General features: G+C 41.9%; 1 protein-coding gene across 2 annotated transcripts; it reads left to right on the forward strand.

Annotated features, from left to right (window-relative positions):
• The first annotated feature begins 18,145 nt into the window (after positions 1 to 18,145).
• Positions 18,146 to 45,805, forward strand: sdc4 (syndecan 4). Of its 2 annotated transcripts, none has more exons than XM_056273116.1 (5): positions 18,146 to 18,523; positions 40,789 to 40,996; positions 41,309 to 41,349; positions 41,742 to 41,925; positions 42,367 to 45,805. In XM_056273116.1, exons 1-5 carry the CDS (start codon positions 18,470 to 18,472, stop codon positions 42,516 to 42,518), a joined length of 639 nt encoding a protein of 212 aa, XP_056129091.1. In that variant the 5' UTR covers positions 18,146 to 18,469; the 3' UTR covers positions 42,519 to 45,805. The 2 variants fall into 2 exon arrangements, with proteins under 2 accessions (XP_056129091.1, XP_056129092.1); XM_056273117.1 differs by having other exon boundaries at positions 18,149 to 18,523; positions 40,792 to 40,996.
• Positions 45,806 to 72,089: the final 26,284 nt, after the last annotated feature.

Consider the following 72,089-nt stretch of genomic DNA (forward strand, 5'->3'; position numbering starts at 1 on the left):
AATAGTGGAGCTGCATTCACTTTTACAACATACAATGGTAACTCAGCTGTTTGCTTATTCAGGTTTACTTTCACATTAATAACCCCTTCTGGTAACAAAGGTTCACCTGTATACGTCCTAAGGACTACATCAGTAGGCTGCAATGGCACCTTTTTCATTGTACTTTTATACTGTTCCCATGAAATTAAAGATACAGCAGCCCCTGTGTCTAATTCCATTTCAATTTTCTTACCATTTATTTCAGGTAACACAGATATACGTGAATATTTACCCTTACGAAACAGTGCATAACATGGCAATTTGTTATCATTGTCAGATTTAGTCCCTTCACTTGTACTTTCATTGTCACTGGCCTCCACACAATGCACTTTCTTCTTCTTGTCTCTCCCACTGTGTTTGAATGTGTTGCTTTTGCCTTTAAACTCCGGTTTCCCTTCTCTGTATTTCCTCTCTCTGCCATAGTCATTCTTGGGTTTACTTTTACACATGCGACCAATGTGGCCTTTCCTGCCGCATTGATGGTAGTCTCTATCTTTATACCAACAGTTATCATCACTATGATTTGTCTTTCCACACCGCCTGCATTTGGCATGGGATGTTTGAGAGAGAACGGCATTTACCTTTAACGAGCCGCTCAACTGTTGTGCGTCACGCGCCACTGTTTCTGCTGAAACTGCATAAGTGACCGCTTTCTGAAAGGTCAAATTGTCCTCGGTCAACAGGCGCTTCTGAACCGTTTCACTTTTCAGTCCACAAACAAACCTGTCCCGTAGTGCATCCTCTAAGTAGCCACCAAACTCACAATGCTCGGAAAGTCCTTTAAGCACAGCAACATACTGAGCCACCGACTCACCGTCCTCCTGATTCCTCTTGTGGAAACGGAATCTCTCTGCTATCACTATCGGTTTGGGGAGAAATGTCCTTTCAACACCTTTACAATGTCATCATACGTCTTCTCCCCAGGCTTATCTGGAGCAATCAGACTGCGCAATAATCCGTAGGTCTTTGGCCCTATCACACTCAATAGAACCGGCACCTTCTTAGCATCCCTGATCTCATTAGCCAGGATATAATTCTCAAAACGCTCAATATACGTTGCCCATTGTTCACCGGATTCCTCAAATGGTTCCATACCGCCAATAATTCCCGCCATGATGCGTCCTTCTGGTTCCTTTTCCCTTTCTTCTCCGCTACAACTGCGTGGATGACTTCGTCCAAACAAGTAGAAAACTTCCCTTTTCACGGCTACTTTGGTGCCTAAAAGTTTCTACTCCACATCTCGTCGCCAATTTATATTATGTAGCTGGCTAATAACACTATGGTGTAAACAATTTCACACATGATGCAGGGACCAAAACGCACACGCGGCTGTTCATTTCCATGCTTTACTAGGAACTCTTCTTCTGTTGGTTACAACCCAGACAACAGCAATATAGAATGCAGGTGCCACCTAGTGGTCGCTGGTATAATAGCCTCATCCATACATAACATTAGTGTTGAATGTTTTTGTTTGTTTTGTTTTTTGTTGTTTTTTTGTTTTTTGTTGTTTTTTTTGTCATAGCTTAGCTCAGCCTAGCTTACACAGTTAGTAGGAATGCCAGATGCACACAGCCTTTTATGTTTTCCCGGATGCCAAAACCTACATGAACTGTTAATGTTAGTTCAAGTTGAAGTTCAACTTTATTGTCATATGTATTTAGAATACAATTAAATCATTGTGCTCTGGCTCACTCTGCCTTAACACAAGGGACACAAGGACAAAGAACAAAAGAACACACACACACACACACCCCAAAAAAAAACAGACTACTATGTACACAGGGAATTCATACATTACATACACATTATACAGTACATGATAACACAACAATGTAAGGTGCATATGGGTGTGTCAGCTGTTCAGCAACTTGGCTGTGGAAAGAAAGTATTACTGAGATGGGTGGTGTGTGATTTGACGCTCTGGTAGCATTTTTTTAGATGGAAGGAGCGAGAACAGAACATGAGCGGGGTGGCTGGTGTCCTTAATGATGTTTTGGGCTTTCCTTTTCCAGCGAGTGGTGTAAATATTATGAAGTTGTGGTAGTTCCATGCCAAGGACTTTTTGCTGTTGTCTTTACAGTCCTTTGAAGCAGTCTGCAGTCCTGAGCAGTCAGGTTGCCAAACCACACTGTGATACAGCCTGTCAAGACACTCTCAATGGTACTGCCATAAAAGTTAATAAGAGTTTTGGTGCTCAAACCAAAGCTCTTGAGATGCCTCAGAAAATAGTCTCTCCTGTGCCTTCTTGAGGTTGCAATTGGTATTGAGACCATGTGAGGGTGTCTGTGATGTGTAAACCAAGAAATCTAAACCTGTCCACAATTTTAACAGATGAACCAATGGTGGAAATAGGAATGTGATTTCCTCTGATCTTTCTAAAGTCAACAATGATTTATTTTGTCTTATTGGCATTTAGAGAGGGGTTGTTATCATGGTGCCATATGGTTAAATCTCTCATTTCCCTCCTATAGGCCCTCCCCTCAATGGCACTTGTCCAATCACTGTGGTGTCATCTGTGAATTTAATGATGCTGTTGTTGTCAGATTTAGCAGCACAGTCATGTGTAAAAAGACTGTACAATAGGGGACTGAGATAGCAGCCCTGAGGCCCACCAGTCCCAAGAACTAATGAAGATGAATATGTTTTACCTATTCTCACAGTCTGGGGCCTGCCTGTTAGGAAATCAAATATCCAATTGAGTTGCCCAGACCAAGACGTCTGAGTTTCAGCACCAGTTTGGGTGGTACAATTGTATTGAAAGCAGAGCTGTAATCATTAACCAACAATCTCACGTGAGTATTTTTCTTTTCAAGGTATACTAAAGCAGCATGCAGAGCAAGTGAGATAGCATGATCTACAGATCTGGAACAGTAGGCAAACTGTAATGGGTCATGGGTTGCAGGAATGTTAAATTTTATATATGATATTACCAATCTTTCCAGACACTTCATAATAACAGAGGTCAAAGCAACTCGTTGATAATCATTAAGGCAAGAGACAGGTGTTTTCAGGCACAATGGTGGTTTTCATAAAACACAGTGGAACCACACACAATAAAACCTGAGTTTTATTGTCAATAAAACCTGAAATAGCTGAGTGTAACATGCCTTGAGGACACGGGATGGGATGCTGTCTGGGCCAGCAGCTTTACGAGCCTTAACCCTTTTAAAGTTTCATCATCATCGGCGGTCATTCAGGGTCAAGTATGACCGTCCTCCCTCTGGGTCCCTCTGGGTCCTCAGATGGGTGTAGAGGCCGATCCTGGAGCTGCAAAATGGGAGGATGCCTGTGCATGACAGCTTTTTATGTGGAGTGGATGATGCACCTGCAGCCACCAAACAGTCCTTGGCAGGGGGTGGCCAGAGTCCAATGGCATGGAGAACCAGGACGATTGGGGACCACCCTCTTTGCAGCCTTCACCCGCCTTCACTGACATTGTGACCTGGAGATATCTTCCGCCAGTTCCACCGTTGAGGTCTTTGTTGGATCACGCTTCGCCTGGGACCTATCCACCTTGGGAACCCTACCAGGAGCAAAGCTCCAGACAGCATAGCTCTTGGAGTCATTGGTACACACAAGCTTCTCCACCACGGCAAGGTGGCGATCCAGGAGAAGAAAAGTCATCAGCCTCTGTCACCTGTAGGATGATTTCATTGGGTGGGCACTGTGCTGCTATCACCGGGTCCAAGTTGTGAGCTTCAAAGCGGGCATAAAAATTGGTAAGCTCCTCTGAGAGAGAGGAAGAGGTTTTGATAGCCACACTGGGTTTAGATTTATAGTATGTAATCACCTGCAGCCCTCTCTGCATGCACTATGAGTCACAACTATGTTCCAGTTAGTCCCTATATTGTCTTTTCGCGGCGTTGATGGCTGTTCTTAAGTCATACCTGGATTTTATGTAGCATTCCTTGTCCTCTGATTGTGTAAGCAGTGGTATGCTCCTTCAACCTTAAGCAAATGTCGCTCATAATCCTGGGCTTCCGGTGGGGGTAGGTGAGAATAGACTATACTAGGATACAGTTATCCACACAGAGTCTAACATGGCCAGTGACCGATTCAGCATACTCATCCAAACTCAAGGCTGAATCCTTAAAGATCGACCACTCCGTTGATTCAAAACATCCCCGAAGTTTGGATTCATGTTCTGTAGTCCAGAACTGTACTGTTCTCACAGAGGGCTGTGCACACTTCACTTTCTGCTTGTAGACAGGCAGCAAGAGCACTGACAGGTGGTCGGATTTCCCAAAATGAGGTCAGGGGACAGACCTTTAAGCTGCCTTGACCGTAGAGTAACAGTGGTCAAGAGTCGTATTGCCTCTGGTTGGGTAGGTGATATGTTGGTAAAGTTTTGGTAGCACAGATTTCTGGTTACAGTGGTTAAAGTCCCCCACCACAACTGAAATGGCCTCAAGATGCAAGTTCCTCTGCCTGCCATTGGCTGCATACAGTTCGTCCAGCACCACTGCAGCAGTAGCTTGCGGCACTATGTAGACGGCGGTTAACAACAGGTAGGGGAATTCCCTTGGAACATTGAATGGTCTGCACCTTAATGTTAGTTGTTTAAACACTGGCAAACAGGACTACAGGCTATTTCCACATCAGTGCACCATGAATTGTTAACAAAGAAGCATATGCCACCTTCCTTTACCTTGCCAGTAACCCTCCAGTTGTATAGCCCTATCAGGTGTATTAGGGCCCAGCCAAGTCTCCGTAAAGTGGAACACACAACAGTTCTTCATGTCCCTTTGAGAGCTTATGAAGTTTAACCAGCTTATTGTTGAGGGACTGGACATTAGACAGCACTGGGAATTGGGGCCTGGGTAGGACACCATTGTAGCCTCACCAGGACACTGCCTTGTTTACCTCACCTCCAGCAATGCTGTCTGTGTCCATTACGCCATGGTGGTACCTGTTTGTTGTAGGTAATCTCTCTCGGCAATTACCGTGGCTTTCAGCTGTTGGCAACATCCAATCTTATGTCCAGTAAAGTCTGGCGCTCATCAGTAATTGTGCAAGATGTGTTTTGTGCAACAAAAGGGACATATAACATGAAAACAAATAAAGCGATAATAGCTCATAGTGAGTCACCATAGTAAGGTGCCATTTTTGATCTGTTACTAGGACTGAAAGACCCTGAGCCTGCAATATTTAGACTTAGTGGTTTAGTGGCAGAGTTAGTTTAGTGTTGTTGTTTTTTTTTTTTTTTTTTTTTCTTATGTGAGAAAAGTGTTAGTTGAAATCAACTGTGAACTAGATACACACTGGGATCCACGTAGGAAGATTGATTCACATAGGCCGATTGTTAGTTGTTATGTTTTTCTTTACATTTTTCGTTTGTTTGAATCTTCCTTTGTTACTTGAGAAAAGTACTATTGTTTGAATTAATTCGCTATTCAGTGGCACACACCGAGCCACATAAAGTTTGCTAGACAGACCATCTACTTTCTTTTGTTAATTTGCTACTTTCATTTTCACGTCACTCTCCAGTGCACGGCAGCACGTGCACTTATACACACAAACACAAACTTTTGATTTTCCGTTTGGTGAGTACATCGCGGAAGGCTATCCACCACATGGCGGGTACCAGCTCGTGCTACATCTTCTGTCCTCTGCTGTCTGTGTCGGAGTTTCACAGTGGGCGTGGCTGAGCTCCTACACACATCATCATCGGCGGTCACTTTGGTTCGAGTATGACCGTCCTCCCTCTGAGTCCTCAGGTGGACCTAGAGGCTGATCCTGGAGCTGCAAAATAGGAGCACGCCTGCGCGTGACACCTTTTTACATGGAGTGGCTGATGCACCTGCAGCCGCCATGCGGTCCTTGGCAGGGGCTGGCCAGAGTCCAATAGAGCCCTTATCGCGTGACGTAAAAGCTGCGTTGTGAACTAGTTACGCACGCAGAACGTGCTGCAAAACATGGGCGAGAAACAACGTGCGTACCTATGAAACTCACAGATGAAAGCGTATAAAGCTTAAAGTTAAACGGAGAAAAGTTAGAAATTTTAGAAAATGGAAATCTCATAATATGTTGAAGGTCTAAGCAAGGAAGACAGAAAGCATTACGTGTCGAAACTTACACTGAGCACTGGAGAAAACTTCCCGATCCGTTTATGCTTGCTGAAGCTCCGTGGACAAGTGAAATCACGAAGTTGCCAAACATCGGCTGGAGAGATGTGACTGAATACCTCATAGACACATCAAGTATAGTTACGAAAGAATCGATGAAGGCATACAAGTCCTTAGAAGCATATGATTACTTTGTTGGTGGACATGTCCAAGACTGCTTTTACCATCTGTTATCGAAGGGGGGAAAAAGCTTCATCAAATCAAAGGTAAGCCATCATAGTTTAATTGTTTGTATTCAACAAAAGTTGAATTGTTTGTACGGTTATGAGATCGAGGCTGGAGTCAAACGATGACCTCAAACATCATGACACAAGAAAGCTGATGGAGTCGTTGTCAAACTTGAGGAAGGCTAGGCATGAACAACTCAAATTTTGGTTTGGCAGCTGCTCTACTAGGACAGTATCACATTTACAGTTGTTACTTACGTAGGGTTCAATCACAGTACTTGTGTAAGAAACGGATACACACCAGCTATGAAATGATCTCCGCAAATCTTCGCGTTTGATATTTGCTCTTCTGACCACATCCTCAAGACCTCCCGACGGATCGCATGAATCCACGCCTGTTTTCTTCGTTTTTCGATTGGAGTTTTGCCTTTCGGCATGCGATAAAAATGCAGATGTTTGTTTTTACCATCTTTACGATTTGTACAGCCGACAGCATAACAACTGTGAGGCGTTTCGTTTCGTTTTAAAGCAATGTCTCCGTGATGATCTCTGCGAAATGAACAGTAGTAACGTTTACAAACGCAAGACTCGTGACCCCTTCTTGCCTCACAACCTGCGCACGCACATTTGGTGCATGTAAACAAGGGAACACGTCTCAAGACGACTGGGGGACCACCCTCTGTTGCAGTCTTCATCCGCCTTCACTGCTGTTGTGACCCGGAGACATCTTCCGCCAGTTCCGCTGCTGAGGTCTTTGATGGCTCGCGCTTCGTCTGGAACCTCCTCCTTGACCTATCCTCCTTGGGCGACCCTACCAGGAGCCAAGCTCCGGACGGCATAGCTGTTGGGATCATTAGTACACGCAAGCTTGTCCACCACGGCAAGGTGGCGAGCCAGAAGAAATCACACGCACACCACACACAAGCACGCACGCATGCACACACGTTGTGTTTTCACACAGATCGCGCAACAATGGCGTAAAGAAGACTGGTCTTTAGGTGAGGTGTAGCACACTGTCCCGTCATACCGGCTGTTCCTTTTACACAGACGTCGATTCAGCTGTGTGACTGCATCCGCTGCCGGCTTAACGGCGGCACAACAATGACACCCCCCATTCCGCGTTTCTACCTGTTGTGTTGGTTGATCTGTTACACTAAATGGCGAGGCAGTTTACACACACTGTCACTCGCCGCCGGTCTGCTGCTGCTAGCCACCGTCAAGCCAACCTTTAAACCCAACACCCACCGACGAAAAGGAGGAAGAAGCCCCAGAAGGAGCTACATAGCCGCAAAAAGAAAAATCTTCAGATTTACTTAATTATGTTTGATCTTTAAGTAAATGTAATAGCTAATACTTAAGTAGAATTTTGAGCTCAAGACGTCTTGAGTTGTATTCAGGCTTGAATTCAGTTCAATTCAAAACTACTGCAGACTCAGTGTCCATAACAAAGACAAAGTAAAAAACAAAACAAAACAAAATTCAAGAAAGAATGAAGCCATAAAAGACAAGACCCAAAGGTAAAAGATGAACCATAGACATAAACACAATACAATAACATAAAAGGAACAAATCAGTGTCTTATAAGAAGGCAGCTATACCAGTGGTCCCACTGCCGGGATTGGTAGCGTGTGGCACTGAATCTTAAATTAATTAAAAGTTAAATCAGTTAAATCTTATTGTAGCGAATTCGGGGGACAACGCAACCACAGGAACTGCCGCGGCGCGAACCCGTATCGCCCGCACCGCAGGAGGCATCACTAACCGCTCGACTAAAGGGTTTGATCCGCGAGCCAGTGGCCAGCGTGTCTTCTTATTCATGCACGTTACATTATATTACAATTGATTCACCGTTGATCAATATATTGAAATAATATTCCTTCAAATTTTGCTCTGACCTCTTCTTTAAGTATTTATTCAACATAACACCTTATTATCTCAATGAAATGTACTGGACCTAATGTATATGTATATTTATATGCATATGTGTATGTATATGTGTTATTTGGCCGGTAAAAAAATATGCTTGGCCGGTGGATTTTTTTCATCTGGTAAGTCGAAGAGTTAATTTTGGACATTGTACACACAACCACCAACCCCCCCACACACACACACACACACAAACACACACACAATATTTGCACAGCCTCGCTACTTCATATCATCTTTTGTGTCTTGATCATCACATTGCTGCTCAATTATTCATTGCCACCAATTAGTATTAGTCGATTTTCTTTTTCAATTGGTTGTCCTAATAAATTGTTTTCACTGAAACAATTTGTTTTCCTGCCTATTTTGTGACAGTACATAAGTGAAGCCATCCTTTGCCAATTAAGGTACTTAAGATGGTTATTGATTATTCCATCAACGTAAATGGTTCAATTATAACTATTCATCCATCCAGCATCCGAACCGCTTATCCTGCTCTCAGGGTCGCAGGGATGCTGGAGCCTAGCCCAGCAGTCATTGGGCGGCAGGCGGGGAGACACCCTGGAAAGGCCGCCAGGCCATCCCACGGGGCCGACTTATAACTATATAACACCAAAAATAATGGTTAATGATTTCATGAGACTGATTTAATGAGGCTGGTTTGATTATTCCATCAATTTTAGTAGTTTAATTATACAATATTAAACACCAAAGTAAATGGTTAATACATTTATGAGACTGGTTTTATGAGACTGATTTTACAACCCTGTTGCACCCACACTTGCCTCCTTCCATAGGCCTAGAGTTCACATTCTGTCCTCATGTTAACAGAGTCCAAATGTCAGCCTTAACGTGTGTCTGTGTCAGTATTACCAATGTATTTCCCAATTCAAAGTCATGCTTATGATTTAGGTCCATATGAGCGATGGTCCATAATATTTGCAGGTCTGCAGCATTAGAGACTGAGAAGAACAAAAATCTTGTTGGAGTTTTAATATTTTGCTATGATGTTAGAAAGCACTGTTGGCGTTTATGGGTTAAGCCCTTGCTCTGAGGCTCACAGCAAGAATATGTGATAATCACAAATCATACCAGCAGTTGCTTCAGAAGTAGCTGAGTGGCTAAGTGATTAGAAAGTCAGTCTGTCAACCAGAGAACATGGTACCAAGCCCTGCCTGTTAGCGAACAACTGCCCACCGTGGGTCCGTGAACTAGATGGTGGATCCCCTCCATCTCCAATGGTACGCCTGCTGTTCTGTGACCCTTTGGAGAGGGCTAGGCAAACAGAGCAATTCCAGCAGGGGGCACTATGTACACCCTCTCCTATCCTGTAGATATCCCAGCAGGGGGCACTACAGTATACTCTCGCTCTTATTCTGTGGATCTTCCAACAGGGGGCAATAAAGTATACCCTCTCGCTTATTTTGTGGATCTCCCAGCATGGGGCAGTAAAGTACAGCCTCTCTATTGTTCTGTGGATCTTCAAACAGGGGGCAGTAAAGTACAGCCTCTCTCTTGTTCTGTGGATTTTCCAGGTTTAAGCATAATTGGACACAATACAAAATGTAATGGTGAGGTCATCTCCACCCATCGGGAACTCCATTTAGATAAATACAAATGCTCATAATAGATTCTGCTTACACTATGTGAACTATGCCTGATTTCATGTGAGTTTGATTAGATTTTAATACAGCATTATGCCATTGTGTGAAAAATACTTTTACTTTGTTCACCCTCTGGGTTGGGTGAGGGTGCTAACGCAGGTCTCCTGGAGCAGGTAGGGGACACTTGTGTGGCTACACAGGGAAATTGGCCCTTTGGTTGGAGGATGACTTCATAAGCCCCTAAGCCATCCATACATCCTTGAATATGTAACTCCTACAGTTAATGTTTAGCAAAGAAAAAAAACATATATCTCTAGTCCTGTATGAACTCATCTCAACACCTTAAGAGACCCAGTTTTTCAGGCCGTAATGCCCCCCCACACACACTTTGTGATACATGTAATACATGATTGTCAAATGTATCAAAGAAAAAAGAACCTCGTGCAATCATTGAACGTATCCCATCTTGGGTTAGTGTTTTTATACCAGAGCAAAGCGCATGAGAAGTGCGCCATCTGCTGTCGAGGTTGTATTTCTTGAGATGGTTCAAGTTTGAGCATGTTTTTTTTCTTTTCTTCTCATATTGTCCAAATTTGAGAGATGCAAAGAAGATCAGTATAGGGGAAGGAAGGTTGGTGTTTCTGTGTGATGTAGGGGTGAGCCTGAATCAGTGGGGGAGGAGAGGTTGCACCACAAAGGGGGGGGCAATTTGAAATGGGCTCTTGTTGGAATTTAATTTGGTGTGTGTTTTTCTTTTTTCTTTGTTCTCTCTTTCACCACGCTCTCTCTCTTTCACACACACACACACACACACACACACACACACACACACACACACACACACACACACACACACACACACACACACACACACACACACACACAATCAGCCGCTGTATGTTGCCCACTGCATATTTCAGCAAATGTGAGCTGAGCAGGGGAAAGCAATGATATGTTAAAAGACATAGGCTACAGATATAACTAACACCCTTGACATTTATTACTGCTGTTGATGTTATTTAGTTTCCATCAATTAATAAGCAGGACAGAACAATACACTAATCAGTTCATGCACCACATTCAAGCAAAATGCATTCAAGTCAATGATTGTAATATAAATATAATTTTCAAGTACAAGGGGAGCGTGGGAGAAATGAACTGCATTCAAGCAACAGTAGCCTACCAATCATAACTCCGCATAGCAAACTGTGGTAATACCATGTATTAAAGTATTTGTGTCTAAATGTTTTTGCACCTTTCACACCCCTTCCCCATGCCAGTAGCAAATCTGCTTTCCTTTTCAGCTTCCCAGCGGGCCTCTGAGCTCAGTGGGCCCGGGTTCGGAAGACTCCTCGATCCCCTCATCTGCTCTGCTATAGCGCTACAGGTCCCACTTCCTCCCATTGCTCAGGTTTAATGACTTACATCGAGTCTCACGATACTTTGTTTTCTGTCACAGCTAGATGCTCTTCCCTCTGAGCCATGTCGGGCTCATGCCTGGGTGAGTCGGACATGTCTCATATGCCCCGGGCCCCACACCCAAGGCCCCAGTAGGCCTGAGATTTCAAATGAGTAAATTCTATCAAGGTGTATGTGTACATCAGGAACAGTTGCAAAACAGAGTTTCCGGCTCTATGGGCTGCTCTCGTTGATTGATTAACGAGCTACAGCCACACTTCAGTGCGCTCAGCCTGCCCATCGTTAGGCGAGCACAGCTGGTAGCAGTTGGCCTCCGTTCGCCAACAAGCTTGCTGTGGCAAAAGATTGTCGGCAGATGGCGCTAAAACATCATTGGAAAATTCTCCTTTTGCGGTTGAATAATAGGCGCAGTCTGGCTGGCCTACCTCCGGAGATAAAATACATATTTTATATTAACTCTGTGTACTTTAACATTTGAAACTGGGCCGTCCAGACTTATCGAGCATGATGTGCCCTCGGATAATACAACATTGTACAGTCATTTCTGCAATACACCAGTATTTACAGCCTCTTTCACTGCTTTAAGTTGCAACGTTACATGTTAATTTTATTTTCAGATATTTTAGCATGTACAGCTGGTATTTTATATAATTTTGTTTATTCTTATTCGATGGTTTGGTATATGATGACTGACATGGCTGTACCATGTCAGTCATCATATACCAAACCATCTACTTTTTTTTTTAGAAGATATGGAAACCAAAGACAATGATATAGCTAAAAGAACAGACTTGGCGTTACTCTAGAAATCTACCTGAGGGTTGTTTCCAGATTACATTCAGCAGCTCTGGTACATCCCAGCTTTACAAACCTTCAAGTTAAGTGAAAAGTCACTCGTATCCTCTTTCGGTTCTGTCCAAATGTTCAACTCTATATTTTTGTGTCTATTTTATGATTGCGCTGAAGATGTCCCCATGCCAAAAACAACAAGCCTACACATACGTGTTATATTTCAGGCGTTAGTTAACTCGCGGACGGCAGCATGAGACCAAACACACTCGGCTCAGGGCCACAATGAGAGGGAACATGATGTCTGGACTTGAGGTTGATCACACCTCTTCTTAGAGGACTTTTCATGCACCCGATGGGAAACAGGCGACGGCGGACGTCCTGTATGCACAGACCCTCGTTAGGGCCTCTTTCACTTACCACATTACAACAGCGCTTAATAAAGCCTTGGAAAACGTCTCTCAGACTTGTGCTTTTGTTAACTATTCGACTGTCATCGTACTTCAAAAGATCCCCATGTTTGACTGTATTTCAGCGCTTCAGGGTCAAACATTTCAGCTTTTACGGCTTTGACAAACTTTTATGCGAGCCATTGATTCTCAGCTCACTTCAAAGGACCCTCCAAGACATCTCATTTTTATGTTTTATAGCTGAGAAAACCTTATCCTTGAGTCATGTCTTTATGTCTCCTTGTCCCTTTCATACATACACCTGGTTTCAGGAGGCCCCCGCACTTGATGAATCAGAGCCGTATGGCTGATAGTGCCCTGATAAAAGCAGAGCTTATCTCTCAGCCAGTCATAAATGGAAAGCCCGTCTGTGTTTCTTTGGAGTCCCACCTATGTGACTCAGTAACTGTTACCAACGGAGTTTGATAAAACATATTACTGCTCTCTCTCTCGTTCTCTCGCTCTCTCTCTCTCTCTCTCTCTCTCTCTCTCTCTCTCTCTCGTTCTCTCGCTCTCTCTCTCTCTCTCTCTTGTTACAACGGCCTGCATGACTCTCAGCCTCTCAGACCCACTACGCAAATCAGAGGAAAATATCACATTTCCAAACACGTAAAACACCCATGATAGATAAAGGCCGTAGGGAAATGCTCCCTCCAAAAAAAGAAAGCAGGTTTCACTTCCCGTTTCACTACTGGCTTGATATTCAGTTGGAATAAGTACCGTCCGTTTTCACTCTGGCGTAAAGTTATGGTTTCCTATTGGTTCACGGTAATAAATGAAACGCGGTGGATGTGCCTTCCTCTCAGTTCTTCTTTATTGCTTCAGTGTCATGACAGATGTCATTTAAGACAAGTCTGTGTGTGTGTGTGTGTGTGTGTGTGTGTGTGTGTGTGTGTGTGTGTGTGTGTGTGTGTATACGTGCACATATGCACATACACAGGCGCAGACATGTTTACACATCTCCTTTCGGTCCCTCGGACTTCCCCTTTGGGCTGTCATGGCTAGTTCAGGGAACTTCCTTTTTAATTCACCGGATGAAGCCCATTCGCTTTTCCTTCCCTCCCACATTATTTCCTTAATAACGGCGATGATACATTCTATGTAAGTAAAACAAACAAAATCCCTCCTATGATCAATGAGTAATATTGTCACAACCACAAACCTAATCAGATACACACACACACACACACGCGCACACACACACACACACATGTGCACACACACACACACACAGCTAGATCTTATTCTACTTGACAAGGAATTTATTAGAAGGTAACCACTGATACTGACTTGGATCCTTAATAATTACCTAACACACACACACACACACACACACACACACACACACACACACGTGCCCAGCTTTCCATTTCCTCCAACTGAAAGAGACCAATACCAACTCTGTGTTTTGTTTTTTTGTTTTTTGGGGTTTTTTGCTGTTGAATGACTGAACAAATTAATTGCAGTGCTTTGCAGAGCAGGTCAGAACAAATAATAAAAACAAGCTTTGCTCACCCCACCCAGTTGTAGGACCACAACACACACGCGTGCACGCGCACGGACACGAACACACACACACACACACACAAGTTCAGCTCCTTCTCTAAAACTTTAGAGTGGTGGTTGAAAACGTCGGCAAGAGATAAAGCCAATATTCCAAAGACGTTTGATGCCAAACAACTCTTGGAAAAACACACATTGTAAAATATCCATTGTTAAAATAAGTGTGTGTGGGGGGGGGGACACAAACAGCTTGGGAAAAACAGAGAAGCTTGGAAATTCCCACTTCCTCTTTAACATATCAGTGTCGTGCCTCCAGGGCCATACCACCTGGCAAAATAATCTGATTAGATCAGCGTGTCAACCACAATGAATTAAAATCAGTCTTGCTAAATATAGATCGTGATGTCACGTGACCTCGGAGCATGTGCATGCCCGCACACACACAAAAGACAACAATCGCACTGAAAAGGTGTGTGCCAGGTTTTGCTCATGGTGAGTGAACAGTTTGTCTAGTAGTTCTGGGGAATAAAGGCAGCTTGTTATGGAAAACACAACAGACCCCCGAACCAAACAGTCATCACTACATACAAGGCCCTTTACCAGGCCCTGCTGCATCTGTGTCGGGCCTTTGGTGCAGGCTGCATCTATCGTTTTTCCAACCAACTTCAATGCCAACTTCCGTGTGACGAATCCGTTTGCTTGCCTCTGATTGGCTAGCCCTAACCCTAACCAATCAGAGGCAGAGTTCCCGGAGCGCGGTTGGGGGGAGGAAATAAATAAATAAGGCGGTTTGACTTGAAGTGGACACAGAAGTTAGTTGAGTTGGTTGGCAGTTGATTACTTAAAATGCTTGCAGCTGCAGCTACCGACTGGCAAACAACCAGGCAGTCCTATGCTCCATCTGCAGCAGAGATCCGACCCACCTCCAAAAAATGTTTTAACACAGTTATTGCCTGCAACTGATGACACGTGCCATCTGTCTATTCAAGATGTAGCTCTCTTTAAGAAATTAACACAGTTTATTGATGTAGCTAGCGCCTTTCCCAAGTAAAACTGAAGTAACAGAAAATCGAAAGGAGAAGAGAACAAATTGACTCGTGTGTGTGTGTGTGTGTGTGTGTGTGGGGTGGGGTGGGGTGGGGTGGGGTGGGGTGGGGTGGAAAGGGTCCAAAGCAAAAAGAAACCATAAAATTTTTTTTAGAAAAAATAGACAATTGGATGAAAAGTTAATGGCAGAACTGAAGGGATCTAAAAGGTGACTAAACTTTACTTCTTATCAGTTTCAGGTGTGTGTGTGTGTGTGTGTGTGTGTGTGTGTTCTGATACGTATCTTAAATCTATAAAATTCTGATTGTTATATGGCACGCATGGTTAACACTGGAATCATTTCTCTGATATTTTTAGTTTGGATGGCAGGGGACACTCTGAGGGCTTTCCCCAAATGAGATGCGGCACTTTTAAGAGTAACTCAGATACCCCGGATGGACACATGGGCTGTAATGCATCTTTCAAAGCACCCCACATGTGAGAGTATGACCATTTGCTGGGTATGTGGCTTCCTGCCCCAGCCTGACTCACATCCCCTCAATATAAACAGTTTAGAAGTTGCCACAGAGGAATCATTCAAGCTCCTGGGAACCACCAACTTCCAGACCCTCACATGGGAGGTAAACATAGACCTTTTCCACAAAATGGCCCAGATGAGGATGTACTTCCTGTGGCAGCTTAAGAAGTCCAACCTGATGCAGATAATGATGGTCCTTTTCTGCACAGTCATTGCTGAGTGCATCCAGACAACAGTGATTCATTATTTAAGCAGGAGATCTTCTGCTGCGACTCGCCCTCCCACCAGACCCTGTAGGAAGAAAAGAAAGCCACTTTATTTTGTTACTGTACAGTTACAATGACATGTTTTCTCTGCATTTAACCCATCCTAATATATAGGAGCAGTGGGCAGCTGCAGGACCCAGGGACCAGCTCCAGTTCTTCTTTCCATTGCCTTGCTCAGGGGCACAGACAGGAGTATTAAACCTAACATGCATGTCTTTTTGATGGTGAGAGGAAACCGGAGCACCCAGAGGAAACCCCACACAGACACGGGGAGAACATGCGAACTCCACACAGAAAGGAACTGGGGCGGCCTGGGGCTCGAACCCAGGACCTTCTTGCTGTGAGGCAACAGTGCTAACACTGGGCTGCCCTGAAAGGAAAAAAAACGCTATGAAACCAGGTCTGGCACTGTGGTGGCATGGTCATATCTGACCCCTCTCACCCTCACCACTAAGATATCGCACACATTGAGAAAACGAGGCTGAAGAATGGCTTCCTACCCCCCGAGTGGTGTCTTTGAACCACTTTCTTTTTCACTCTCTCTCCTCTTGTATCCTCCCTGCTGCATTTTCAGCTGCAAATTCTCTCCTGCTGGTATCCAGCACCAACTTTTATTTAGTCAGTCTATCCACAACAACCCCAAAGCTGCATACTTTATGTTTAATCGACTAATTTAAACTCCACATTGGGCATAAGCCTATTTCAGTTAAAATGCCTGGCAATTGTTGAAAGTATAGCCTAATTGCTGTGCTAAAAACCCACAATTTACCTTTTCACCTTGTGTAACACCTATTCACTTAGAATTTTACGACTAATTTATCATGTGAAAACTACTCAGAAGAGTCAAAAAATGTTTGCCAAACGTTCTTTCAGCTCACTCCCTCCTTACTGACACTCGTCCCTCTGTGCAACATCTTCTGTGTTTGGTATAAACAAATCTCGGAGGCAAAGTTAACAAACCGATAAAACGGTTTGTGCAAACTTAACTGTAGTATATATATATATATACATATATATACATATATATATATATATACTACAGTTAAGTTTGCACAAAGATATCAGGTTCTGATTCAAAGAATTCCTGTGGTCATTCAAGTTAAATCAACCAAGAAACACACATTTGCGATCTGCTATTGTCGTAAGGATAAACAAAAGGCGAGTGCCAACACTCTTGCGGCGAGATCTCTGGAGACGCTGTATTTATTCAGCAGGCTACGTGCCACGCGTTTACAGCAGCCATATAATCATCATTATAATGTTCTGCAACGGTAGGCACTTTGGCGTGCTGAGGAGTCCAGAATAAATGGTCTAACACGTCGTAAGCAGAAGGCTGTTAGGCGCGACACAAACATCGACAACAACGGCGACAACGACAACAGTTTTACGGCGGAATGATGAGTTACGTTAGGAAAGCGTAAGGAACTCCTGCGGTAACGACGAGGGCGAAACGACAACCCTTTACCGGAAGATGACGTCACTTGGTTAAAATTTTCCACTAAGCGGTGTAAACTGCCCCCGGGTGTAACTTCCCAGTTATGCCGTCGGATCTCACTACGTTTTGAGACTGGAGAACGAGCGGGGAGTTGTCCCCCCCCCCGCGACATACAGTGGAGAAAAAAAATATACAGACTATACGTATATTTCGATTTGTAGATGTTAAGCATGGTTCTTAATTTTGTTATAATCTGCGGCTGTTGGGTCTACAGTCTACATGTTTTCATGTTATCAACAAGTTCCGAGCGATGAACGATTACGTTGCATCGAGTAAAACCCGATTGGCAACGCAAACACATCTCGCCTAATAACACAATAACGCCCCAAGAAGGGGGGTTTACACCCCGACTCACGTTGTTCTGAAATATTGGGAGAAGACGCTTAAAGTGGCCGAATTAACATGGCTCATGTGTATGTGAAGTGAAACGCCGATCGGCGTTTATAGCCTGCTCATATCAGTAAAGTTAGATATTTAAAACGGTCCTTAACATGAGGTCGTAGCCCTCTATTATAGACCTCTATTATAGCCTGTTTTGACAGCGTACACACAACACGTGACAATGAACAATTATTTGCGCGCATCAGTCGTTGTCTTGCTGCTATCCACGTGTAGAGTCCAATTAAACTTAAAAAACAATACGTGTCACACATTTATAAAAAAAAACAACACAGTTTCGTTTTCTGATTACGTCACTCACACCACCGAGAGGGGGCTATAGGTGGAGGACCTGTTGAAAGCGCGCATGGGGTTTCTTTACGGAAAATTACGAAAGACCCGTACGACGGGGGAGGAGAGTGACGTCCCAAAATATAGAGCCGACCGCGGGTCGGATACGCAGTGTGGTTGATCAGTGTCGGGAGAGAAGGAAGCACAGCGCCTCAACGCGAGAACGCTCAAGGTGAAAAGGTGGACGACGTGAAGATTCTTGCCTTCCTTTATTGGGTGGAACTGTATGAAAAGTCTCCGTTAAAAGTCCGGTGAAGAGTACCGTTGCACATTTCAAGTTTGAACGGCCTCGACGTTTTGTTTTGTTTTGTTTTTTTTAAGGGAAAAACATCGTTTTGCTGTTTTACTTTTTTTTTCTTTTTTTTTAATCCAAGACATTTACTCAAGGAGAATCATGTTCAAAGTGTGCCTCGCGCTGGTCTTGTTCGCCTCTGTCCATTCGGAGTCGGTAAGTTGTGTTTTCTCAACTAAACGTTCGTCACTATTTCTGTATTTCTGCCCGTTTTCTGTAAAAGTTCCGACTTGTCAGCTTCCAAAGCCGAGATAGTCGCCCCGTACAACGTCCCCTCGCTAGCTTAACGCAAGGTAGCAGTGCGCTCAATCAGCCGCTATCAAACCGACCAACCCGGGTGTCTCGACGAGATTTAAATGTTTACGCAAGTTAGCCCTGAAGTGGCTTGTCTGTAGTCTCAAGATAATAGACAACAGCTTATTTTGCGATCAATTACTCGTGTTGTTGATAGCCAACTAGCTTCTATGCTAACTTCTTTTTTTTAGTGTGTGTGTGTGTGTGTGTGTGTGAGAGAGAGAGGGAGAGAGAAACGGGGAGAGGCTTTCTGCTATTATCCAGTATGGGGCCCGGGGGGGAGCCAGCAAGGCATTCATTCTGTGTGCCTGTGATGAGCCTATCTCTGGGGCACTTAGGCTGTGCTTTTTAGATGAATGAGCCCTCTCGCTCAGGAGGACCATCTACTTTTTATACCAGAACAAGACAGATAAAGGATAATGCATAGGACTATAGGATAGAAGAAGAGAATAACAATGCAGGGCCAAAGTTTGAATGTGTGACTGTTGAATACTGGCGACTTATCCGCTGTCCTTTAGAGCCAGGTTTTATGAATGACTTTTTCACTCATAAAGTAGTTGCCTGTTGCTGAAACGCTGTCTGTCGGCAGCAATCCATTGGTCTTCAAACTGACTAGACAACTACCTGTTGTCTTTAGTCTCACTTTTTTTTTAAATTTAAACTAAATATAAACATTGTGGGAATTTAAAAAAATACCTGTTTATTGGCTCAAATAGCTGTTTGCCCGATATTATTTACAAATGTCCTTACTTGGATTATTGAGCATGCATGCTAACCATAATCGCTGAACGCTCACACAGCCATTGCTTGTAATAGTTCTGCTTTAACTGGATTGATTCAAAGGTGATCCATTGATCATGTGTTGTGTATGATGTTCTGTACAGCACTGACATTTATAAACATTAGGTGTCATGCCATGAACTAGCTTATTTATAAAGTATGTGCTGTTCAAACACCTGAGAATCTCATGCATTTAACCTGCCTACATAATCAGAAACATGGCCATGTGATTGTTGTATGTAGCCTGTGTGTGTGTTTCGTTGTGGGTGTGACTGAAATTGAACGGCAATGGGTGTCATCTAGATGCCACCCACAGTCTGTCTCTGTCTCTCTCTGTCTCTCTCTCTGTCTCTCACCCCTGGGGGGTAGGAGCACAGCCAATCCAGATGGTGTGTTTAGTGTTAATTTGCTAGAAGGGGTGAATAGCAGTAGACTGACTTTAGCAGTCACTCTTGGTGACCTTCAGGCTTGGGTACATTAGGTAAGGTATTTGCTTGTCGTTAATCCAATAGTTTTGTAAGAAGAGAGATGGTTTAGACAGACTTCAGAGCACAGCCTCTATTCACCCTTGATAACACATTTCGGTGTTTATGCCATTATTATTTCTATTGTGTCCCAAGCAAACCCAGGAAATACTACATGAATTCTGTCAAGTGATTTTTGTTTATTGATTTTTTTCAAAGTATTCTGACTACTTTTAATACAATACATGGTGTGAGCCCAAGTATCGACACCCCGTACAAACTCTAAAAATTAAAGGAAATTATGGTATTGTAGCTCATATGTTATTTGGGTTGAACTAAAAAAATCTGGAAAAATTCTGCAGGTCACTCAACTACTTTGGCATCATTTTTCAAGTAGCTAATGTTCCCCTCAATGGACATTTCATATGAAAGTCATTTTTTCTGAGTTAATATTCTGGCTGTTAATAAATCTGTTCACTTAATCTTTTATTATATTGTCAGCCAAAGTACAGTTCAAATGTATTGCTTTAGTTGTCTGTGTTGTTGGACTTCCTGTGATGAACTGGTAGCATGTAGAATTAAACGTTCTGGCCACCTGGCTCCTCGGACGTGTTGGGGTCATCTCCAAGGGAACAAGTGTACATACAGTCTACAATTTAATCTTACTCTACGTCAGAATATGCTATATTCCTCCAAATTTATGTTGCATTTGGTTGCTCACTATCCCTCCTGTTCCTGTCTTCTTTTTTTGCATTCCCCCATTGGAATGTGACCTATGGTGACCTTGACCGGCCTTCTTGGGGATTTTGCACACTTGGAGGAATCTCAATAGGGCCCTGGGCCCTTTTCATAAGGGACTGACCTTTACTATGCCAGAATTTAAAGATATGCTTTTATTAATTGCCTCAGGTTTCCTGACTTTTTCGGCTCTTTACCCTCAACTTCTCTGTCTCTCGCCTTTTTTATCTTCTTTTTTTATCTTCTTTGAGTCTGATGTGCTTCTTTTTCTGAAGTTTGCTTTCCCATCAGTTGCTCTTAGAGATTGGGTCGCTAGCCCCCTCTTTCTTTTTGGTCACCAACCTTTTTTGCCTCACTTTCCTTTGATGGCTACTTAGTCCCTAACTATGACAATTCTGCTCTCCACCTCCCACCCCTTTACTCCTTTATTCTCTCTTCCCACTGAGGTCATTATTGGAATGTGGGATTTGGAGTTCCCAGCTAATCGATACAATGTTCTGCTGCTTGACAAAAGGAAGTGCTCCCAGTTGCAAAGCGTCTTTTTTTATTTTTAAACCCATGGCATGATAGGAATGTTTTGTGATTGTATTGTTTTGCCTTTGTTGTCATTCATTCCAAACTGATAGACTTCTATCCTGCTGAGAGACTAATACTTTCCTTTTAGGCTGGTTGTTGCTTCAGTTTCTTGTCTGTTTTCTGTCCCTTGTTTTGATCAAGTATTGGTGGCCTATGTTGACTTCAAGAGCATGCTGTGTGACAAACCTGTTTTCTTAGAAATAATTGTCTTTTTATAAATTTGATCTGACTTATTGACACCCCTTACACACACAGTTTTAACAATTCCTTTTAATATGGGAGTGTCAATTTTTGCATGGTAACCATCTGATATCTGTGAGATGCTTCTTAGCACTGGACAGGCTTATTGTTAAAATGTTTGCCTTTGTACATACTGGTTATGCTATTTTAGACGCAGAAGAACCACTAAATGCAGCTTTGCAATTGCGAATTTTTTTTTTTTTGGGATATTGGAACACTTAGCCATAAACATTTACTATCAACAACAACAAACTAAACCATAGTGCCTCAGTCGAACTGTGTACATGATTTCCCGTTATCTATGACTTCTTAATTGGACTGACTGGGTAGTTTGTCGATGGCTCTACTATTATGATGGTGCTATCTATGGTCATTCCTGCAAGTTGAACCAGGAAGCAGCTGAGCAATGTGATGACCCACTGTTGATAATATTGGAAATTTCAGGTAATAAACTTGACTTTAGGTTTTACTTCCAAATACATATTTTAGATAATTGGGTTCTACTGCCAATTAAGACACTTTTGAAGTTATGTCTAATAGTGGTGGTCCCATGTCCAAAATCACGACAATGAAGCTGGTAAGTAAAATATCATAACCGCTCAATGACAAAAACTACACAAACAAAGAAGAAAAAAGAATTAGGTTCTCCTCTGGGATTTTTTTTGTTTTGTTAAGAGTGAATTGAACCCACAGCCCAAATGCACAGTTTTAGGTGTAATTCGGTGTTTTTGTTTTGGGGTTTTTTTTGGTAGTTTTTTCTTTTGTATTCAGAATACATCTAGCCCATTTGTTAGCCATAGGAAATGACTCCGTGTTTTTTGACAAGTCTTCCTCTGTTTGTCCACAACAAGACTGGAAAATGTCATGGGCCTAGCTTAGCTATTTGTTACACCATAGAGGAATGTCACTGATTTTGGATTTACCCCGCCCCCCTGCCCCGTCACCCCATCATTTGCCAGAGAATGTGCTAGTCTCTCTTTGCTAGAAGTTTTTTTTTTTCATTGCATGATAGGCTTGAATTGAATGCCTGTGCAGTGAGAGAGCATGGAGGGAGGAGAGAAAGAGAAGGAGCATGATAAATGGTATGACCAGGATGTAATAAGGGTTCTTGCATTGCTGTCCGCTGGTCTATAAAATCCCTTTGGACCGTGGAATGTCGGCGCAGCGAGAGTTTTTCTTTTACTCCCAAAGAGATATTTCAGATTTTGATCCCTTCCCTCATTACTTCCTTTCCTAATTTAAATAAGCTTGTATGAATCTACGCAGGTCATCAGTAAACCAATTTAAAACTGCAATTTTATTATTATTTCCGTAATTCACTGTTTGGTTGTTTACTTTGCGCTATGATAGGATGTATAGTTAGGTCCTAGTCCAGCTCTGACCTCCTGTAGTCAAGATGAAAAACCTTGCATATAATGAGGTTCATTCACTAAAAAAGTCTTATAACAATGAAAAGTATGAGAGACAAAGCCCCAGAGACACACAGATTTGCTGCCCAGCCAGTTTTCATCCCCCACGTCTACCCTAGGTTTGGCAGAACAAGCCATTGTGACTTTGTGGTGGATATGCAGGAAAGGCCAGGACAGAACATGGAATCTGAGCCTTGTTGTGTTTGCATTGTGAAAATGTATCGTTTAGCCTCGAGGGAGTCCTTTTGATGTTGGCCCCATCATCTTTGCCTCATCTCTCCTAGGCTTGTCTGTCACCCTCTGACAGCTGGTTGTTCCAAGCCTGGATCCAGACTTGGGAATGATCAGAGTTGATACAGTGACTGATTTTTGTCTCCAATGAGTGCAGATGTGACTGAATTTAAAAAGATATAGGCACACATATGAAATTGCAAAATAGGAGTAACATTTGAAAGGGGTTGTTTTATATTTTTTGCAGAGTGAATTCCAGTGAAAACATCAACATTCCAAGAACATGAACATAGTACCAAAGCAAAGATCTTGTGGCATGTGTGCAACGACAAGTAATATGGTAAAAATCTGCCTGTGCGGTAATCTCCTATCCTAGGAGATTTCTGTGCCAGTGCCATGGAAAATTGCTGTGTGCTGCACCCAAGTCTGATTTCCTGGGATTTGTGACATGGAGACCTTTACACCAAAGGCAATCCCAGTAAAAACCAAGGATTTTAGTTTGGTGTAAAACAGGCACATGTTGAACATTATGCATAGCCGTTTGGTGAGAGGTTGTTTTCTGGAAAGATCATCTAAAATCTATTAGACTTTGACTTATCCCCGGAGACAGGTTCATCCTAGCTCAGTTCGACAGGGAGTTATTTTCAGTCTGTTCAGGCTTAAAACTGAGTGGAAAATAGCAACACAAATCCTTGTAAATTGTTGATTAGGACAATTTCATTGCAGGTTTCAGCTCACCTTTTTAACAACAAAAGCATTCTTATTGCGCCAGTGTATTTTGTTGTTGCGTTACAGGGGGAATTGAAGTTTGTGCAAATGTAAAATTGTCTGTGTGACCACTTTTTAATTTTACCGCTGTGTGAGGTCTACCCTAATTAACTGTATGAAACTACTGATAGCGTACTTAGTGCATGTGGGCACCAGTCACCAAGCCTATTGTCAAGCACCCATGTCTTGTTTTAAACCCTCATAATACAGTTATGATTAACTTGCAGTAGTCTCACCCCCTGGTGTAGTCACCTGTGTTTATGCCCTGGTATAGGGTTGGTAGAGTGGGCCATATTGCCTACAGGAGCAGCCACCCCACTTGAGAGAATTTCCTTTGTATTGGTTTCAATAGAGAGATTAAGTGCCACATGGTGTGAATTCTGTTTGAGACCCCTGTCTTCAGCCTTGAGGTATTTCTAGACTGAGCACTGGCATACCAATATAACCATGGTGTTGATTAAAACAACATTTGCAAAACATAGTTTTAGGAGAAGAATGAATCATAACAGTAGTCTCAGGTGGCCCAGCTGTGTGCGTATGAAATGCTTTGACTCGGGTGTAGAGAGTACTGGAATGTGGTGGTGGACTGTTTAGTCAAGGTCTTAGCTACTTAGCAGACCCACAGAGAGGAATGCATTCCCCAGTCCCTCAACCATAACAGTGACCAGACAAGCTGCCCTCAAACCTGTAGGTACCACAAAAACAAACTGTTTTCTCTTAGCAGTCGGTTGAAAGCAGAGACGGCATGTACAAGTTGTACAATGTCAAACCAGCCAGGGCAACAATATGCAAAATATATGCATTGTACGTGTTTTGGATTGGAATCATTGGGCAGGTCCTTAGCCTCTTTGGTACTGTAGCGGAGATTTTATTCAAGACATAAAGTTAGGGGGCTTACGTTGTTCTTGGCCTCTAAAATACTTAAAGGTCAAACATATTTAGCCTCCCTAGATTCAAATCCAAATGCAGGATATTCGATTTGCAGATCGATTTTCGATATATTGGTATATGATGATACCCCTGAAGATAACCCATGCATTAAAATCAGGTGGATTCATCCTTGGGCATTCTTTCAGTGTTACTCACCAGGTTGATGGAGGTTTTAGATTAAAAAAAAAAACTCAGTTTAACATTAACTCAACATTGTTTATTTGATTGAAGTTTAAAATGAATGAACATATCTGTAACTTATTTACGTGTCCAAAGTCCATGTGTCCATTGTGTTTGTGGATGGAGGAAATGAGTTTAATTGATCAAGAAGATATGGGGCATACCCATATTTAGCATTAGGGCTAAATTGGACCGTGATGAAGGCTACTTGAATGGTAGTTCCAACAAAGTTTTCGTTGCAAAATAATTGTCCTTTAGAAATGAACTGGAGGCTTTGCGGTTACAGTAAATAAGGGAAAAATATAACTACTGTATGATCACATTAAAACTTTATTCCACAGAATTTCAGTGGTTTTATTAACTTGATTCACGTTGATTAGGAATTTCCTGTTTTCTTTTCTCCCATAATTGCCTGCTTTTTATAGGTCTTGTACTGATCCTACTCTTGATAATAATTCCCCGGTCGTATACATGTAGTCTTTTAGGCACTGCTGTCTTTGATCCAAGGCAGCGATATGCTTCCCCCAAGGACTAACATTAAATACTTAGAAGTGAAGAGACAAAGAGATCTTTAGAAAGGAAATGGCTTCCATAAGAGGGTTTGTCTCGACTTTGTATGGGCTTGGCTAATCAATCCATCAGTCTTGTTTTTTTTTTGTTTTTTTTTTGTCATGATACAGATGGGTCAAGCCATCTTGCCAGGATGACTTAAGGGGAAGGAAGTAACCAATAAGATAATTACGATAAGGCGCCTGACATTCTCAAAGGAAGTGGTCATTGAAACGCAATTAGCCTTATCCATGTAGAGTGAATCAACATCGTCCTCCATAGCACTCTCTGTACAATTTATTCTTCCTCTTGACATGCTGGGAAAGGACTGGAATTGAAAGGAATAAAATGGGGTAGAATAGAAGGGAAGTATTTTGGGAAAGTGATTTTTTGTTTTTTCTTGGCATAAACGGAGTAGAATACCTTTTACAAAGGAAAAATATGTTAAGTAAAACAAAGTAGGAACACTTCTGTGTAAACAAATTTAGCTGAAATGTCTTTGAACAAGGTCCCTACTCAAGTGGAGCTGCTCAAAATGATCTTTTACTTAAATGGTTGACAGGTGTGAATATCTCACACTTGGCTGGTAGGTGGAAACACAGCTATAGATAGACAGAAAAAGGTGGAAGGAATCTATACCTCTGTTGTCAGAAGGCCAAGCAGAGGTGTGTGATCATGGTCATGTGGGAATGTGTGTTTTTGCAATAATGCACTTTTTTTCTTAATTTTTTCTTAATGCGTTTGTACATACCTGTGTATTTGCTGAACTCAATGCGTAACTGCCAGTAAATCCCACAATTCATTTCTTCTCTAGCTAGGCTTTGGGTTTTTGTTAAAGGCTAGGTTAGGCCTGCAATCGAGTCAGTGTTTTACTCTCTGTGAGGCCATGTGTAGGAGTAAAACGTGCAGTACATTAACCTTGCACAGGATGTAATGGCAGGTATGGCTGTGACTGCATCATGGCCTTGGGGTGGTGGGGGTGGTTGTTTTTAGCCCTGCTCCTGATTTCAATGTATTTATTACCCCCAACTACATTCAGGGCTTTGAACAACTAGTGCCATTCATTGTCCCATATCGTTAAGCAAATGAGACTATATAGGACTGTCACACAGAAGAAGTGGAACATATCAGCTGAAATAGGCATGCCTTTTGAAGATTTTAACCAATAGACCTATCTGATCAGTAGGTTTGTTGTGCAGTAAGTCAAACCACAAGGATCTTTAGAAAATCTTGAAATTGTTTGAAGACGTATAATGGAATTTCCCCAAATCCGATGCGGACATTTAGCTTCCAAGTACAGTTGAATCAGATTACGGATTTTAGTATTGATAACTCGGATAATATAATATCATGGAGCCATCAAAATATCGTGGGGGGGGGGGTGGAAATCCACGGTAATTATTTTCTTTTAAAAGATCAAGTGATGTTGGACATCAGACAGAATAAAGATGCACATTTCTGCATGCTGGTATTTGTTTTGTGTCTTTTAATAGTTTGTGCCTCCTGCACCCTATTGTGTGAATTGGACAGATGCCTCTCTCTGTTGGCAGATGGAGGAATTGTTTGCCTGGCTTAATGAAGGCAGGGTGAGGGGGCCTGAAGACAGCCCCAGTTATGTTGTTCATTGATATGCTCTTGAGGCGACCACTAGCATTGTTGGATGTCTATAGAAGGGACAACCCCGACGGCTGGCTGGCGGATGTCTTGACAGTGTCTTTCAGTCCATTTGGAGACGAGCAGAAGTTTAGGACCTCCATGTTGAGAGGAAAGGCAAGGTGGAGGTTTTTTTGTTTTGTTTTTTTAACCCCTGCCTGAACCAACTTGTCGGACATTTATATTTCACAACAAAAATTTCTTCCGCACATACATCAGATTCAAGACTGGGGTTAATTTTTTTTCATTCCGTCAATAAGCAGAAACCCCCGCCTGCTTAAGTGTCGTTGAGCAAGACCCTTGATTCCTGCCAGCTCTAGGACTGTGGATCTATAGCTTTCCATCTGCTCTAACTTGCCTTTTAGGGAGAAATCAAATAAAAAAAATTTTCACTAGGCTAAATAAAGGCTCACTTTAGCCTGGAATTCGCAAGTCTTTCTTGTGTCCTGCACAAGTTACCCAACCAGACAAATGCACCAGGCACATTGAAGACTTGACAACATTTGTCTGGGGGTTCTCATCAATACCCCACTTCAAAGTGCAGCTTCAGACCACACTTGTCAGAAACTTCCATTTCACCACGAGGCTAAAACTTGTCTTGTGATTGTGTTAGTAGATGGTGATGTGAGCAGTTATTTTCATTCAGACTTGCAAGGAAATGCTCCTCTGCTAGTATGTCATGTTTCTATTTTAGCATTCTTTCTGTAAATGGTGTTCTCATTCCTGGAGAATGGAAATTTACTCAGCTTAACCTGTTTTACAGTAAAGTAGTTCCACAGCCCAAATATGTACCTTTGTCAAGTCTGTTATTTCAGAATAACTAAGTTCTCTAAGTTTCTGATACTGGCATGATGACAAACCCTATTTAAATCAAGCATTTTCAAGGAAAATAATGCAAGTAGACTACCTTTTGTTAGTTTCTCTCTCTTTGATATCATGGAGTAAAGAAAATAATGTTTGTCACTTCTGTTTGAATTCTATTTAGCTAGTCTGTAACATGACTGCATCACATCCAGCCCCTTTACCAGCTGCCATACATTAGACAGAATTAAGTGGAGTAATTCATGGGAAGGATAAAATGGTGGCCTGATTGTGTTATCTGTCGGGCTCATGTGTGAATTAAAGCTTGAGTCAACATTCTTGAAAAGTTGTATCGGCAATTTACCTTCAAAAGACCCAGTAACATTTACAGAAACGCAGTCAAAGAAAGTTGAATCGGTTCATCTGGACACTTTTGCTGAGAAACATTTCATCACTCATTTAAGTGACCTCTTCAGTCTGAACTGACTGCAGTATCCCCACGCTTAAAACAATACAGTGGTGTAACTACCAAAACCACCGATTGGTTTCATATGCAAATTGCCGTGATGATTAACTAGAGTTACGATGGCCATTTGTACTATTCACAGAGGATTTGGGAATGTTTGCAATCACAGCATTGTAAGATGGTGATTATTAAGCATGCATAAAGACATTTACAGAAACATTTCCAAACGACATTAGTTTGAACAATAGCTGTCACATTGCCGTATTTAGACACTTTTACTGGAGCAGGTGAGCTAATCGCAAGGAATGTATTCATTTCTTTTCCACGGCAGGCATTTGTAAGAACACCTGAAGAAATTTCTGGAAAATGATCCACCCTAGAAATAAGTTACTTTCAGTCTGCAGAGACGATGAAGTCAATAGACAGCAGTTTAGTACAGTTACATGGAAAATTGAGAGTGCCAAAATAAATGACTAAGAGCAACATTGAAGTTAGAGATGCCATAGTTTACTATCTCTATAAAAGGCATATTATAGGGGCAGGGTGTAAGGAGACAGAAGGCAATGTAAGGTCATGAGTAAACAAATGCTATCTATGAATGATACAGGTAGAAGCTGTACGTGTGAATGTTGAAAACCACCAGCAGTGTTGGAAAAAGTAAGTCTCACTCTTCGAAATGCATGTTTGAAATCTGCGTTGTTGACAAATTTTGGGTATACACAAGTAAGTAAAAAGACAGTTTGGAATTTTTCTGTAAATTCATCATTTTTTCCCCAAAGTGAGATTGTATACACCACTCACTTTTCCAATTGAGTTGAATCAAGTGCAACTGGACTTGGTATATAGCCGTGAAGATGTTTCGCCTCTCATCCAATAAATAATATATCCGCTAACGCCGTTCATACTGTCAAACGGGGATTGTACGAAACATATTTCTGTTTATTTTCTTTGAAAATCAGTTTGGGCAGTCAAGAGTTCAACATCATGACAAATCTTAAAAGTTGACGACAAGATGCATAAGCATTCACAAAAGAAAAATCAAATTAGAGATGCATCGATCTACTTTTTTTTCAGTTGCGATACCTGAATTTGGATATCTACCAATACCAGAGCTATTTTTCTTGATTATTGTTATTATTATTGCTGTCAGTAATATGTGTAAAGTTATATGAAGCTGCAGTAAACCACACAGTACTTCTTATTAAAAGAGCAAAAAATATACAGAAATTTAAATGTATTCCAGAGCCATTTATTTGAACTGTAGTTAAGTAGGCTTCTCATCCAAACAGGAGTAGGAGTGCAAGCTGCTGTGGTAACCCCTTTTAATGTGTTAATTGACTTAAAGAGTCAAACTGTGGCAGAAAGATTTGTATGTTTTTGTTGGTGAAAGACATAAAACAACATTGACTAGGTGGCGATCTGTAAAACTAACTGGAAATATATTTCTCCTGATCAACCTGGTGTTAAGGTGTCTGGTGAAACATAGCCTGTCTAGCCTGGCAGCACTGACCCTGTTCCCTCAAACCTTCACCCATGTGTACTGTCTGCTGTTTGAATTCTTTATTTTCCGAGCATCAGTTAAATCAAATTGTGACAATAACCTGGATAAAGTGATGGAAGATTTTAAATGTGGTTCTTCACTTGTCGTGTCCAGTGTGAAATCTGTAGTGCAGTTCCAATCCCCACCCATGTCTGTGTTTCCTGAAGAAAAATCCTGAGGGCAAAAATCAAAAAGTACCACTCTCTTCTGCCTAGCTCTCCCTCCATTAATATTTTTAAAGACCCAAAACTTAGTCTGCATAGGGAAAGGAGAGATGAAAATCAGAAAAACAAACAAATTGGATGTACAGTGGCTTGCAAAAGTATTCATACCCCTTGAACTTTTCCACATTTTGTCATATTTCGACCACAAATATAAATATATTTTGTTGGAATTTTATGTGAAAGACCAACACAAAGTGGCACACAACTGAAGTGCAAAGAAAATTATACATGATTTACAAAATTTTTTACAAATAAAAAACTGAGAAGTGCGGTGTGCAAAAGTATTCAGCCCCCCTGAGTCAATATTTTGTGGAACCGCCTTTTGCTGCAATTACAGCTGCAAGTCTTTTGGGGTATGTCTCTACCAGCTTTGCACATCTAGAGACTGAAATTTTTGCCCATTCTTCTTTGCAAAACAGCTCAAGCTCAGTCAGATTAGATGGAGAGCGTTTGTGAATGGCAGGTTTCAGATCTTGCCACAGATTCTCAATTGGATTTAGGTCTGGACTTTGACTGGGCCATTCTAACACATGAATCTGTTTTGTTTTAAACCATTCCATTGTAGCCCTGGCTTTATGTTTAGGGTCGTTGTCTTGCTGGAAGGTGAACCTCTGCCCCAGTCTCAAGTCTTTTGCAGACTCCAACAGGTTTTCTTCCAAGATTGCCCTGTATTTGGCTCCATCCATCTTCCCATCAACTCTGACCATCTTCCCTGTCTCTGCTGAAGAGAAGCACCCCCAGAGCATGATGCTGCCACCACCATGTTTGACAGTGGGGATGGTGTGTTCAGAGTGATGTGCAGTGTTAGTTTTCCGCCACACATAGCGTTTTGCATTTAGGCCAAAAAGTGCAATTTTGGTCTCATCTGACCAGAGCACCTTCTTCCACATGTTTGCTGTGTCCCTCACATGGCTTCTGGCAAACTGCAAATGGGACTTCTTATGGTTTTCTTTTAACAATGGCTTTCTTCTTGCCACTCTTCCATAAAGGCCAGATTTGTGCAGTGCACGACCAATAGTTGTCCTGTGGACAGATTCCCCCACCTCAGCTGTGGATTTCTGCAGTTCGTCGAGAGTCACCATGGGCCTCTTGGCTGCATCTCTGATCAGTGCTCTCCTTGTTCGGCCTGTAAGTTTAGGTGGACAGTCGTGTCTTGGTAGGTTTGCAGTTGTGCCATATTCTTTCCATTTCCGGATGATGGATTGAACAGTGTTCCATGAGATATTCAAAGCTTGGGAAATCTTTTTATAGCCTAACCCTGCTTTAATCTTCTCCACAACTTTGTCCCTGACCTGTCTGGTGTGTTCCTTGGACTTCATGATGCTTTTTGCTCCCCAATATTCTCTTAACAAACCTCTGAGGCTGTCACAGAACAGCTGTATTTGTACTGAGATTAGATTACACACAGGTTGACTCTATTTAGTCATTAGGTCAACATTCGATCATTCAGCAATCATCAGGCAACTTCTGAAGGCAATTGGTTGCACTCCGAGAAAAGAGGGCTGAATACTTTTGCACACCGCACTTTTCAGTTTTTTATTTGTAAAAAAATGTTTAAATCATGTATAATTTTCTTTGTACTTCACAATTGTGTGCCACTTTGTGTTGGTCTTTCACATAAAATTCCAATAAAATATATTTATGTTTGTGGTCGTAACATGACAAAATGTGGAAAAGTTCAAGGGGTATCAATGCTTTTGCAAGCCACTGTATATAGAGAAAATAACACCCTGTGATTCAATTATTTTTTTTAGTTTTTTTTGGCTTTCTTAAGGCTTTCTTAAACGATAATGCTTTTTTTTTTCATCTAATAAATCTGACAAATTTTTGCAGTCATGTGACAGTCTTGAGAAATGTGGCTGTATCCGAAAAATAATCAATTACATTGACAGACTTCCCAGAAGTTTCATTCAAAAAAAACAATTGGTTTCCTTCAAACTGTACAGCTCGCCGGCTGGTCGCTGGTAATCTTTTACTGTGCCGCCTGAGTCAGAATCGTATTCCATTTCATCGTCATCCTCCTTCTCCTGGCTCTCGGTGACAGGCGGGTCCGCTGCCACCTCCTGGCTGGGCTCGGCTGCAGTAGCTGCCGCAGAGGTTACGCATGCAGCAGCACCGTTAACTCTACACACACTGGGTCCATCTAATACAGTTACTACGTAATCTACAGCCATTTTATCCATCTCCAAATTACTATGGAGTTTAGAAGACTCCTGAGACTGCTCCTCTTTGAGTTTGCTTTACAGTCAAGTCGTCTATGGTCCTTTTAGTCTCACAAAGTGAGAAGCGATTTGCATGTTACCATGATTACATAATGACAAGATAAGGCCCAGGCACAATTTCTGAGCTCTGCACCAATTTTCTTTACACAGTCTAAGAAAGGTCTGTGTCAATAGTTCTCAAAAAATCGTTGGTGAATTTAACAATGTGGACTTTTTTTTTTTTTGTAACGATTTAGTTAGGGAGTGAACAGAGGTAGAAAGTGAGCCTTGAGCATTTATTTTGCTGGAATTCTTTTGATACCATTTCAGGATGTTAGGGCATATAGCAATTCCTTTTATCAAAATGGAAATTTCCATTCCTACATGTATGCGTGTATTTCCCTGAACATATCCTTAAAATTGGAACAGGATAAGGCTGTTTTTATCCAGGCAGCCGACGGGCAGGTTTGGCCTTGGCCTGCGTCCCAGTTTGGTTATGTTTTCTGGAAGCATACAGTAGAGTCGGGATATCCCCCAGATCTGATAATGAAACCATTGACTGACATCATTACTTCAGGATAACAAAACTCCTACAAAATCTCAGCGTCAGATCTTTATTTTCTCCCTCCTGGGAACTTGCCAGGACAAGTCTCACTTAGCCATACAGGGTATGTTGTTTTTTTTCTTTTAAAGAAGGCTTTGGTTGCCATGCCCGCACACGGCTATGTTTGGAGAATGCCTCCTTTAATCTCGCTCTCTGACAGCACATTTCACACAAAAGGATAAAGGAACATACAGCAACCAGGTGCGTAGCCCTGCCACAAATGAACAGGAGTGAATCTCACCTGCTTAAGGGTGCTCTGACTGTGATGAACATAGGGGCTGTCGATGGGATCAAGTTTGTGATCTTTCAGTTACCATTTCATCTCTCTAGCTTGAGTGCAAGGTGGTCTTCTGTCCTGATCACCTGAAGTGCATAGAGCAATAATGGGGAACCGTCTAAAAAAGCCCATAGTCCGCGGTGGCGTAGCGGTCTAAGCATCGGCTTGGTGTCGATGCAGTTGCCCACTGGGGACTGGGGTTCGCGCCCCGGTCTCGTCAGATCCGACTATGGCCGGACTCGATGAAGCAGCGATCATTGGCAACGCTGTCTTCGGGAGGGGGGCGGAGTCAGCTTGTGTTCGTCATGTGAATGCGTCCCTGTGTGTGTCGGAAAAACCGTGGTTCGGCTTGGATTCGCCTTGTCACAAAAGTGGGGAGGCGCTTTCCTTCGAGACTGCCGGCCGGAGAGATGCAGTTGGCGAACGCATGCAATACGAGGGTGGGTGTTTGAATTAAAATAGGGATCAATTGGCCACTAAATTGGGAGAAAAAAGGGAAAAATCAGAAATAAATTAAAAAAAAAAAAAAAAGCCCCACCGTTTTTCAAAGGTTTTTTTTTCTTTTCTTTTTTTCCTTAAGTCATACTCGCGTAATGATAATTGAGTCTGAAATAAGAAAGATATCCCTCAGGGTATGGTATTTTGGATTGTACTATTGAAGAAAAAGAGTCACCCCTCCTTACAAATAGGTTTGACTCACTTATCTGCACCTGATTCAGTGAACCTGACTCAGATGAATCCTCATTATTGTTTGAATGATGCTGATTCCCGTAATATGACTCAGCGGGCTTGTTCCAGCACGCCTCAGCAGGAGAAAACATCATTTGAATGGCAGTGAGGAAATGAGGAGCCGCTTGTCACCATTTTATGGTTTAGGATTAAGCACACACTCGGTTTCAAAGGACCCCTGGATCCATGTATGGGGTTTAAATGAGGACATAATTGAGGATTTAGGCCTTTTTTGGATTTACTTCTGAGACTGGTTCTTTGTCAGTCTTTTTACTAAGGGCAAGAGAGTGTAACACACACACACACACACACACACACACACAGAGGGCTAAAGAAATAGGGATTTTGTCTGAGAGGGGATCTTGGAGAGAGGGAGGAACAGTTCTTAAAGACCCACCTTGAAGCAAAGGGATGGTCCCCCCTCCTTTTTATTAAAGATCCTTTGCACTAACGAAGCAGCGTCCCCTCCCCTCCCCAGGTTGTATAGGCCAATTTAAAGGATGAAGCATTGATTGACTGCAAATACTGCACACATAATTAGGAGAGCAAGCTTTTCAACACACACACTCAGAATAAAATAAAACGTGCATTTCACAACATATGCATGATCAAGCAGTGAGGTGGGGGAGCTGTAATTTTGAGGCTATAACTCCATGACACATGAGGCAATCAATATATGTGTGAGTGAGTGAGTGAGATGAGGTTGGCTGCCCAGGCATGTTTTCAGTTGGCGTGATCACATGCAAGTTAAAGATCCAATTTTAATCAGATTATGGCAATAATACAACTGCCATGTAAACATCTTAAATTAACTATATTAATCGAGTTAAAGTCTAAATCGATGCAAATATGTGATTAACAGAGCTAGATTTTTCGTCAATCATTTGATTTTACTGAACTTTGTATACACCTTAATCGGAGATCTTTCGGAGACCTGGTTGTGTACATGCACCAAGACTCACTACTGGCATCTGAAGGAAAAAGTGGCAAATCGTGGTAAACAGACCACCAAAAGGAAACCACACACTCGTACCGCCGATGTAAATACTTTTTAAATGGCATTTCAGCAAACTTAGTGTCTTCATCAGGATAAAATAGATATACACCTTTTCTTAATCTTTGGATAATGATCCCGTCAGCCATAATAATGTTTAAAATTAGCAATCTTAATATTCTAAAGTTTTGGAAAGGCGAAAAAACATTTCCGAAAAGTCTCGAACACAATGTTAGCAGTCGGGTTGCATGCAACATAACTTCGGTTCAGCCATTCGATTATTCTATGAGTCTTGTAAACTTATATTATTGAAGGGATTGCATTATGCAAATACGTGTTATGCAAGACATCTTAATCAAACTCTCCTCCTAATTTGATTATTCATCTTATTGGGATTATTGACTGCATGTCAACATAGTCATTGTGTTTTGGGTTAAACTTTTTCTTGTCAAATGGAAGGTTTCATTGGAATTGACAGAGATGTGGTGATCTGCATCCTGCTCTCTCTTGCTCTTGTTGTCCGCTTTTCACCAAGACATTACACATGGCTGTCTTGTATGTAACCCAGGGTTCATATTTGACCAGCATGCCCAACATATGTTGCTTTTTGCCGACATATGTTGTCTGACTGCCTGTTTTGCCTGTGTTTGATAGATTCAGTATGTTAATCATTGAGGCCAAACGAGGATATTGAATCAGGGCTGCCCCAGAGGGTTATAAAAAAATATCATGGCAACCCAGGGAAAAAAATGGAGTCAGTAAAGTGGTACGGATTAAATACAAATATGATGGTTTGGCCCAGTGTTCTTCATTAGATTTAAAGTTTTCCACTTAGTTAGCATTTATGTTGAGATTTAGCTTACTTTATATAGATGTTGGCAAACACATTGTGGTTCTTCTCCGGAAGGCATCGGCACACAGGTTCGTTTCTCTGTTGACCAACTTTACATTCTAAAGAACCGTGAAGGCTGGGAACAAACTGCAGTGGGCTAAAGCCTTGATAGGAAAAATAGCAAAATCTTGCATTCCAGTTAATTTCAAACTATATACACATGCACTCTTCCCCAAAATCTTCTTGGAAACTCTTTAGATGTTATTTTATGGTGTTGATTACCTAAAAGCTTCCCTCCCTTGGCAAACCCTTGCCTTAAAACACTTTTAAATGCAGGCGTAATACTAATTAAATGTGTGAGCACATGTGTGTACTGTAATGATAATTAGATTGGTAGCAGTGAGTGTGAGCACATTCAGGAGCCTTAATCCCATTCACACTGCTTACTGGGCAAATGGTCAATGAAATTAAGTGTGCTAATGTGATTACGAGAGGCAGGTGTCTCTTCATTATGTTGAGCTTCATAGTGAATACTGTGTCGCTAGGGTCAGCCTGGCTCTAGTCTACCAGTTTTGAAGACAAGTATGGGTAGGTATAGATGTCACCATTACTGAAGTCCCACTTTAACCACCCACCTTGTTGCTGTAAAATGTTATACTTAATATTTTCAGCTCCCTGAAGGCATTTCATGATCTGGAAAAGTAGTCATCGGAGACACATTGTGTGTTGCAATATGCCCGTTTTACTTGGTTACTGCTGGAAGGTTGTAGTAGAGATGCACCGATTGCAATTTTCTTGGCCGATCCTGTTTTTTTTTTCCCCTAAGAAATATAATTGACAACATACACAAACATTTTGTAACTTTTATTTAATAGAAATTTCAGTTGTATAAAACATTGACTATTAAACAACATTTGTATGTTCTCCAAAACTGCACCAGTTTACAGGACATTGTCTCACTCATACAAATCTCAAAATAAAAAAAGTTCTCCAGTTAACTGGACAGAGCTTTTTTTTTTTTTTTTTTTTCACAAATACAATCCAACTGAAACTGAATTGCAATATATCCCACTTTATCTAACATGTTTTACGTTCCAAAAGTAAAACATGTTGTTCTGCTGCGTGTGCGGCGCATGTGTGTAAATTTGACCAGCACTGAACTGGATATATCTGAGATTGACCGGCTGGTCACCGGTCATGGCTGATGAAGCTGAAAATTGGCCAATTCCAGTTACCGACCAATCAATCGGTGCATCTGGGTTGTAGATCTAATGGGCAGATGCATGACTGGACCCAGTTACTGTATTGGTATGGCACTAACACCATACTAATTTACAAAAAGTTTTTGTGATTAGTGACCCAATCACTGTATTGGTATGGCACTAACACCATACTAATTTACAAAAAGTTTTTGTGATTAGCTTCGCTGTTGCAAGTATTTTAGATCTGTTAATATGTGATTAGGGTCAGTGCTCAGTCAAGAACATATTTGGATAGAGATTACCAAAGGTTAAAAGAAACTTGCCACTGTGAAGGGAAAAGTGAAGAAAAGCTGAGATTGTATCACTTTCACTTCTTTCTCACTTAGAAATGACCATTTTTTGTAGTGTTAAAATGATAGGTTATTATTAAAGTCGTGTTATAATCAATTGTCATTCCTACAACATGGTTGCATGTACTTTAACACTCTCCAAAACATTATGCATTTAGCTGGTTAAAGTAGTAGTAGGGTTTTGTTTTTTTCCCAGAATATACCTTCATATATTCAGTAAAGGTGAAAATTTCCTTTTAAAATTAGTTTAGACATTTTATTATTGAAAATGTCATTTGATGGACTTGATAACATTTGTGGGTCCTGAGGGAACATGATCTCTGCCATTTGCACTGTGTGTGCCCTTTTCTGTTTTAGCTAGACAAGGATCGTAGCCCAATGAATCCTACTTGAGCTCAGCCCACACCCTTCATAGTGTGTTAACCTGGGAATTCAAACCCGACTAGTCTTAAGTGCTCCGCTCCACTCTTTACAATGTATAGTATGACATTTATTTTATTCAGCCATTATTCCAAAACCTCCTGTAGTCATGGCAAGGGGAGTGTCAAGCTGTACCGTTTTAGCCAGGTGTGAAATAATATGCTGCTGACTCGCCTCCCGCAGTAGGCTGAGTCATGACTGGGGGCAGTTATCGTGAAGCCATGCCACAGAGCCGAGCCAATCGTGACTCCAAGATGAGAGGTCTGTGGGTTTCATCACTCAGACCAGTATTCACTGACCTTATCAATTTCACTGTCATGTTCTACGTGACCAACAGGGAAGGCATGGTTGTATGGCGACCCAGTAGCTCAAATTATGGCCAAAACGTATATCCTAAAAAGGTTGGCACCGTGCAGTTTCTGTTTTCAAATGCACAGCTGGCGCTGCGTTACTTCAGTTTTTGGGGTTTTTTTGTTTGTTTTTTTTTTTCATGTACACATGTAAACATTTACATGTCATGGCTTTAGTTCTTGTTAATAGAATCCAGTAGATTACATTGTTAGATTGCCAACATGACGGCATTGAGGAGTCACCCAGTTATCAGACATCTCTGCTTAGACGCTGATGTATAATGAAGTGTTTTGTATTTGACAAAAAAAAAAAAAACACAACTAAGGCAAGCATTTTAACATTATTTTCTACCACCAGTATATCTTGCCAACATCTTGTTCATGGCGTTGACTTCAGGTGAAGTCAACAGAGCATTAGGTCTGGTATAGTAGTAATAGCACAGGTAGTTGCCAACATCTAATAATAGTGTGATCACTCGGACCCATGTGTTTGCCTTTCCATGCCAAATCATTTAAGTGGAGAAAGAGAGAGGCATAGATGTGTTTAGTAAAACTCGTAAATAGCCAAGGATGTACATTTTTTCTGTTTTAATGATTATCAATTGCCCTCTTGCATAGAACTGTTTATTTTTAACTGAGCTTGTGATTTAGACTATTTTTTTTTAAAAAGAAGACAAATGGTTGTGTTTTGTTTTTGTTTTTTTTTGTCAACATTTAAATTTACAAGCATCTTAACCTGTAAATGTTCACAACCCTAATTCAGGAATTTAGTTTTTTTTTTTTTATTATCACACTTATTTCTGTTTAGATTACTTTTAATCATTTTTGCACTCCTTATTTATTTCTTCTTTTTCTCCTGGTGATCACATCCCTGCGTGGGCTTGATTCCCTGTGACTTGTAGAACAGGATGGGCTCACACAGATTCACCCAGGCTTAGGCTGCATTCACACTGAATCCGGCACCTTCCTGCAGGGTTGGCCAATTTGTGTAACGTCACGTTGTGAACTTTACCCCCCCAATCGAGGAGGTGGCGGTCTGATCGCCCGTCGGCTTACATGATTGGCCACCGCAGCGTGACGTCGGGTTGTGTTCTGGCAAAAGTCGATTCTGGTTCTACTTGCTGGGCAGCTGCTGTGTTTTTGTGTTTATTTATTTATTTAACCCCCCTGCGGTACGCACTGCCACAGTTTAAACGCACTACCCTCATGCAAATGAATGGGAGGACCGTCGTTTTTCACGCGTTGCCGGATTCGGTGTGAATGCAGACTTAGTCTGCTGACTTCCAACCTTGGCCTTTGATGAAGGCCTTGTTCTATTATCACATAGGGGTGGGTGATATGGCCCTAAAATAGCATCACAATATTTCAGGGTATTTTTGCGATAATGATGTACTTTACAATATGACAAAATATTGAAAAATATTTTATTATTAATTTCAAGAACATACAATTGCAACAAAATAAGTGTTGTAGTTTTATGTCAGGATAAATGTAAAAGTTTGCCTTCAAAACTACAGCGAAAACTAAATTATCTGTTCTTCAGTTTGTAAACAACAATAACTCGGAGTGAGATTCAGATTCTGTATAAAATATAAATAGTAAAACAAAACAAAAATCGACCACAAGTCCAAAGTGCACATCTAAACAGCTGCCAAATACAAAAGAAAAATACCCTTGAATCTTAGTGTGTAAATGTATAAGTAGTAGTGGATATAAATAAAAAATGTTCACATCTAAACAGTGATACAGAAATTACCCTTAAATCTCTATTGTGAATATCAATAGTGATTCAAATAGATTACCTTCAAATAAGGTATAATAATAATAATACATTTTATTTGTGGGCACCTTTCAAAGCACTCACTCAAGGATTCCTTAAAGAACACAGTTAAAAACAAGCAAAATAATTGTAAACGTCTTGCCAGGTGTATTATTGCACAATAATGTGCAAAACATGCACTTAATGTTAACTTCTATTCTGAAATGCTGCCAATTAGTGGCAGAAAGTAGCTATCCAGCTGGCTTTGCATGCACAACGTACAGCTTGCCAACGATTTGGCTATGCTACGCTGAGCCAATGTAGTTTCTCTGCTTGGTTTAGATCTCACATCAGCTGTTGAGCTCTACTTGCGGGATTTTTGGCTCTTCTCATACTCAGCTGAGCGCTTCTGTTTTAGCTGGGGAAAAGCGTCTTGTATGCCCCCCTTTTGTTGTTACAGTCTTTTTGCACGTCTTACGTTATTACCTTGGTTTGTTGCACGTCTGATCTTTTTTTAACCAAACCACTTCCCAACTACTGAAGTCGCTCCCCTTTTTGGAACCAACTCCTCTACCGCCGAGCCAGTAACAACGTTACTCTCGCTTTCTTTCAGCCATGCTTGTTGTTGCCGTGCATAGTGGTATTATGTCATTACATCAACAAATCAGAATATCGTCATTCTCACAATATGAATTTTTTTTCATAATATTAGAAATATTAAAAATTATACCAGTATTATCGTGAATGATGCGATATGGCACACCCCTACTATCACATCAGATAGTTACCTAGCGCGTATATATGAGTAGATATATGAATAGCATGTCCCTCTTACCCCTACTCTGTCTCTGGTGTCCCAGCAGGTGAGGGAGACAGAGACATGGATGCCCATGAGGACCACTCAGACCATTTCCATGTCAGCACACCCTGAAGACCTTGTCTCATCAGGAGACTCCCAAAATGGCTCGGATTTTGCGTTTACTGAGGGCAACGAGGATGATGATTATGACACACTGTACGATGACGAAGATGAGTATGATGAGGAGTTCTCTGGATCCGGTGATGGAAGTAAGTTTCCTAAAACATGGGTATTAAAGTTGTATTGATCATGGCCAAACCTTTTTAATACTTGAAATTAGAATTTCATAAATAAGTTTCAAATCCTATATGTCCAACTTGCAATTATGGTAAATTTATTTACGTAATGATGATGGAATTTATTTTTCACAAAACTAGCATCTTTAATTCAGTTTGTATGTGAAGGCAGTAGGAACTTTTTTGTAAACTGATATACATTGTGCAGCCAGTCTTGTCTGTGATGTTTGAGTTGTAAACCTAACTAAAAATACCAACTTTTAATCTCTTCCTCCTCAACAACAGCTGTGTCAAACAGAAATGTGCACATCAAGCCATCAGACAAGGTGAGATGGATTTTAAGATTGTTGTTTTGTTTTTTTGTTTTTCTTTTCTCTTCTTGGTTGTTTATTTGTCTCATTAGTGTTCTTAAGGCTGTATCCAGAGTAAAGCTACCTCTCAAACAGTATACACTGGACAATATATTAGAAGTCTCTGTCTCACTGAATTGGATCTTCTTTTACCTAATCCAAGTGCCTGATTGTACTAAGGCTTTAAAAACCCCTTTTAACTCTGTTTGCTCTCTGTCTTCTACCCTTCCTTGACTAAGACGATTAGAAATGAAGGAGCAGTCTCTGTGTTCATACTTGAACACACAGTGCACAAAATTTAAAAACTGACCTGAATTGAATTCTTAGTCCCAAATTTTACATACTTTTTAATGTCCCAACATCCACAGCCTGACATAAATGACAACAAGATCCCAGAGCTGGACCGTCCAGTGCGGCCAGCAGTCAATGAGATAGAGATCGTCCAGAACAGCAATGAGATCCCCTTGCTTCAGCATGAGGAGCAGCATTCCAATGTGCTGATGTCCCATGCAAGTGAAGAGAGCCTCTTTAACAAGACGGAGGTTCTTGCAGGTTAGTACTCGACCCATAAGTTTGGTTTTCTGTGTTTTGGAGTCACATAATAATGTAATTTTTGAGATTAGAATGTCCTTCACAATATGAGTCCAACAAGGTTTGCTGTAATTAAGTGGGATTTTGGTCATAGATATATTATCTACTTTGACTCAGATATGAACATTTGAGACACTCAAAGTTCCTAGCCACCTTAGAAATGTAAAAAACGTTTCACCATAGCTCCTATCCAGATGACCTTAAATTTGAAAAAAAAGAGTGCTCCCCTTGATTTATAGGTATTCAACACCATGAATAAAGGAGTTGTAATTTATTTATGGCAGAGAGATCGTCTCCTCAGCTCCGAAACTCTATATTGTGTCTGAACTTCCCAAGTTGGGTGTGTCATCATCCACCCATACTTATATCTTGCTTCTCTCCCTTCCCATCTGTGTGTTCCAGCTCTGATTGCGGGTGGGGCAGTGGGCCTGATGTTTGCAGTGCTGCTCATCCTCCTCCTAATCTATCGCATGAAGAAGAAAGATGAAGGTAGCTACGACCTTGGGAAGAAGCCCATCTACAAGAAGGCTCCCACCACCGAGATCTATGCGTGAACCCTTCAACCCCAGCTTCAACTCCCCATCCCTCCCTATTCTGGGCCATACACGAAGCCCTGCAGTGCCTCCATCATTGTACCCTTTCCCACCTCTTCCTTCTCTTCCTGTACACACCTGGCCATATAGTTGGGTTGACGCTATTGTACAAATCTAAGAGAGAACACTCAACTACACAAATTGATTGATGGACTCCTTCTCCCTGATAGTAAATATCTGTTGGTGCTCTTTTTTCCAATCAGAAGCTTCATCGTTTTTCCCGTTTTCAAAGATTAATTCTATCAAACAAGGAAGAGAAACAACAGAAGCGGACCATTTCAGCTGCCGAAACCGTGCGGTACAAGATGACCTTTGGAAATGTACATATTTTTTTTTCTTCCGTTCTTTGTTCTTGTCGCCTGTTGAAAAGAAGCAACACCTGAACCAGCGATTGAGGACTTTGCAAAGAGACCTGTACCTCTTCCCTCCTCTCCTTCTTGTTTGGTCCTCCATTTGGTAACACTAACACCTGTGCAATGATGTCTTCTCTATGGTACACCGTTAATGATCCAGTTATTTATTTTCCCCTCTCATTTCTCCTTGGGTTTCTGCTCTCGGCTTTGTTTTATGAACTCTGCTCGATTGCCACAGATCCCCACAATACTGTAGTGAATGACTTTTGAAAACATCTTTTATTGTTTGTTTGTTTCTCTTCTGTGTTTTGAAGACATCCTTGTTATGCAGAGATTTGATGGATTTAAATTTTGCTATTAAAGGTACTGTCCTTAAAAGAAAATTAAGATTGCATGTTGTTAAAATGAACCTCCATATGGATTGGAATATGTCTGGTGACATTGTGCTTTTTTTTTCTTTACTAAGGTACTCCGTTATCCATTAGAGGTGCTTTGTGCCTAAATGATGCTCACCGGTGATCCTACTAATAAAATGAATGAAAAGGCAGGACATATCTGGCAGGGCAATCATACTTTATAAACAAACCCCCACCCCCCTCCGCATGAGTCAAGTAGTATTTGCAAACCATTTTTGGTTGTAGGAGCGACATGCAGAATGGTAGGACCTCACCACAAAAAGGACAGTTCAGATAGCATTGGGTAGATTTTCAGTCACGGAGAACAATTGACATATTAAATTGACTTTCAGCTATTTTTATCTGATTCAACTTTTTAAGTCCTTTTTTTTCATTATTGGGAAAGCTCATTAATCTGAAAATATTGCCAAAACGACAACGCGTTTGCCAATACTGCATGATCCAAGTTGCACACACACACAATTTTTTATAGTCGAGGATTGTATTCAGTTGTTAACTTGGAGTACTTCCAAAGCCTGTAAATTATGTCACGGCTGTAATTATCACAGCTCTTCAGGCTCTTTGTTTTACAATGGTGAAAAGAACTGAACTCAAACTGACATGTTCTTGCAGAACGGCACATTCATTTTACAAACACACGTGCACACAAAACTCTTCAATGCTGTTTGAAGGGAGAAAAAATCAACAAACTGAATATTTATTTAGCAAGTGAAACGCTTGAGCTTATGATTCAGGCTGTTTTTTTTTTGTTTGTTTTTTTTTTAAACCCACATCGAAGTACCCAAATTAGTTCAGTGTCCAGCCAAATGCGCATGAAGTGTAACGTTGAGAGTCGGTAGCTCATCCTCACATTATAATTGGAGAAACCAACTGACAGGTTTTGAGTTGTGTGAGCGAGTCATGGGTACTTTTAGTCGTTAAGGTTTCAGGTTCAACGCTTGCCTGATAAGCTAGCCCATCAGATATCTACATATACACTCGATGCGGGTTCTCTGAACAATCACTACCCAGCAGTGTGTGGGTTTGATGCTCCCCTTGTCATCTAAATGAAACAGGTTGTGTTTGATATCGTCATCACAAGCCGGTCTACCAAGGATTTGTACATAATCATCAGAGGAAACCTTAAACTGGGTACTTAGCCATTTCTCGGCAACGCAAAAAAACAAAACAAAACTTATCTACCAAATATTTAAATGCCAAATTGTCTTTTTTTTCCCTCTTATTTTTGCTTTTCTTTCTTAACACCCACATCAATAACTTCTGACTTTAACATGAATTACGTGTAAATGTCGTGAATAAAGTTGGGCTGTCTTCCTCTGGCCAGCACCGAGTGAGGGATGGTGTGTTTTGATGATGCTACCCATGCTAATACTAACTTGTCCTCAAGTCTAGTTGTCCTATTTGTTTCATTATTTTTTTGTAAGTAGATAAAACATGTTCCAGTTTTTTTTTTCGTATTAATTTAACTGTCAAAATATTTTATTGCCTTCTTTCAGGTTGGGGTGTTTTCCCCGTTTTTAAGCTGTTGTATATGTGATTTTTAAAAGTTTTATATACACTAGTTCAAAATTTTCAGAAGCAAATAGTTTTGAAATGGTTTTATTTTTATTTTGTAAGAGTTTCTCGTATCCTTTAGACATTTTTGGTTTGTTTTTGAAGCGCTATGTATTTGTTTTATTTTTCATGTGTAGCAGAAGGATTTCTTATGTGGTCAATGTTTAATCGTTCAATACGTCAGTCTGGGGACGTTGTGCCGATGAGCCATGTTGTTTGTTGCAGACCCGGGCCCGTTACCAGTTAAAATAGTTTCAGTTACTGCATCAATGTTTCTCATGGGCAGGAAACTTGCTGTCGTTTGACCAGTTTTATGTGTATAAGCTGTCAAGGGGTAAACGTGGTACCCAGTTGGCTAACTGCTTTGGGGAAAGTTGAACAAACACATTCAGCAACCCTGACCAGAATGTACCAATACCTGATTGGCATTGTAAATTGATGTTTTAATCCTATGCCCCCGGCCCCAAGTCGTGTTACAGTAAATTGGTTATGCATTTCAAACAGTCATCCTTGTGATCACTTGGAGTGATAGGCCCCTCAAATTCAAGGCAGACTTAAGTTTTTACAGGCACCCTGATTACTTAAACACAAACACACACACACACACGAGTAAAATCCAGCAATTGAATCTTTTTTTTTTTGTCCTTTGTTTTGTTTTGGTTTTTTTTGCTGTGGGGGGTGCAATTCCGTTGGTTTGGATGTGTCCGACAATATCTGTTAATCCATGGAAAGTCATTGAATGCATTTTAAACCGTACGCGGTCCTGGTCTGGCCACCTAGCATGGGGGAGTTAATGTTCTGCTGCTTAAACTGTCTCACACACCACATGTGAATCATCAGTGAGTGGGGAAGCCAATGAATCATTGGTTTCTATGTGCAGGTTCTGATTTATTATTGGAAATAAAGCTATTTTTATGCACATTAACATTTTAAAACAGGCTTGTTGTCAGACTCTTTCTTTCGAGTAGCAATTTGCTATTCTTGTTTTTTTACAATTCAATAACGATGCAATAGAATGTTTTCATTTGGTTACACCAGCAGGGAGGTCTGGGAGGAGGAACAGATGTTGCTGGAGCTGGTAGGCACTGAAGGACATTTCTGCAGGGCAGATGCTTTTTCTCTAAGGAATTTGAACCTGGGTCACTGGGAACTCGACACCGTACCCGGCTGCCCACCCATCGATCTGCTGGCACTCTGTTTTGATGGCGGCACTAACAATAGAGGAGTCCAAAACATCTGACAATATTCTTCCGCAAACGAGGGCCTGGGTTTTAACATGAGAAAGGGTGACTCCCGGGACTCTGCCCTTCCTTTCGAGTCTCCCAGGTTTCATGTTTCCTATTGTGTCTAATAAGGTAGGCTCACCTGTGCCTGTTTTTCCTGCTGTTCATTGTTAGCGTTATAAAGGTAATGCGGAGATGTACTGCATGTCGTGTTGGGCTGAAAGGGGTCGGAGCAAAACCAAAGAGTCAAGTGTACCTGAAGTAGGCCTGGATAAGGTGTGTAATAGTGATGGAGCTGCAGCTTGTGTTGAGCTGAGTTTTTTCTGTGGGTTCACATAGCAAAAACTCTGACTACAACCGAGTAAATGCTTAAACAGGCACAGACCTACAACAAAACTGACTATTAACTGCTCCGCTGTAGCGGGTGTTGGTACAAAAGTTGTAAAACAGTGTTAAGCAGTTCGTGAACTCGTCCTGTGTGGAGAAAAAGGGTCAATCTTAGGGTCCTCCAAGTGTCCTTAACCGTTTTAGGGTAAGACACTGAGCTACCAACTTCCTATTTGGCATTCAGTCAAAACGAACTCACAGGAAAAAGGAATTATATCTGCACTCCCAGTCTGACCTCCCGTAAGCTGAAGTGATTTAAGTGTCTCATCCAACAAGGCAACCCCTCAGGCAGTCCAATAGAGATGTTGACTGAAGTATTGCAGCTTGTACTGAGTGTGATTTGGGGTGCATCGTGCACACTTCTCCTCCAGCCCAGTTGGAATGATGATTATTAATGACCCTCTTAAACTGATATGGTCGCCCCACATTCACAATACGGACTCTCTCTTATGTCTGTATTTGGGACAGATTGAATGATGAATTTGAGGTAAGGATTTTTTGGAAGCAAGGCATAAAAAAAAACACAGTCCATCCATCCAGCCATTACCCAGGCTGCTTATCCTGCTCTCAGGGTCACGGGGATGATGGAGCCTATCCCAGCAGTCATTGGGCCGCAGGCGGGGAGACACCCTGGACAGGCCGCCAGTCCCTCTTTGTAAATTTTACTTCTGATCCTGGAACCAGGACTTCCACTTAGGCAAATTGTGTGTGTGTGTGTGTGTGTGTGTGTGTGTGTGTGTGTGTGTGTGTGTGTGTGTGTGTGTGTGTGTGTGTTTGCCCTTGTTTTTCTATCCCAATGGGGCCCAATTGTCCCTGTTAGGATAGAAAAACCTGAAACCTTTTGGGGACATTTTATGGGTCCCCATGAGGAAGAGGGTCTATTTTAGGGTTAGGACATGGGTTTAGGGTTAAGGATAAAATTAGGATTAGGTTAAGGTAAGGGTTAAGATAAGGCATGTGGTTATGATAGGGTTAAGGGCTAGGGAATGAATGTAGTCAAGGAGGGGTCCCCACACTTATAGAGAAACATAGTGTGTGTGTGTGTGTGTGTGTGTGTGTGTGTGTGTGTTTGTGTTGACATTCATACAGAAACAGCAGACAAGCCACTGCGTGTTGTTCTGTGTGCGCTATGAGGAAAAACACACTCGCAGGTGACGACAAACACCGGCAAACATGGCAGGGCTGGGAGTGGTACGCATTCCCCAACCACTTACGAACGGTGCAACTTGAGCAGGCGTGGGTCTGTCCTTACTCTGATGTGTATATGTACATGTGACCGTGTCACGTGGGGGATGGCTCGCTTTTCACTCCATGCTCATGACATTCGTGATTCATCAAAAATAATAGATAAGGCAAAATTACAGGTTGCCAGCCAATCATTTCGACTTGATTGCTGCCTGTCTGTGTGTGTGTGTGTGTGTGTGTGTGTGTGTGTGTGTGTGTGTGTGTGTGTGTGTGTGTGTGTGTGTGTGTGTGTGTGTGTGTGTGAGAGAGAGAGAGAGAGAGAGAGAGAGAGAGAGAGAGAGAGAGAGAGAGAGAGAGAGAGAGAGAGAGAGAGCGATTACCTATTATTCACACATGCACACACACAGACACAGATAGATTCCCACCCTTGTCGTTTTCTTTCTTTTCTTGCCACACTTGATAAAGAGAATGTTGGAAAGTCTCGTGGGAATTCCCTAAACGTGTTTTGCTTTGCGATGTTCTTTCTTTTCTTTTTCTGCGATCACATCAATCAGTTGCCTTCATTCCTGCGAGCCTCTCTCATAGCAATCCTGTTGCAAAACAGTATTTCAACAGGCCTGTCTCGCCGGCTCTTGCTCTTTGTTACGCGTACGTGCACAGACACGCGGCGTAAGAATGACTCGCCCCTCTCTCCGCTCCTCCACGCGTCTTTGTCTCTCCGTTTCTTGGATTCTCTCTCAGAATGATCGTCCACTTCACGACCGGGTCGTTTGGCTTTTGGAGATGTTGAACCATTTACACCGGCGAGTTTTTCTTGTTTGTTTTTTTGCAAAGTGGATAATATAAAGCAACACAGTTTTTTCTTAAACCCTTCTTTCTTTCACTCTTTCCTCTTTCTTCTCAGCAAGTTTCTCTCTCTCTCGCTTTCTCTCTCGCTCTCTCGCCACCACCAACCCACTTCTTTGGGAGAACTGGAAGTTTATGCTGGTGAACAGACTGACTACCCCCCCATACATGCACAAACATTTTGACTTAATAATAATAATAATACATCTTATTTGTATTGCACCTTTCATCATCAGAGACAATCTCAAAGTGCTTGACTGCATTAAAATAATAAAAACAGACAACGACAAAAACACGACTTGGTTAAATCAAAAGCCTGTCTGGATAAAAGTGTCTTGAGGCCTGTTTTAAAGGAGACCGAAGTCTGGGGAGCCCTTAGGTGGTCTGGGAGGGCGTTCCAGAGATGGGGGGAGGGGGGGCTGCTCTCCCAGCTCTCCCATTCAGCGAAGCTTCGTCCTGGGTGCGTGGAGGAGCAAGCTGCTGCCAGACTTGAGATAGCGGGAGGGATTGGGGGGGGGGGGTGAGCTGCTCTTTGAGGAATGGAGGTGTGTTGCCATGGATACATTTGAAGGTTAATCGGCTGGTTTTGAAGTTGATTCTGTGGGAGATGGGGAGCCAGCGCAGGGAAGCCAGGATAAGGGTGATGTGGTGCTGTTTCCACACTCCTCATCAGGATCCTGACAGTGCTGTTCGGTATGTAGCGGAGCTTCTGGAGGCTCCTGCCAGGAATCCTGATAAAGACTGTGTTGTAGTAATCCAGCCTCAAGGAGACAAAGATGTGGACGAGCGTCTCATGATGAGTTTCTCCCATGAAACACATCACACATAACACAGCACATGCAGACACATTTAAATAGAAATGCCAAGTTACTACCTCTATCATGGACTAGCATCTATCAAGTTTTGTGGGCCATAGGTGTTTTTTTCTTTTTCCTGGTTTTCCCCATATAACACATGGAATATAGCCAATTTCATGTTTATATTTCGTCAATTTATCAGAAATACTGTTGGCAACTATTTGTTGTCTTTTTACTTGGATTAAAAAAAACGGATTGAGCAGTCCACCTACCGCCTCTTTGTTTAAGCGTGTCTAGATGGTGGGGAGGATGGGAGAGAGCTGCAGCAGAAGACACATAGCATCCGCACCTTGACCGATTGTATATGGCCGTATGTGTGCCCTCCACAATAGCAGGCACAAATACTACCTCTGAATACATCAACGTGCTGTTAACTTGTTTGAGGTTGGCCATCATATGTTGCATGAAGCCAGCGGCATAACCAGTCAGCCCTGGGTCCCCATGCAAGATGGTCAAAGCAGGCTCCAGGCTGCCCATCCCAATCAGACATAACATAACCCTATGTCAGTAGCGAATGAAAGAAGTGAAAGCACACAGCTTTAAAACGACCAGCAACAGCAAAATTCATTGCATAGTTGACACCTAAAGGAAATTATTACTAGGAAAACGGACCACTGTGCTATAGGGTTGTTAATAACAAGGCCAAGATAATGATAGACTAGCCTACTTAACAACATCTGGGAACAGGGCACCATAACCAGAGGCGAAAATCTGATATCAACTTTGGAGGGGACAATTACATGAAAGTTTCTCAAGCGCAATTTCTGAGGGGGACACCAATAGTAGTGCTGTACATCGGGGGCGAAATATTGTGGGGTATATATCATATTTTTCCCAGGATGGGGGGGTTGTCCCCCCCTGTCTATGATCATAACAGATGAAGACATAATCGGTGATGGTGCACCTGCACATTGCCAGCATTATCCATGTCCGCGCATAGGCCATATAAACACAAAACAGGTTGTAGGTTGATTATTAGTCAAATAAATAAGTTCTACTTAAATCATAGGTGCAGACTTCGGGCTTTTCGCGGTGTGAAGTCATCTATTCTACTGTAGTACGCAGTAGTACGCGCGTCCATTATTCCACGCGGGCACACTTGATACATTTTTGAAAATACCATATAGCGTAGACTCAGTGCTGGAGATCTTGTATAAGATGGTGGTGAGATAAAGAGGGGTCCATGTTGTGGGCCCCAATGCAGCTGCATTACCTGCATATATAGTAGTTTCACCTCTGCATGAAGCCCTCGCTGTATTTACAGTGCTGAAGGATGGTTTTGGGTGCTGCTTATGATCTTTTTCCGCATCCATGTTGTGGCCTCCAGAAGCCTGCTGGATGAGAATACCATTACTGATGTCCCTTGCCTCAAAGAAGCCACTGGTTAATGCGGTTCTACACACTTTATGAAAAACTACTGTTTTGGTCCTCTCCATAGTCAAGGAAGGTCAATGCAGTGATTTCAGGATGATCTCACACAGCAGCTGATGCTTGTAGTGCATTGAAAAAAACAAAAAACAAAAGAAATAAAAACCACCGTTCATCGACTAAAAACATTCATGAGAATGTAACTATATATTTGTTTTGAGAAATGGCTTGGTATTGTAATTATTTTTCATGATGCATTGATGCTGTTTTAAAATTATACCTTACAGATCACACACATCAGTTCATTTTCACTCACTAGGGAGTTGGGGGATTAAATCTGTCAACACCCCCACAAAGGTCAAAGGTCAGATGAGAAAGGATTCCAGGAAATGAAGGGTTGTGTTCGAAAGAGTGAATAAGAGAGAGAAAGAGAAAGAGTCGGTATGGAAGAATGTGATTCTGTGTGTGTGTGTGTGTGCATACTACAAACTACTCTTCCTGTGAGATAGACTGGACCTCTCCATATCCTAAAGAGGTAGTTGTTGACTGTTGGGACTGCTGTGTGTATTTTCATACAACAGGTGTTAACCACTCTCCAGTTTTGATTGTACCAACAAACAAATCCAAAATTCAAAAAATAAAATAAAATATCAAATGCCACATAGTTCATACACCCAAATCACACACCGAATAACTTTCCCAGGTTGCCGTCTCTCTGTCTGTCTGTCTGTCTGTCTGTCTGTCTCTCTCTCCTACTCAGCCCCTTCCTCTCTCCGTCGGTCTCTCTCCCTCTTCTTTTTCTCCGTCTCACTGTCTATTACCAATGTTTCCATCCAAAGGTGAAGCAGTGTATATAATGTGGTCCATGCACAGTTAAAACAGAGGTCTCCATGGCAGTCTGGTGCACTGTACATCAGATATATGTATCACGATAATGTTTATCTGCAGACCCTGGGAGAGTGAACAATAATAAGAATTACTATGATATAAACATAGGATAAGTAATAGAACTAGACATGTCATAAAACTAAGTCAATAACAGATGCACACAAGGGTTTCTGGTTGCAGTAAAACAAACAACAGGTCAAAGTCTGTGCAGTCTGGATCAGCTTTTATCCAGATCTTGACGTAATTGGTGAAATATTGAAGGCTATAACAATATTTAAAGGAAGGGAGAAAGGTGTTAATTTTCTTAATAGTTCCACTGGAAGTGGCTGATTGAATGACTGGGGATAATGCAGTCTCTGTTGGTCGATGCAACGTATCTCAGGAGTGGAGGAGCCAGATCATGTATAATTTTTAAAACTAGATGGACATTTGAGGAAAATGTGAAATTTTCAAACTTGATATATTGATGAAGCATGGAAACGGATGATCCGCTGTGGCGACCCCTAACGGCAGCAGCCGAAAGTAGTAGTAGTAGTAGTAGTAGTAGATATATTGATGAAGCAATGGTTTTGGCCCCAGCGTCATTGTTTGAAAATTCAGTTCCATCTCCTTTTATCGCATGGTCTCTTCATTGACTTTTTAGCCTCAAGCGAGCATGAACACTTTTTTTGCAAAGTTTAGAATGGCGTATGTAAATTTAACATTTCCATCCCTCTTTGCTTATTTGCAATTTAAAATTTCGCTTAAAACGTGTTCATGGAAACATATCTCTTCTCTCTCCCTCCTCCCTATCCTCCGTTCTTGACCTCTTTCCTCCTCTTCTCCCCCCACCTCTCTCTCTCTCTCTCTCTCTCTCTCTCTCTCTCTCTCTCTCTCTCTCTCTCTCTCTCTCTCTCTCTCTCTCTCTCTCTCTCTCTCTCTCTCTCTCTCTCTCTCTCTCTCTCTCTGTCTCTCTCTCTCTCTGTCTCTCTCTGTCTTTCTCGCCCTCTCTCGTCCCCTGTGCAGGGCCCTGTGGTTGCTAGGCTTCAGCCTCACTGCATTCTCTCTTTCCCTTCCTAGTCATAGGTCATCTTTTGTCTACATGCAAAAACTCAAATTCCTCACGGCCCCTGCCCGCAGACACACACATTCCTTTGCTCGGCAACAATGAGCCCTTTTGTGTAACACGCCACCCGTGTTTTGATTTCATTTCTTATCGCTTTTAAACTCTCCATTGGAAAATTTAATCATCTCTCAGCTGGTTTCTGAGGTTGGTTTTGAAAGGATTTTTTTTTTTACGCCTGGTTGACAGGCAGGCAGGCGGGAAGCAGTATGTTCGGGGGATTTTATTCCCATAATGCACATGTATGCACGCATGCATGTACGTGCACAACACATGCGCCCACACACGCACACACATACACACGTACACGCACACACACACATGCACACATACACGCACACATACGCACATGCAGGTGCACACACACACACACACACAGAGTTTTATTCAGCTGATGCACGCGAAGTCGTGTGAGCATGTAAGCAGACACACACAGGCCAAGGACAAAGGGGCCAAGCATCTCTGAAGCACCTGACTATCTTTTGTTGTTCTTAAGCCCTTATCTTCAGCGTTCAAAGCCTCAAGGGTGGTTGGCTGTGGAAATATCACAGGGAAAGTATCGGAGAGGACAGGAGAGGAAAGCAGAGGCTGAGAGGAAAGAGGAGACGGCGAAGAGGCAGCAAGGAATAAGGAGCAGAACAAGGAAAGGAAACAAAAAGTGGAAAGGAAACAAAAGTGGAAAGGAAACGAAAAGGAAAAAGGAAACAAAAAGGAAAAAGGGAGAGAGAGAACAGAGGAGGAAACTGAATAACTTGACAGGGAGATAGATGGCAGGGCGGGGTGGGAGATAAAAAGAGGAAAGTAGAGAAGAGAAGGAGGTGTTGCTGCTTATCATGAAAACAGAAAATGCATCTTTGCAGATAAGGAGACAAACTTAGCTCTTTTGTTCTTCTCATCACATTTCAGCTTTCATGCTGGAGTCTGACAGTTCATCACCCATAGTTTTGCATCTGTAAACCTTTATGTAAACAAAACACAAGATACATGTACGTATGTCTGACATGACATTGTCTTCATGCCAAGTCTTTACCCAGACCAAACAATTCAAATAATCCACATGCAACAAGTGTTGAGCGCTGCCATTGTTTGCTTTGTCATTATGCTATTGTGAAGATGAAATACTTAATTTAGTGAATAATTTTGATTGGCATACATTTTTCTCCCACAGTCCAAAGACATGTAGGTCAGGTGAATCAGCATTGCTAAATTGTCCCTAGGTATGAGTGTGTGTGTGTGTGTGTGTGTGTGTATGTGTGTGCGTGTGCGTGTGTGTGTGTACATACACACAGAGTGTTGTGCTGCGTCTAGTGCAGCAGCGTGTAGTTGGAGGGAAGGTGCATGTGTTCTTCCAACCCGCTTGTGTCCTTCCTGCCCTTAGCTTGCTGCCGCTGGCTAGCCTTTGTGGCGAATAGGGAAGCATCCTAGCGTGTAACCCCTCCCTTGCCAGTACATAGCCTCTCCTTCACCAAGACTCCTGCCAGGCCTCCCCGTGGCCACACGTGGTAACTGGGGTCTTGCGGCCCCAGGCTAACTTGGCAGGGGATCTCGGAGCAGCAGTGGGCCCCAGAGATATGGTGTGCAGGCCCACCCTGGTGGACACACCCTGGCACCTATCAACCACTGCCCCGCTGCCTTGTGGGTGAGTCTGGAAGACATAAGGCTAAGGGAGCTTACCCCAACAGAAAAGCAAGCTGTGGCGGCACGCTTTGAGGCGGTTTCCAAAAAACTGGATTTCCGGCAGCCCCCTGCAGTTGTGTGGAGGTGCCGGTCGTCTAGGGATCCCCCTTGCCATCGGAACCATCTCCTCTACAATCAAGTCATGTGGCGTTGGGAGAAGCGCACCCCCCATGCCACTTTAAAAACCATCTCTGCGCAGGTATCTTCTGCTATCTGAGTCCTCAAAGGACCCACAAATAGAAGAAGATGGTCATCATCGGGCACGATGGACAACCAGCAAGCAAGCAAGCAAGTGTGCGTGTGTGTGTGTGTGTGTGTGTGTGTGTGTGTGTGTGTGTGTGTGTGTGTGTGTGTGTGTATGTCGGCCCTGTGTGATGGGCTGACGGCCTGTCCAGGGTGTCTACCCGCCTGCCGCCCAGTGACTGCTGGGATAGGTTCCAGCATCCCCGTGACCCTGAGAGCAAGATAAGCGGTTCGGATAATGGATGGATGGATGGATGGATCAATTTTTCTGTTAAATTTCAAAAATATTTTTCTCCTTCTTTATTTGCCGATGAATAGCATAGTGTTGAATGTATTTTTCCTTTATGTCAGGCCTCTGCGTCTTCAGTGTGATGCCTCCCCCTATTTTCATTCAGCTGGACCTCATGATCATGACCTCTACATACCCATTCAGGTATCAGGAATCAGGAACACTTTATTTGTCATTTCATTTCATGTAATTGCGTTCATGAAATAAAACGAAATATCATTTCCCCCAGCCGACAGCAGTGCAACACAAAGACAAAAGCACATCCAAACTACAAGAACACATACAGTGGTGCTTGAAAGTTTGTGAATCCTTTAGAATTTTCTGTATTTCTGCATAAATATGACCTAAAACATCATCAGATTTTCACAGTCCTAAAAGTAGATAAAGAGAACCCAATTAAACAAATGAGACAAAAATATTATACTTGGTCATTTATTTGTTGAGGAAAATGATCCAATATTACATAGCTGTGAGTAGCAAAAGTATGTGAACCTCTAGGATTAGCAGTTAATTTGAAGGTGAAATTAGAGTCAGGTGTTTTCAATCAATGGGATGACAATCGGGTGTGAGTGGGTGCCCTGTTTTATTTAAAGAACCGGGATCTATCAAAGTTTGGTCTTCACAACATGTTTGCAGAAGTGTATCATGGCAAAACAAAGGAGATTTCTGAGGACCTCAGAAAAAGCGTTGTTGATGCTCATCATGCTGGAGAAGGTTACAAAACCATCTCTAAAGAGTTTGGACTCCACCAATCCACAGTCTGACAGATTGTGTACAAATGGAATAAATTCAGACCATTGTTACCCTCCCCGGAAGTGGTCGACCATCAAAGACCACGCCAAGAGCAAGGCGTGTAATAGTCGGCCAGGTCACAAAGGAACCCAGGATAACTTCTAAGCAATGAAAGGCCTCTCTCACATTGGCTAATGTTAATGTTCATGAGTCCAACATCAGGAGAACACTGAACAACAATGGTGTGCATGGTAGGACTGCAAGGAGAAAGCCACTGCTCTCCAAAAAGATCATTGCTGACCATCTGCAGTTTGCTAAAGGTCACGTGGACAAGCCAGAAGGCTATTGGGAAAATGTTTTGTGGATAGATGAGACCAAAATAGAACTGTTGGTTTAAATAAGAAGTGTTATGTTTGGAGAAAGGAAAACACTGCATTCCAGCATAAGAACCTTATCCCATCTGTGAAACATGGTGGTGGTAGTATCATGGTTTGGACCTGTTTTGCTGCATCTGGGCCGGGACGGCTTGCCATCATTGATGGAACAATGGATTCTGAATTATACCAGCGAATTCCTAAGGAAAATGTCAGGACATCTGTCTGAACTGAATCTCAAGAGAACCTAGGTCATACAGCAAGACAACAACCCTAAGCACACAAGTCAAAGTCATTTTACCAAAGAATGATTAAAGAAGAATAAAGTTAATGTTTTGGAGTAACCAAGTCAAAGTCCTGACCTTAATCCAATCGAAATGTTGTGGAAGGACCTGAAGCGAGCAGTTCATGTGAGGAAACCCACCAACATCCCAGAGTTGAAGCTGTTCTGTACGGAGGAATGCGTTAAAATTCCTCCAAGCTGATGTGCGGGACTGATCAGCAGTTACCAAAAACGTTTAGTTGCAGTTATTGCTGCACAAGGGGGTCACACCAGATACTGAAAGCAAAGGTTCACTTTTGCCACTCAAAGATATATGTAATATTGGATAATTTTTCTCAATAAATAAATGACCAAGTATAATGTTTTTGTCTCATTTGTTTAATTGGGTTCTATTTATCTACTTTTAGGACTTGTATGTTTCAGGTCATATTGATACAGAAATATAGAAAATTCTAAAAGGTCCACAAACTTTCAAGCACCCCTGTATATCCAAACATATCCAAACTAGGAACACATATATCCAAACTTAAGTCCAAACTCGAACACATATAACAGGAACTAGAAATCATAATTAACCAATTAATTGTTTATTTAATTAACCAAGTGCCACAATTAGGTGGTGGCTTGGAGAAACTCATCTGGTACTTTGAGGGGTTACACAATATCCAATCTGACCCTCCCAAGGTATGGGCCAAACGACCGTGGCTGACCGGGCGCTAAACATCTAAACGTCAACATGTTTGATGCTTGGAAACTGGCATCTGCTTAGGTCCTGCAAGGGAAAGCAAAAGGAGAATTTCAAAAATGATGCAAGCAAAGATGCAACACACAGGTAAACAACAATGACTTAATCTGAACAGTAATCTGTTTACTTTGTTTATGCATCTATTTGTTTATTCCGGCAGAGCAAGTGGAGTTTTGTGACACCGGTTGACCTTGGTGACTTGTGAAGATCTATAAAAATGGTCTACTACTACTATTACTACTTTCGGCTGTTCTCGTTAGGGTCGCCGCAGCGGATCATCCATTTCCATCTCTTCCTGTCCTCTGCATCTTCTTCTGTCACACCAACCACCTGCATGTCCTCTCTCACCACAGCCATAAACATCCTCTTTGATCTTCCTCTTTTCCTCTTCCCTGGCAGCTCCATATTCAGCATCCTTCTCCCAATATACCCAGCATCCCTCCTCCACACATGTCCAAACCATCTCAATCTTGCCTCTCTTGCTTTGTCTTCAAACCGTCCAACTTGAGCTGTCCCTCTAATATATTTGTTCCTAATCCTGTCCTTCTTCATCACTCCCAATGAAAATCTTAACATCTTCAACTCTGCCACAACTTTTTGACAGTGCTACTGTCTCCAAACCATATAACATAGCTGGTCTCACAACCATTTTGTAAACCTTCCCTTTAACTTTTGCTGGTACCGTTCTGTCGCAAATCACTCCTGACTCTTCTCCACCCACTCCACCCTGCCTGGACTCTGTTCTTCACCTCTCTTCTGCACTCACTGTTACTCTGGACAATTGACCCCAAGTATTTAAACTTATACACCTTCTTCACCTCTATCCTCTTTGTCACCTCTTTGAAGATTGTAACCTCTTCTCTTATCCCAATTTCCCCTCGGGGATGAATAAAGTATTCTGATTCCGATTCTCCTTGCATCCTCACCATTCCACTGTCCTCCCCCTCATTCACGCGTAAGCATTCCGTCTTGCTCCTACTGACTTTCATTCCTCTTCTCTCCAGTGCATACCTCCACCTCTCCAGGCTCTCCTCAACCTGCACCCTACTCTCGCTACAGATCACAATGTCATCCACAAACATCATCATAGTCCACAGAGACTCCTGCCTGAGCTCGTCCGTCAACCTGTCCATCACCATTGCAAAAAAGGAAAGGGCTCCTTGATGTAATCCCACTTGATGTAATCCCACTACCACCTTTAACCCATCTGTCATTCCAACCGCACACCTCACCACTGTCACACGTCCCTCATACATATCCTGCACCACTCCTACATACTTCTCTGCAACACCCAACTTCCTCATACAATACCACACCTCCTCTCTTGGCACCCTGTCATATGCTTTCTCTAAATCCACAAAGACACAATGTAAATCCTTCTGGCCTTCTCTTTACTTCTCAATCAACATCCTGAAAGCAAACATTGTATCTGTAGTGCTCTTTCGTGGCATGAAACCATACTGCTGCTCGCTGATTGTCACCTCTTCTCTTTACCTAGCTTCTATTACTCTTTCCCATATCTTCATGCTGTGGCTGGTCAACTTTATACCTCTGTAGTTGCTACAGTTCTGCACATCGCCCTTATTCTTGAAAATCAGCACCGGTATAGTTCTTCTCCACTCCTCAGGCATCCTCTCACTTTCTAAGATTGTGTTAAACAATCTAGTTAAAAACTCCACTGCCCTCTCTCCTAAACATCTCCATGCCTCCACAGGTATATGTCATCAGGACCAGCTGCCTTTCCATTCTTCATCCTCTTCATAGCTGCCCTCCCTTCCTCCTTAACTAATCTGCTGCACTTCCTGATTCACTATCCCCACATCATCCAACCTTCTCTCTCTCATTTTCTTCATTCATCAACCCCTCAAAGTACACCTTCCACCTTCTCAACACACTCTCCTCACTTGTCAGCACATTTCCATCTCTATCCTTGATCGCCCTTACCTACAAGATCTATAAAGATGGTAATCTCAGTTAATTAGGTGGGTGACCCTCACACTGTCCACAGTGGAGTTATTTACCATAGAGAAATAAGAAATCTGTGCGTACAAGCCACCATTATGTGTGTGGTGCTTTCCATTGTGTAGTCAGTCCGGGTTTGGTAGTTCTCTGGTTGTTTAAAGAACATGGCAACAACAACCCATGAAAAGCTGTTCAGCCACCACATGTTTCTCAATCGCAAAGGCACAGAAAAAAGTGGAGGATTATGATGACAGCACACCTGTAAAGCATCTGAAATTTTAGCCTCCATTTTTTGCTTAGCTCACTTGGTTAAGCCTCGCTGTAAAGGAATTCCATACCTTCATAATGTGAGCCTGGCTTGGCCTTGCCCTTGGCTAACTCTTTCTCACTGACAGGCCTTTATGAAGCAAAGCCTTTGAACTACCCCCCTGGAAAAACTGAAAAACTGGACCTGTCATCATTTTCTTCATGCTTCATCTTAATGTAAAGGAAAGACACAGAAAGGCTCTTGAGTGTTTGAGGAAGGCAGTGAATAAGTATATTTCCCTCATACCTGCAAGGGCAGGAAATCCACTACTATTGCACACACTAGGGAGGCTGGTAGGTTGCCTCATATTTTATACATTTCTTCCTCTTCTCTTTTTAACTTGTTCCCTGTTTCTCAGGGGTCGCCACAGCGGATTTTACAGTTTCCATCGGTACCCTGTGAGGGCACAGCACCAATGGCGGTTGTTGTTAACCTGGGCCTTGACCGATCCAGTATGGAGCCTCGACCAATCCGGTATGGTCATGTCAATCTGCATAATGATTTGGTAAAATTTTACATTGGGATGCCCTTCCTGACACAACCACTAACCCTATGGACGGGGGCACAGGTAAAGTGCTGGATGCCATCCCAGTATTCATGGACTTGCGCCCATGGTCGTCACATCTGCTTGGAACATATTTTAGCATCAGTGCTGCTTGGAATAGTTTCCAGCAATGAAGAAACTAGATGTAGAGGCCTGCCAAATATGGGAATATGGACACGTGAAATGTATTTTCTAGTCTGCACGGTTATGCATGTTTCAATATGGGTAAAGTAAGTGTAGTAGTGCTTGTGCCATAATTCTTTGATTCTTTTGTGAGCTTCGATATCCTGTTTAGCTAAACCCATGTAATTTCAGTCTAAGAGAGTGATGTACTCTAAGCCAATCAGAGACGACTTTGGGTGAGGTACCAGAACATCGGTGAGGAGTTTTGCTGAGTTATCGTTTCGTTGGTAGAAATTGAGTTTAGCGTAGAACTGAGTATTATTTTGTGGACTGAAAGGATTTGCACAAGTATTGTCACAGTTTCCGGTCCTGTGCATCGCGACGTTTCGCAACTCATGCTTCCCCAGTTTGCCGTGGAAGTTGGCTAGCTTACAGCCAGTTAGCTTAACGTTAGCTATTTTGCTTACCGTGTTATATTTCTTAGCTAGCTTTGTGAAAGTGTATAGTCTAACTACCAAGTGTGGACGTTTTGCCAAAACTGTCATGGGGCACTTGATCTACTCGCCCTACTGGATGTGCTTGGGGTCCTGTGACTACAGATGACATCACTACTTCACGCATTATGATTGGGTAGGGGCTTGGGTAGGGGCTTGGGTAGGGGCTAGTTCAGTTTAGGAACAGCGGGAAACAGTAGATTGACGTTAGACGCTGCTCGGGCCTTCGGCCCTCTCTACTCTATGTCAACATGGATTGTAAAAAAACATATGGCTAAATAACTATAAAGCTAGCTAGCAACATAATCCGTGACGTCATATGTAGTCGAAGAGCCCCGAGTCAATATTGTAACCGAGCAGAAATGGAACCCACACCGAACCTTCCATTAATCAACGCTACGCTGTTGCATCATCTACCAGCCGGCGGACCACTCGTGAATCGTTTGTGTGGTCGTGTGAGTAAGAGGAGACTATTCAAACACTATCACCGTGTTCCTATTGGGAGCTTGATGTATTGTTCCATTGTTGTTGTTGTTTTTTTTTTTTTTTAAATTTGTGCACCAACGTATGGGCCCCAAGCGCTTTTTAACATAGTTCACCATTGCTCTGAGTTGAATTGTTTATTTGGAGACTTGTATTCCGGACTTTGTCTGATATTACAAATTCATTATTGGGTCAAGGTTATTTATTAAGGCGCTCACTTCATATATTTAATAGCTTTTTAGTTCTGTATTCTAGCATTTGGTTTACAATTCCAGAGGGTTATTCCTTTTTGATAGTATGTTGATGTGATAACACAAGAGGGATTTGGTTGTTTGATAAGTAAATACTGTTCTTATACATAGGGAAAGATATAAGAACAACAATAGCTGTTCTTATACCGTTCATATACGTAAGGAAAACTGTTCTTATACATAAGGAAAGTTATAAGAACAATAGCCTACCAGAGAATACATTTTATTTTTTATTATTGTTGTCCTGAATGTTCTATTACTCTGATGTTTATAATTTATATTCAGCCAACTCAACACCAACCACTGAGAACTCAGGATCCTGTTTAAGGAAAATTTAAATAGTAACCATAGCTCTCAACAAGGGGTTACATAGAAATCATACTTTTCGAGTGATCTGAAATAAACAGTGTGTTTTCCCAATTGAAATTAACAAGAAAAGAGTCCAAGTGTTGAAGAAACTACATCCCCTGGTAGAGAGGTTCCCAGTGGACATGCAATCAGACTAGCCTAAATAAAAGAGGTTATCAGTGAGACACCTTGACATTTTCCATGAGCCCTCTAAAGCTGCTTAGATAGGATTAAAGGGACCGGACCACTAATGGCTCAGAACTGTGTATTGCTAGTGTGTGTGGTGTGTGTGTGTGTGTGTGTGGGGGGGGGTGGGTGTGTGCATGTTTGCGCATATACACATACACATACATGTACACGTACACGTACGAGTGTGTATGTGTGAGTTATGTTGCTAAAGCCACAGACACAGGGAGTGGTCCTGGTGCTGTTTAACTTCATAATGGTGGAACGAGTGACCAAGTGTCTGCAATAGCCATATTATGCAGTCTATAATAACATTACTACTATTCCAGTTGAACCTGCATTCTCCACCCACTGTCCCACTCTACATCCCTCCTTCTCATACTAAAGAAGGTTGAAAGAGTTCATCTGGACACAACGTTTATTGAGAGAAACGTTTCATCACTCATCTAAGTGACCTCCTCAACTGACTGCAGGTATCCCCACCCTTATGAACAATGCAGTGGCATAATGACCAAAACCAACGATCGGTTTCATATGCAAATAGGCGTGAGCACTAACTAGAGTTACAGTGGCAATGTGTAATATCCATCCATTACCCGAACTGCTTATCCTGCTCTCAGGGTCGCGGGGATGCTGGAACCTATCCCAGCCGTCACTTGGTGGCAGGTAAGGAGACACCCTGGAGGTAACTCTGCGTCTTTTATCCAGTTTCAGCCAATTACAATTTTAGTGTTAGAGAGTACAGTCTCCAATATGAACTCTTCCTCCTGCGTCTTGGATATCATTCCGACCAAGCTACTCAAGGAGGTATTTTAAACTATCAGCCCCATTATTCTGCCAATTCTTAATTCTCTGGCCTCTGGTTCTTTCCCACACAGTTTTAAATATGGCATTGTTTACCCATTGCTGAAGAAACCTAATTTAGATCCCCTGTCCCTAAGTAACTACAGACCAATCTCCAAATTGTCCTTTCTATCTTCGGTTCTGGAGAGAGTAAATTCTTCTCAGTTGATTTCTTTTATGAACACTAATAGTGTTTAAATAGGTTCATCTAGACACGTTTACTGAGAGAAACGTTTCATCACTCATCTAAGTGACCTCTTGAGTCTCAGCTGACTGCAGGTATCCCCACCCTTATAAACAACACAGGGGCATAACGACTGAAACCAAAGATCCGTCTGATATGCAAATTGCCGTGAGCATTAACTAGAGTTTCAATGGCCATGTGTATTATTCAGGGAGGATTTGGGAATAGTTGCAATCACAGGATTGTAAGATGGTGACAGATATACTCCTAGCCCCCCCCCCCGGTTCAGGGATGGTCTTTCCCTCTTCACATAGTTGGCCTCTTTGACTCCCTGTTCAAACCAGCATTCCTCCCTGTCAAGGATGCCCCCCCCCCCCTTGGTTCAGGGATGGTCGTTCCCTGTTCGCATAGATGACCTATTTTGCGCCCCGTTTTTTTTCTACTCCACTAAGAGTACATCTGCCGCCATTGTAACTCTAGTTAAAGCTCATGGCAATTTGCATATGACACATCGTTGGTTTCGGTCGTTATGCCACTGTGTTGTTTATAAGGGTGGTGATACCTGCAGTCAACTGAGACTGAATAGGTCACTGAGATGAGTGATGAAATGTTTCTCTCTCAGTAAACGTGTCCAGATGAACTGATTCAACTTTCTGTGATTTGCTTTCCTGGATTATTGACCATACGTAAAGACATTCCCTCTCATACCCCCCCCCCTCTCTCTCTCTCCCTCCCTTTTACCCTGTCTGTTCCCCTTCAGCTGTCGTGCTCTCTGTTTTGTGTTCTCTCTCTCGCCCTCTTGCTCTCTCACTCCTCCATCTTTGTGACCATCTTCCGCTCTCAATTTCAAATTCAAATTGCTTTATTGGCATGACCATAACAAAATACAGTAATGCCAGAGTACTGTACAAATAACGAATGTTAACAAATATACATACAGAAAGAAGACAATACATATAGTACATAAATAAAAAGAAGGTAACTTAAAACTGAGGCCTGATGTAGATCAGCGGGTCATCTGATTCCCTCATATGGTGGCAGGCAGAGATAAACTACCCTGCGAGAACGCAACTTTCTTTCATTTCCCCCATTAAAATTTTAGTTTTTCGTTATCTGATTTAATTTCTCGCTCTCTCCTACATATTCTTTCCTCTCTCTGTTCAGTACTATATCGCTATATGTGTGAACTGGCTGTGTCTCTCCCATTGTCAACAGACTTGCTTCCTATTTTTTCCATTTCAATTGATAATTTTTCTCATCAACGTAAAACCTGACTTGTAATTACTTTTTAGTTGATTTGTTTCACGTTTTAGGTATGTGGGAAAACCACCAAAACAAATCCCTCATATGTACAAACCTACTTGGTGTTATTGGTTTTCCCTTTTCAATGTCTGTTTGTTTCTTTATTCTTGCTCTCTCTCTCTCTCTCTCTCTCTCTCTCTCTCTCTCTCTCTCTCTCTCTCTCTCTCTCTCTCTCTCTCTCTCTCTCTCTCTCTCTCTCTCTCTCTCTCTCTCTCTCTCTCTCTCTCTCTCTCTCTCTCTCTCTCTCTCTCTTTCTTTTCTCTTCCCTCTTTATTGTTGTTTTTGTACTTCGATACGTTTCTACCATAACTGACTTTGCTTGAAGGGGTAGGCTGATTTTTGTTTTCTTTCTCCAAGATGAGTCATCAGCCGAGGGAGGCGGGAGAGTGGGAGCGGGTGAACGTCACACCTACCTGAACTTTGGACTTGCTCACCCCCCCCACCTCTCTCACTCCATGTCTCTCTCTGTCTCTCTCGCTCTCTCTCTCTCTGCTGTACTGAACAAACACACACATGAATGCAGATACATATAACATCTGGCAGAAACCAAGACAACAACTTTTTAATGTTAGCACACAAATATAGATCTCGCAGCTTTCTAATAAATCTACTTAACAATCAATGACTTTTTCAGCATCTCAAAACACTGATGAGCACAATGGCATTTTCTTGCGCATGGCAAATGTTGACTTTGCCATATTATTTCTGGTAAAATTCTTGTACATGTTTTTTTCCCATGTTTCTGTGTGTGTGTGTGTGCGTGCGCATCAATCTATTTTTTTAGTGCAAATGGATTGAACCATGCTATGACCTTGCCTTGGGTACCAAACACCTTATCGTCCCAAATGTAAGGGGAAGGGGGTCCTGTGGCCCAGAAAGTTGGACATTATGTCAAAAACAACCTTATGTTACCCTCTTAGTCCGATCACTAAGACACCGTCAGGGCATCACAACTGAGATATTTGTTGGATGAGCAAGCAACATCTCAACTTCAACCTCAACATACCAGCCAAGTGATCCTGCAGGAGCACTGATTTGTTCAAATATACATCACTCCACATGAAAAACCACTATAATTTGACAAAACATTTGGAACATTTTGCAAAATTATAATATCACTTACACCATATCACAACTTTACAATGTCCAAAATCCCAGATGATATCTATTCTTATATCCATCAATCCATTCCATTCATTATCCAAACTGCTTATCCTGCTCTCAGGGTCGCGGGGATGCTGGAACCTATCCCAGTATTCATTGGGCGGCAGGTGGGGAGACACCCTGGCCAGGCCATCATGGGGCCGCAAAAACATATTTTAGGATGAATATGCTTTGAAAAGACCAGTCTTTGTCAGAAAAGTGACGGCATGTGTTTTAACCCGTCATCTGGAAGGCATAGCCTATGGTGAAACTGTGCAGAAGTTGTTAATCTCCAGCGGCCAGCTGAGGTTCAGAGAGGATCTGACCACTCTGTAAACGGTTAATAAACACGAGCTTCACATAAAGTTGATTTCCTGCTCTAGATGAGGGCATGAGACAAATGTCCTAAAGTTAAGATTCAGCATTGATGTAATGAGATTTCCCTGACTTCCCTGTGGCTTAAGCAGGTCATCGTTCAAAAAAGTTCACTCCTCTGCTTGTAGTCTCTCACCTCTCTGCCCTCATGACAAAACTGATCTCTTCACACCACTGTTGTTTTTCCCACTCTTCAGATTTATGGCGATACACTCATGTTGGGTATTTGTCTCCCATATGGTTTGTCACGGCTTGATTCTAAATAAGTGTGACCAGTGAGTGTGATGAAACACCCAAACGTATTTGACTCTGGAGCAATTTAGATGGGTGCTGGCCTAGTTAAATGCTGCCGCCCCAATACAAACAGGCCCATGCCTGCTTGTTTTTCCAATGGAAAAGCATAAGGAGTCGATAAGCTACCATTCTGATAGCATATTCATTGGGGATACAACATGATACTGCTCCTGTACAATACGTATCATGGACCCGGGATTGATAAACATTGATATGAATACTGTACCATTCCCAGAGCAGGGCCAGCTCTATCTATCAGGTAAGGAACGGCACTTACGCAATGGGAGAACCCACGTGCTCCCTTGTCCTCAACTCTCCTTACTGAATCCATGTGTTTGTGCTTGTGGCTCAGCAAGCCACTGCACTTCAGCAGTGGCAAGCACAATGCTAAATATTTTGCTGGATAGCTTTTCATCTCTCCTTAAAAAAAAGCACCAGCTTCTGTGTGTGGGGAGGGGGGGGGGTCCCCCGGAAATTTTTTTTGATAAACAAGCTTTATTTTGATGCTTTTTCATGCACTCTGGCACCTTATTTACATTCAAAGTACATGTCTTAATCCTTGAAAAATTGAAACGTGTACCTCAAAAACTGTTGTTTACTCTCCAGATGGATTATGAATTGTGATGTTAAAAATATTGGTAGTTGTTTCAGGCACGGCGTTATGGGTGGGCCTGACGGTCCTAGGCCCACCAACTTTTCACCAGGCCCACCCTACAATTTTCCTATCCAAAAAATATATATATATATATTATTTTTTACAAATTTTCATTAAGTCATAAATGATTCGAAATCAGCCAATAATCGCATGATTTTGTGCTAAAAATAGTTTTCATAAACATAATTTTATATGTTGATGTTCATGCGTAAGCAAGTTCATGAGACACATGATGTGATGTTCGACGCCGGCGGGATAGGCTAGGCCATACCATGAAGTGCCTTTGCAATCCAGCCGACTTTGTTGCTAGATGGTCTGAGGCTGAGCCATGTAAAAGAGAAAGGCCGATGTTCATTACTACAGGATGCCTACTCTGTGACGACAATACATTGTTTAATGCATCTTCTCTACGTGCCTTTATGAAATCGGAAAAAACCCGGTGTTAATGAAATCATCTAGCATAGCCCATTGTCTTGTGATCATAGAGATTTGTTGACAGTGATTGATAATGAACTCTAGCAGCATGTCTTTACATGACAGATAACATTATGAGCGAGTTCTGAATACTGGCTCGCTGCTCTGCTCGCGTTACTCAGGCGTCCCAATTCAATTCATTTAAACCTCCTTCCCAAAGGGGACTTTGCATGCCCTACGCAACGCTGTAATACCAAACTGCACCACTCTAGGTAGTGCGTAGGGTGGGTGTTGGGACAGGGCCTTTGATTGGGCTGTGGTTGCTTGGTCACAGACCTGTTGCGCCCTCTATTGGTCGGTCAGTGATAGAATTATAGTTCAAAATGGTCACTCACTGGCTTTCAACGTTGGCAAGTGATGGTACCGCTGCTGTTCAAGCAATATATATTTTGCACTGAGTAATTTTTAACATTTAGGCTCATTTTGTCAATGTTGCATGAATTATGAGGGTTTTTTGTGATTACATTTATTATTCTATCTAGCTCGATTATGGTCTCAAAATGCACCAAATTGATGGACCCCCCTAGAGAATTCCAGGCCCATCCATAATTGGCCTGGCCCACCCAAAACTGAAATCCTGGAGCCGTGCCTGGTTACCATTAGTATTGAGTAGAAGCAGAATGCTTCACAACTGCTATCATTAAACATTTATTGACATGCTACAGTACCAGACTAGAGAAAGAAAAGTTAAATGTATTTATGTTAACATTATTGGAATATTAAATTTTCTCTCACTCTCTCACACACACACACACACACACACACACACACACACGGGCGGAGTTAGTTTACAGACCTGCATTTATTTTCACAGGCTGTTATGTTACGAAGACTATCAGACAGTCACACACATTACGATTTTTGTCGGGGTTCACATAGGCTTAAATTTAAAATTATATTTGGGGCTACACTCAAAACATTTGGGGTTTAAGCCCCCGTAAAAGGACCTGGTGACGCCGATCATGCCATCCAACTTCCATCTGTCATAGTTCTTTTACCAAGTTTTGTTGATGAAGGCAGTTGATGTGTGCCAGTTGATGAAGTATCTATTTTGTAATCACCAATTAAGCAGAAGTGCCTGGAAATAAGCTTGAACCCCCCAGAAACTTCCCTGCTGTGGATTTGATACAAACTTGGTTTCATGCAAATTTTCCAGTAAGGGGAAGTGGTCATTTAGGTTCCTGAGTATTGCAAAGCATCTGCAGCATGTTTTCACCATGTTAATGGTGTTAAACACAGGTGATGACAGCCCTGCTGTCTCTCACTAGTCCTTTCTGTTAATTTCCACTCTACCTGCAGTGTACAATAAAGCAAAAAGCCCATAATAAGCAGCTGTCTGGTTGTCCTCACCCATCAACAGAACTCCAGATAGGACTTCTAAAACACACATCCCTCCATTAGGCCTCAGTGTATCAAAGTTTCTCATTAAAGAATAACCCATTACTATTTGAAAAAAAAAATCCGTAAAACAGTCACAGTATGAGTTACTAACAAACTACCATAGACCTTTGCCCACAACATGGCCCTGTTTTTGAAAATATAATCATCTCTGTTGGAGATATTGACTCTAAAACACTTCAAACCCTTGGATAACGACACCAGAAATGAATCACTCTATTCAATGTAATTTATTCACTGCCGGAAATGGTTGCTGTTTGAGTCAGTACTCCTAAAATTGCTCATAAGTTACAGTTTTACAGGTTATTTAGTTTAATGTTAACCACTTTGTTAAATGGTTAATGTGTCACATGTTGAAATGCAACTCAGACAGTGAAGGGGATGCCTGACGACATCACATCTACATACTGGGTTTTGATGGATATGGAAACTGAAATGGGGCTGTCTCTGCTTTTTATTTTAAAGGTTATTACACATCTGCATCCTTTGTGATAATGTAGAAAAGCCTGCTCAGCTGGAACACACCAATAACCTTTACATCAAGGAAACTTCCTGTAAGAACTGTGACAGAGGGAAGCTATGGGGCATTGAGCTTTCCTGTAAGAGAAGAAGAGCAATTTTGTAAAAGGAAAAAAAAGCACTTGCCATAACCAAGACTGGCAAGACATTGATCTAGAGTTGGCCAATATATCAATATTATATTGATATCGTGATATAAGAATAGATATCGTCTGGGATTTTGGACATCGTAATATTGTGATATGGTATAAGTTTTGTCTTTTCCTGGTTTAAAAGGCCGCATTACAGTAAAGAGGTGAAGTTTTCTGAACTTACCAGACTGTTCTAGCTATTCTACTATTTGCCTTGACCCACTTAGATATTATATAGGCATTAATGATGATTATTTATCAAAAATCTGGTTGTGTAAATGTTTCGTGAAAGCACCAATAGCCATCCCCACAATATCATCATAATATCTATATTGAGGTATTGGATCAAAGATATCGTGATATTTCATTTTGTCCTTATTGCCCCGCCCAACATTGATCACAAGACTGAGGGCCGACAGAGATGGCAGCATGAGAGGGGGTACTGTGTGGGAGGGGGGTCTTTTGTTGGTGATGCTGATTTTTTAATATTGTTCAAGAGTTTGTACCCCCGGCATGAATGCTACCTCACTTAAGTTACGTCTTTATGCACCGCTCAATAATCCAGGTAAAGAAATCCCAGAAGGTTGAATCAGTTCATCTGGACACAACGTTTATTGAAAGAGAAACGTTTCATCACTCATCTAAAGTGACCTCTTCAGTCTCAACTGACTGCAAGTATCCCCACCCTTATAAACAGCTCTTAAGTTACACTGTCATGGCGAGCAACAGTGACCATGTTAGCTAAAATAAATCCTTAAACACCTGTGTTCATGGGTCATATATTTACTCACATATGCCTGGATTTATTTTTGGTAACATTTGTTTACATATATTGTCAAAACTGTCACATATTTATTTGTACTTGATGTCATTTCGGGGGTTGTTGGGGGGGGGCATGTTAGGGAGCAGGGGAGGGATGGGAATTACTGGATTTATTTCATGATTGATTCTGTGATTTGTAAAATGCAAACTCGAATAAATATAAGTTAAAAAAAATATGCAAATGCACAAGTTGAAATTTACAACTGGGAGAAGAACCCTGATCATCAACAAACTATGGAAACTGAGCAACCCAGAAACCAGTTAGAACTTCAGTGCTGTTACATAACATGCGTCAGAAATTCCCAAGTCAAGGAGAAAGCAGAGGACCAGGAAATATTATGGCAGCAGGTCAGATTCGGGTTTGTGACAGAGAGACTGAACATTTGTTTGCTTTATCTGCAAAAGCCATTGTACGTGCCGTTATAAGTCTTTATAACTGTTTATTACTTGGTTCTCAGTTCATTTTGTTCAGAGATATTCAGAAGTTTCTGGTTCATTAGAGAGCTGTTCCAGATTTGAAATATAGGAAAGACAAACAATCCAGAATCAAACCTGCATGCTGAACGTAATATGACCATCAACCTGCTGAGCCGCCGTTTACCATGGGACCTGGTTTTACCAGGAAACCCAACACGGTCTCTGTTTTGATGGACTGAGAGAAAGCTTGTCTTCACCTCCATCCTCTTCCCACTGCCCACTGCGGGAAGCCTATTGCTTCCTGTTATTAAGTCTAACAGGGGGTCGAAGGTTAAGGGTTAAGGGTGGAAGACCGACACAGCGTTGACAAGTAGGAGAGGAAAGACATCGAGTCCCTCTCTTTATTTCCCTCTGTCTTTGTTCATGTATTTGTTAGCGTGTGTGTGTGTGTGTGTGTGTGTGTGTGTGTGTGTGTGTGTGTGCATGTGTGAACATGACTCAGGAGGTAGAGCGGGTCGTCTAGTAATGGGAAGGTCGCTGGTTGGATTCCTAGCTCCTCCAGAGTGTCCTTGAGCAAGACACTGAACCCTTAACTGCTCCTGATGAGCAGGTTGATGCCTTGCATGGCTCCCTCTATCATCAGTGTGTAAGTGTGTGTGTGTGAATGGGTGAATGTGAGGCATACACTGTAAAGTGCTTTGAGTGGTCAGTAGACTAGAAAAGTGCTAGTCCATTTACCATTTAATGTGTGTGTGTGTGTGTATGTGTGTGTGCATGCATATGCACACATGCATGTGCATGTGTGCGTGTGTGTGTGTGTGTGTGTGTGTGTGTGTGTGTGTGTGTGTGTGTGTGTGTGTGTGTGTGTGTGTGTGTGTGTGTGTGTGTGTGTGTGCATGAGCTGTAATTGGAGAGAGAAAGGCAACGATAGGAGAAATTACAGAAGAATGGCTGGAATTTCCTGTACAGCAGCCATTGAGGGTTCTCTCTCACTTTCTCTCTCTCTCTGTCTCTCTCTCTCGCTGTCTCTTTCTGCATATGTATGTGTTTCTCTTGTCTTTGTTCTCTTGTTCTTGTTCTATCTCTACAAAGGCTATAAATTATCCCTGGTCGTAATGTTGAGTAAACTGGCAGCTGAGTGCTTTGCTTTGTTATCCATTGAGCCTTTGTATGTGTGTGTGTGTGTGTGTGTGTGTGTGTGTGTGTGTGTGTGTGTGTGTGTGTGTGTGTGTGTGTGTATATATATATATATATATATATATATATATATATATATATATATATATATACACACACACACACACAATCCAGTGAGTCCTTATTTGTTGAGCACTTTCACTACCATTGAGTGTTTCTTTTAACAAAGTTATATATATATATATATATATATATATATATATATATATATATATATATATAAATCCAGTGATTCAAGTAAATTCTTTATAAGACAGTAAAAAAAATCATCAGCTGTCAATAAAGTTACATGGGAAAGTTCAAAAACCACATCCAAGGTTGTAGGGTAGCACTCACCAACTTGAAAAAGGACAGGGACAGTGGCTCATTTTCACCAGTTTATTTGTCCAGTTTTGTATGTATTTTTTGGGTTTAGCACCAAAGTAAGTTTCTTTTTGGGGAGGCACATCCGACTCCTCCATTATTACATGGGAAAGTCTTTCCCGTGAAACTTTATTGACAGCTGATAATTTCTTATTGCATGAAACAGGCTTGTACTATCTCATAAAGAATTTACTT

This window comes from Lampris incognitus, chromosome 2 (assembly GCF_029633865.1).
Source record: "Lampris incognitus isolate fLamInc1 chromosome 2, fLamInc1.hap2, whole genome shotgun sequence".
NCBI classification, from domain to species: Eukaryota; Metazoa; Chordata; class Actinopteri; order Lampriformes; family Lampridae; genus Lampris; species Lampris incognitus.

What these genes read in the sequence shown, in the direction of transcription:
- sdc4 (XM_056273116.1), top strand. Translation starts at nt 18,470, where the DNA reads ATGTTCAAAGTGTGCCTCGCGCTGGTCTTGTTCGCCTCTGTCCATTCG. An exon ending in CCTCTGTCCATTCGGAGTCG is followed by an intron (nt 18,524 to 40,788) that starts GTAAGTTGTGTT and finishes CTGGTGTCCCAG; the next exon opens with CAGGTGAGGGAGACAGAGAC. An exon ending in CAAGACGGAGGTTCTTGCAG is followed by an intron (nt 41,926 to 42,366) that starts GTTAGTACTCGA and finishes TGTGTGTTCCAG; the next exon opens with CTCTGATTGCGGGTGGGGCA.